The sequence below is a fragment of the Cyprinus carpio genome, chromosome B6 (genome assembly GCF_018340385.1).
Source record: "Cyprinus carpio isolate SPL01 chromosome B6, ASM1834038v1, whole genome shotgun sequence".
In the NCBI taxonomy this organism is placed as follows: domain Eukaryota; kingdom Metazoa; phylum Chordata; class Actinopteri; order Cypriniformes; family Cyprinidae; genus Cyprinus; species Cyprinus carpio.
The window spans coordinates 6292454-6353401 of NC_056602.1; the positions used below are offsets into that span (position 1 = coordinate 6292454).

The following is a 60948-nucleotide window of genomic DNA, read 5'->3' on the forward strand; positions in this document are numbered from 1 at the left end:
GTTTTTCTATGTATTTTGTACTTTAAAAACAGGTTGGATGATTGATGAAAATGTTCGGCCAACTTTTAAAGAGCTAGCCAATGAGTTCACTCGAATGGGCCAGAGACCCCTCCCGATATCTCGTCATCAGAGTAAGTCAAACTGATGGAGCACGTCATCATATTTCATTGAATGTTGCATGTCAAGCTGGAACTGTTTAGAGGACTGTTGTTGATTGGTGCTCCACCACTAGGGGGAGGACAGAGCTCCTGACCCGGCCTCAGAAGAGTCCCATCAGAGGGGAACTGAGATGGACATTCTGGGGGTGGCGCTGGAGGACCAGGAAGATGAAGTCTTGGAAGCTACCATAGACATGCCACGCTACATAACACCATCTAGGAGTTTCTCTAGACTGCGTATAGATTCTCATCGGGTGTGTTTTATAATACTGATCAGAATTAATGCATGGAGGTTTGAAAACAGACTAATGCACATCGTTCACTATTCCAAAAAATTTAGATTTTTAATATAATTGAAATAAGCCTCTCTTATGCTCACTAACTGTGCATTTTACATTGAATTTACTTTGAAGGTTGTCCAATTTTAAAGCTGAATTTAATTATCATTACTCCAGTCTTCAGAGTCACATGATCCTTCTAATTATGCTCAGGAAAGAACATTTCTTAATAGTATCACTGCTGAAAACGATGTGCTTCTCAATATTTTTCTGGACAGCATCACACTCATTTTTCATCACTCAAACAGAAGAATAGTATTTATCTAAAATCTAAATTTATTGCAACAATTTAATTTTGTAAATGTAATGCATTCTAGTATAATAAGAATATTAATTTCTTAAAAAAAAAACGTACTGGTCCCAAACTTTTGAATGTTAGCGTATATTTTCAGATGATTTGTAGAGGCTCTATAAATAATGAATTATTAAGCTAAATATCTTTTTGACACTTTTCTTTTTATTGTTACACCAGTCAAGTCTGACTCCATCCAATGTTGCTGGATATCTACCAATGACGCCTGGTCTGGAGAGCTCAGCACAGGTGAGGTTTCAGTCATACATCCACATGAAAAACTATATTTGATGTGTTAGGAATGAATATTGGAGGTGTAATGCACATATCTAAGAGCGTATGGCTTAATATACAATTTATAATCAATATATTGTTCACCTCATTTTGCTGTAGATGGGATATGCCTCCCGGTCCCGTCTTGACTCTGGATGCACAGTTTCTGAGAGCTCGGAGGGACGGGGAACTGCGGTGGAGCTGGAAACGAACGAGGACTTCTCGTTGGTTGGCAGCATGAGGAGGGTCACACATCGTGAGGACAGCGCTTACATGTCACAGCGGGACAGCCTATCAGGACCTCCCGAAACAACCTCCACAGGGACTCAAGGAGAAGAGGACCAGAGTGGATACGTGCTGCCTGGATTCGGTGAAAGTCCAGAGAAAGGTGAGCATAAGCAAATTGTGGCTTTTTGTGTGTTTGTGTGTTTGTGTTTTTGTTTTTGTTTGTAGAGTGTGTGTGTGTGTTTATTGATTTATAGTAAAAAATAAAAAGTAAGTATAAGATCATGTTTTGAATAAGAAATAAATATCTGTTGTCAGATATAAAATCACATTCTGAGAAATAAACTTACAGTTGTGACATACAAACAAGAAATAATTAAGATATATTTTTTAAGATTTTTGAGAGACGTCTTTTATGCTCTCCAAGGCTGCCATTTTCTGATTAAAAATATAGAAAAAACAGTGCATATTATGAAATATTATTACAAATTAAAATAACTGTTATCTAGTTAATTATATTATAAACATGTAATTTATCCCTGTGATGTAAAGCTGAATTTTCAGCATCACTACTCCAGTCTTCGGTGTCACATGGTCCTTCAGAAATCATTCTAATATGTTGATTTACTGCTCAAGAAACATTTCTTATTATTATCAATGTTAAAAAAGTGTTTTTTTTTTTTTTGTGGCTTAATTTTCTTTGGGGAAAACTTATTCACTACCTTTCAAAAAATGTACATATCTTATATTTTTAAATTATTTATTTGTAAATTACATTTTAAAATATATTAAAATAGAAACCAATTCTTCTACAATAACAATATTTATAATAACATACTACCATTAAAAAATGTAGCATATCTTATATTTTTTAATTATTGCAGGCTTTGTGAACATAACAGACTTATTTCAAAAACAATCTTGAGAAAAAGTTGCAATTACATTAAATTTGCAATTTTTTATTTATTTATTTTCTTTCATCAGCTTTCATAAATATGCATACTCATGTTAACACGTCTCTTGTATTTAATTTTTTTTTAAGAAAACTCTTCTATTCACATCGTCACGTGCTAAACGTTCTCAGAGGAGACTCTCAAGAGGCCACTCCGGCGACTTCTTGGAGGCCCACGGTGTTGCAGGTGAAGAATACGAGTATATGAACAACCAGACCCTCTCTCTCGGGCATATACCAGGACAGCTTAAAGATTACAATCAGCCACGCAACCGCAGCGCCTCCTTCAACCCTGCCGGCTTCTACAGCAATCACAAATCTCCAGCGTCCAGGAGAGACCCAATAAAGCGATCGTCGATGGGGGGGCTCAGAAAGTAGCGGTGGTCTCTCCCAGTCCTCGACTGACCAGAGGAACCACAGCGACGGTGATTTCCTGTCCAGTGAAGCAGAGTACACAGACGGTGATCTGGATCTCCACAAGGTTCAGTACGAGTACATGGACATCCGTGGTGGTGCAGGACCTCCAGCCAACATGGCAGTCAAACTTCACCTCCCAAGACCGGTTTCCCGTCCTCCTCTCAGAAGAATGCCACAAGATGATGAAGACGCATACGTGGAGGAAGACTATCAGTACACTAACTGCCAGCCTCAGCTGAGGAATTCACTCAGGGTTCAGGGGTTAATGGAAGGAGAAGTGTATGAATATGAGGATATGGACTCATTGGCTGCAGGTGGAGCATCTGCAGCTGAATACCAGAATCTGGAGGGAGAAGATGAAGAGAGTGTTGGGCTGACGGATGAACCCCGGACCCCGGGGCCGGAAAAGTATTTAAAAGTTCATGCAGGGATGGAACATAAAGCTTTTGATAACCCTGACTATTGGCACAGCAGGTCGTTTCAGAAAGCCAACGTTGTCCGCACGTAGACATGGAGAACGGCGTGAAGGAACTTGATGCACATGAACAAATGCAAGTTGAACTGTCTTCAGTGACCAGTGCTCAGGGTATTATTCAATAATGTACTTCTGAAAAACTTTTGCAATCTTGACAAAATACTGTAAAGCTAAATGGATGTCAAATGTATTTTTATGTGGCAAATGTGGCATTATGTTTAAAATACATTTAAACAAGAGCAGCTTTGTTTTTTTAATATGGTGGAGGTGCCAGAATTACCAGATTCATGAGCTACACATTGAATGCACTGATATTTACATCTGGATATGTATGTATGTAAGTGTGTGGTTACTTAAAATGTTCTGTTCATGCCAAGTTTGTTGCACTCATCAAGTGAAGCCATAAGTTTGCTGTTTGTGCATTTGAGAGTGAGTGTTCATCTTGAATTTCTTTTACTTAGTGTGTTCGTGAAGTGCCCAGTTCAGTCAAACCACTGTGCATCTGTTCAGATTGCACTTGAATTATTTCACAATTTAAGTGTGATTTTCAAAATGTGTCTAATCTGAGGTATTTACATTTGGAATATAAAATGATGTCAGTTGAATAGCATAATGATTGAATTTGGGTAAAGTTGTTTTTCTATGAGGTGTTTGTTGTGCATGCCTTCCGAACAAATCATAATGAAGTACTTGTGTTATGTTTCAAATGAAATGGCCAGTAAACAAGCTTTTATAACAAAACTATAGTTTTGTACACACATATCGAGCTAAAGTATTTTCTCTACTTTGTAACAGTTTGAAATGATTTTTTTATTTGCTTTTATCGTACACTTTCAATAAAGTGTTTCTATATAAACCTGAACATTTGAAACCTTTACTCTCTTATACCCTTTTTTCTGCTTTTTGTGTTTTGTTAAAATTTAGTAGTGTCTTAATACATATTTAGGTAGCTATGAACTATTGAGACAATTCCCTTGATGATTATTTAGGATTTATCATCTGTGTGTGTTTGAATGATTATAGGTGGGGAACTGCTTGAGTTATGAATTCATCTAAACTAATTTCAGAGGTGCCACTTACTGTATACTGTATGACTACAAATGATTTACAATGAAACAAAACATTCTGGCAGCTATAAGCCTGTTTTATGATTTATTATTGCATATTATAATAGATTTCTTATCATTTGAACAGAAAATCAGAAGTCTTGTGCTGACAATTTAACCTTATTGTTAATAATATTTATCTCGTGTTAATGTAATAATTTGATATTTAATAATTGAATATGTAATATTGTTTTGTGGCATTTAAAAAACATTTGAAGTCATTTAAATCCTTTTAAGCAATCAAAAAAACAGAAGAGCCTTAAAACTCTAAATTACTTGCAATTTACCATGACCCTGGAACACAAAACCAGTCATAATTAGCACGGGTATATTTGTAGAAATAGCCAATACATTGTATGGGTCAAAATTACCGATTTTTAATTTACGCTAAAAATCATTTTCCATGAAGATATTTTGTAAATTTCCTACCGTAAATTTATAAAAACTTAATTTTTGGTTAGTAATATGCATTGCTAAGAACTTAATTTGGACAACTTTAAAGGCGATTTTCTCAGTGTTTTTTTTTTTTTTTTTTTTTTTTTTGCACCCTCAGATTCCAGATTTCCAAATAGTTGTATCTCAGCCAAATATATCCTATCCTAACACACCATACATCAATGCAAAGCTTATTTATTCAGATTTCACTTATGACTAGTTTTGTGGTCCAGGGTCACATACACAGTGGTGGACAGTAACGGAGTAGCTTTACGTTGTTACTGTACTTAAGTACATTTTTCAAGTATCTGTACTTTACTGGAGTAGTTTTATTTTGAGTTAATTTTACTTTTACTCCACTACATTCCAGAGTATAATATCGTACTTTTTACTTCACTATGTTTTATAAAACATATCGTTACTTCTTATAATATATCACATGCTCCGACCAGCTCTGACATGCAGAAGCAGTGTCTGATTCAAGAACAAACTGATTCTCTTCAATGAACCTTTTAATTCTAATCGCACCAAACGATTCATTCACGAATTAGAATGATCCGATTGCAGCTGTTCTCGAGTCGACAACTCACTGATTCAGATGAACCGTTTAGTGTGAGTCTCCAGTGAACTGAATTCACAAGTAAGAACCAGGAGATCTTGTGAGCTTATGTCAAAGCGTTACTAAGGTCTAATTTTAGGATTAATTATTGTAACTGAAAATCATATTTAGGTCAAAACTGTCAGTTGTTTGTGAACTAAATCTGCTGTAAAGAGTGAACCAGGGCCGTGCACAGACATTTTGAGGGGCAGTGGCCCAAACCAAAAAAAGGGGCACAAGGAGGGTGGGTGCTTGTTAATACAAATTATCCAGTTGTTACAAATATACAGTTAGAAGAGAAGACAGCTGTAATAATTGACTTTATTGTAGATATTTTGATTAGAGTGGGCTCTCCCTCACTCTCTGAGCCTGCTTCTGTCTCATCTTCAATGGAAGTTAGGGGAAAGTGGGGTAAGTTGAGCTGGTGGGTAAGTTGACCCACCCCCTGCATCTTGGCATCTGTACACTTTTACTGTCTTGTGACCATGTATTTTGGAACCACGCATCATTTCTGCCAGACTGTGAAAAGGAGAAACACATTGGGGGAATGGAAGGCACCATGGCCGTAGCCAGGGTTTTAAAATTAGTGTGGTCTGGGTGGGAATTGTGCTACAGACCTACCAACCTTGCAAATCTTTTTTGAGTACCATCAGCTTGGCGGGTGGGGTTGAGTGGGGGTAAACAATTTACTGTTTTCTACTGTTTACTGTTTTCTACTGTTCACACAAATATTGCCTATATACACTACTAATATACTACATACACTGAGAAATTAGTTTATTTGTTAATTTATGCAAAAATAACAAAATAAACAAAAACAAACAAATAAACTAATTTCTCAGTGTATGTAGTATATTAGTAGTGTTCTTTTTATTTGTTCTTATGGTAAACGATTATTTGAAGGTTTGCCTGGTGGGCAATAAATAGAAAAAAAATTACAGATATACAGTAAACTGGGAATTTGATAAATATTTTTAGAAATATTATTTTAATTAATGCTTTTATTCTGCAAAGATCAAAAGTGACAGTAAAAACATTTATAATGTAAAAAAAAAAATTTAAATAATGTTTATTGGAACTTTCTGTTCAATTAAGAATATAAAAATCTTTGACAGAGTCCATAAAAATATTAAGCTGCACAACTGTTTTCAGTATCAATAATAACACTAAATGTTTCTCAAGCAGAAAATTACCATTAGAGTATTTTTTTGTTTTTGAACTTCTGTTTATTTTGATCCACAACATTGCATACAGTCCAGTATTACAGTTACAGATAACATGTTAGTCCTTTATATTCCAGCTACATTGACAGTAGTTCAGTCTCAGTTATATCAGACATGTTATGCAGAAAATGTACTGAATTGAATTTAATTTTATAATTTAATTTTGTTAATAGTGACTTTTAGACGTTTTAAATTAGGAAGTGATGACTATTAATTTGTATTCATTAATATGCTTTACAAAACCACCACATAAAAACATTCAAAATCCACCCACATACTAAATGGCATTGTAATTGATTTCTTTCTGTCCTGCAGCACATGTTGGCTATGGGGAGTCTGGACCACCCGTATATAGTCCGGCTCTTAGGCATCTGTCCCGGGCCCAGTCTGCAGCTGGTCACTCAGCTCGGCCCACAGGGCTCTTTACTGGAGCACATCCAGCAGCGCAGAGAGAGCCTCAACCCTCAGAGACTGCTCAACTGGTGTGTTCAGATTGCCAAGGTGAGAGGGGCACAAAATGTATTTCAAGGTATTCTGATCATTTTAAAGGCCACTTAAACAACTAAAGACTTTCTTCACCTTCCTCCTAGGGTATGTACTATCTAGAGGAGCAGCGAATGGTCCACAGGAACCTGGCTGCCCGCAATATCCTGCTTAAGAGCGACTTTATGGTTCAAATAGCTGATTATGGCATCGCTGACCTCCTCTACCCTGATGACAAGAAATACTTCTTCAATGAAATTAATGTAAAGCAGACTTAAAAAGTTTGAAATAATAAAGAATGTCCAATGTTTTTGAAAGAAGTCTGTTATGCTCACTAAGGCTGCGTGTATTTGAAAATAATAATTACATATGGTAAAAATGAATAAATAAATACAGTAAAAACTAATATTCTGAAATTATGTATTATTTTATTGTTCTAAAATGCTGATTTGCTGCTCAAAAAAAAGTATTGTTATGAATGTTCAAAATAGTTGTGCTTCATATTTTTGTGGAAACTGATACACTAAGTTTGGGGTAAGAAAGATAAAAAAAAGTAAGTTTTATTCAGCAAGGACGCATTTAATTGATTAAAAGTGTCAGTAAAGTCATTTACAATGTTACAAAAGATGTCTGTTTTAATGAACATTAATTAAATAAATGAAGCCTTGTTGAGCATTAGAGACTTTTTTCCCCAAAACATTAAAAAAAATCTGGTACTGTAAAACACTGCACTTTGGATCTGATGATTTAATAAGAGGTCACTCTCTCTCTAGGTGTGACAGTCTGGGAAATGATGTCATATGGGGCGGAGCCTTACTCTGCTATGCGACCACAAGAAGTACCTGATCTGTTGGAGAAAGGGGAACGCCTCTCTCAACCTCAGATCTGCACCATCGATGTCTACATGGTCATGGTCAAATGTGAGTTGAGTCGTCTTATAACCCACAATGCAAAGTGGCAGTGATCTCGTGCTTCATCTCATTTATCATCTTGACACTCTACATATACATTCTTGCAGATGTTAGCATGAAAATTCGTAAATGAAAATTAGCGATGCACAATATACAAGTACCATATCATATATTAGATTTTTTTTATTATTATTATTTGCAGTTGTTTAAGTATTTAAAATAAAAGTTTATTAGCTTTTTTTAGTTTAGTTTAAGTTAGTTTTAGTAATTTTATATATTATTTAATTTTTATATATGTATGTGTGTGTGTGTGTGTATATATATATATATATATATATATATATATATAGCTTCATTTTTTACATTTCCATTTTAACCATTTTAGTACTACAACTTATTTTATTTTTTAAGTTCAGTTTAAATATAAACAAGAATTAAATATTTAATATTTTTTATGATTTTTCTTTTGGTATTGGTTAAAATATGCTTGTGCATGCTTTAAAAACAGTAATAATTTAAAAATACTGTTAAATGAAATTATTATCCATTTTGCATACATTATACACATTATATTGTACATTATAATGTTGAGATGCTTAAATTCATTATTTATTTTCACTTTTAACATATGATTTATTTTCGTTTTTCTATGTATTTTGTACTTTAACAGGTTGGATGATTGATGAAAATGTTCGGCCAACTTTTAAAGAGCTAGCCAATGAGTTCACTCGAATGGCCAGAGACCCCTCCCGATATCTCGTCATCAGAGTAAGTCAAACTGATGGAGCACGTCATCATATTTCATTGAATGTTGCATGTCAAGCTGGAACTGTTTAGATGACTGTTGTTGATTGGTTCTCCACCACTAGGGGGAGGACAGAGCTCCTGACCCGGCCTCAGAAGAGTCCCATCAGAGGGGAACTGAGATGGACATTCTGGGGGTGGCGCTGGAGGACCAGGAAGATGAAGTCTTGCAAGCTACCATAGACATGCCACGCTACATACATAACCCTCTAAAAGTGGTGTTTTACACATAATAATAAACGAAAAATACATACAAAACGAATAAATAAAGTGCACATTTAACACGTAAGAAAATACACTTAACTGGCTAATTATACATTTACACATGGTCACGTAACTTACACATGTTCACATATGGAATGCAATTAATCCGATAAACATATACCTCATTGGCCTCTCTAACTCAAGAGGAATAAACTTGGAGGCTTACAGTTTCTTCCTTTTAAACAAAAAGACAATATATCTTCTTAGCACTTCTTACGGCTTAACTCTTACAGACATGTTACTGCTGCAGCCAGGGGTGCCGCCAGAAATTCTGGGCCCTATGGAAAACAAAATTTCTGGGCCCCCTACAATTTTTACAGATAAAATTTAACCCTATAAACATGCCCTGTATACTTAAAAAAAGATACTTAGCACATCTAAAGATGAGTACACAGCCTACAAAAACAAGAAAAAAATATAGAAATATGTACTTGTTTACATAAAAGGGAGAGCATTTATTATCTCAATTGCAATTGCAAGCACAACAGAACATAATGTACACATATTGACATATACTTTACATGAACAAGCTTTAGCTGGGTCAAACTGCTCAATCAGGAAACTAACCCATAATTAAATCAGTCCAGGAATAAAACTAGCTAGGCCAAAAGGGCTCAAAATCAAGACACACCAGGAGTAATGCCAGGCCTAAACCAGTCCAGGACTAAACAAGTACTGAACCAGACATCAACTGTTTGATATCCAGGTCTAACAAAGTTATGTTCAACATCACTTTATAATGGCCCAGCGGCGTGCCTTTCTGCTGGCAAAATCATGTATCAGATCATCAAAGTTCAGCTTTCTTGCCAGTTTGCTTTCAGTGGATAGTATGGCAAGGTGACAAAGTCTATCCTGCAAGATAGCAGACCTCAGATAATTCTTTATCAGTTTCAGCTTACTGAATGCTCTCTCGCCACCAGCAACGGTCACAGGCAGTGTGCAAAAATATTCGCAAAACTATGCAGACCTGCCCAAAAATACTCTGCAGCCGCATCTTGTAAATGCTGTTGAGCAGAACAATTGGTGACAGACACCCTGGGAAAGTGGCCCTATACAGAGTTGAGGTGTCTGACTTCAGACAATAAAGCTGACTCTGCATCTGTATAAGTCAAACACACACACATATACAAACCATATTATTTTTATTGGCCTATTTAGTTTTCTTAATATAAAATATTAAAATATCTATTTTGTAAACTCCTTATAGGCAATGGTTACTACAGACACATGTTTTATTCAATTTTATATTATTTTTTTCTGGGGCATTTTGTTCATATTAAGAACGTCAAGTTTGACAGCATCGATCGTAGCAGCAGCACTGTCACTTCACAGAACACACGACACACACGGAAAACTGATTTAGTAATTTTTGAAGCGTGTAGATTACTTTTTGTTTTGTAAAGTTATCATGAAACTCATGGGGAAAGAGGACGTGAGTGTGCAGCAGGCGCTGAATCTGTGTCTACGAGACATGATAACCCGGAGACAGCACAGCAGAGATGTATTGTTGGTTGTAAATCATAATTCAGTAATTATTTTACTAAGCTAGTTAGATAAAAGCAGGTCATGCAGCAACAAAAATAAGTAACTCTGGAAGTTTTGGAATACAGGAATAGGGCAAGCTACATTTCTTTTTGAAAAACTGTGTGACATACTGTCGACTTCGGCGTTCTCTGTCTTCTCTTTCCTTCTATTCTTTCCGTTTTTGATGCCCTGACTTTTGATGTGACATGCCTGCGTGTGTCACTGTCTGCGCTGCATCATGGCAAGTGCAATAAGCAAGAGACGCTACACTAGCGATCTAGCTCGGACAGCACAGGTGGAATGAACCATTGTGAGGGGGAGGGGTGTGACTGAAACAGTAAATACTTTATTTGTTTTTTAAATATTAAATCTATGGTCAAAACGGACAAAAAACACATTTAGTGCATGAGGGGCCCTAGCACATTTAATGTATGTATAAGAAAGAGAAAAGAAATAAGAAAAGAAAAAGGGGGTCTGCTCTTCTGGGCCCTAAATCAGCCTGGGCCCTTAGAATCGTCCTAACCTTCCACCCCTTTACGGCGCCCTTGGCTGCAGCACCTCGTGTGGTATGGAAAGCCAAATGGTTCAGAATTTGCGTGCTTTTTAACGCCGTGTTAATATTAAAACGCCGTTTTCATAATTCTGCCAGGCGTTAAATAAGTGCTGTTAGGCGTTAAGTTAGTCAGAATTTGCGTGCTTTTCGTTAAAATAACGCCAGACGCCGACCGACGTTAAGTTAACGCCACACGCCACTTAAGATGCAGATTTATTTGTTCATGTACATGGACACACCTCTCATGGCTACGAGGACTCTATGGCAAGTCAGAGCATCCAATTTTGCAAGAGCGAGAAGATGGCAAGGACAGCCCTTACAATTCTAGATATAGGGGAAAAAATGCCCCTGAATGAGCTTTTGTCTCATAAAGTTATCACACCAGGCACGAATGAATGCAAATTTGGAAATGATTTACACAACAGTTAAATTAACAAGAAAGTATTATTATTATTTTATTATTATATTATATTTTGAGTAGGTTATCATTTCAGTTTAAAAAAATAGTTGGGGATAGTTTCACAAAAAATTGAAATTCTGTTTGTTTACATTTACATTTACTCTCCCGATGTTGTTTCAAACCCTATGTCTTTATTGCTTTTGAGGAACATGGGAAGATATTTTGAAGAATGCTGATAACCAAACTGTTTTAGTCTGTAAATATATGTCGATTCAGATGCAGCTTCTGAAACAAAAATATAGCATGTGTAATTCTAAATTAAATATTAATTTTTAAAGCTACATTTTGTTTGCTTTTTCACATTTAACACAATTAGGCTATATGACTCTAAAATATCTTTTGAGGGTACTTTTTCTTCCTTTTTAAAAACATAATAACATATGATAAACTGAAATCATACTCAAAAGTAGATACCTGATTTTTTTTTTACAATAAAGCACTTACAAATATAGATATAAGGAATATAGTTATCGAATGACACGAATGAGTGCAAATTTGGAAATTATTACAACCGTTAAATAAATAAGAAATTTTATGGCAAGTCTTGACCTTTTAGATGTATTTAATTATAAATATCTTTTTAATCTATAATAACATTAAATTTATTTAATATTTTCTCTATTACATTCTTGAATATTAAGACAGGCACCTGCAATTTTGGCCAAATTATACATATTTTGTTTGTGAATTTGCACATGCTATAATGTAAGCATCATTAATGACCCCTTTGTGTTTAATAAAAAAAAAATAAAATAAAAAATAAATAAATAAAAAAGACTGAGTAGTGAAATGACTTGATAAAAAATGAGAATGATTAGTAATTGTCTCTCAGTGGCCTGATTAGCTTAGCGCTCAAAACCTTTCTTATTTAGTGGTACAGTATTGCATGATTTGTAGATTATATTTAATACACTTTGCATAAACATTTGCAATTAGTTTTTTAAAAGGTAACATTACAGTCTCAAGGCCTCTACGCTTACAATTCTTTTTTGATATTTTATTTTTTTTTAGGAACATAAATATATTAACCATCCCATATAGGGCAATATTTGACTCCTTAAAGATTTTTTTTTTTTTAACCTTTGTAATCCCATTTTTCTAACTTTATTAAATGTATGTCATATTTTAAAGCAGAAACATTTAGATATATAAACTTTTATCAAAAATGTTAATTAAACAATACATTTTATTAAAATAATAAAATACAATCCAGAAGAATAAGTTACCAGTCAAATGAAATCAGCATCAACATTTCATCTTTGCAAGGCACAGAACTCTTCTGTTGCATTAAGGATTATATACAGACTTTTTGAGAAGACTCAGAGGTGGCATTAATGTATTTCATAATAAGGATGTTATGAAATTAATGTTTAAAATATAAAGTTTTGAATATGGAAATATTAAACGATTTAAATGACTCAAGTTATACTTTAAAATGAAACTGAAACCGCCAGTAGGTGGCAGCATGTCACTGCCTTGTCAATGAATCATTCATTTAATCGATTCATTCATTCAAGAACGAAGCAAGTGACTCTCTTTATGAATGGATGATGGGTAAATCCTTGACTCCCTAGATTTGTTCAAAAACGCAGATTCATTCAAAAACGTTGTTCAGAAACAGCTGTTTGTTTGTTTGGAGATGCACAGCGATCATCTGTGACTTTGTTTGAAATTTTAAGAAATAGAGCACAATAAGTGTTCCTGAAATGTAAGTCTATATGTTCAGGGGCGCCTGCAGGATTTCTTCCGAGGAAGTCTCTCCCCCCCCCAAACCCCCCCTCCAAAAAAGCTTATATACTGTTTCAGCGATTAAAATAGTTAAGTTTTGTATGTAATGGAAAAGTGATTATATTTTGTTTCGTTTTTTTTATTAAGTTAATTTAGAAAAACGTTTGGAGCATTTTTTGTTTCGTTAAATGTATGTTTTTTTTTTGTTGTTGTTTTTTTATTAAGGACCAAGCAGCCAGCGGCAGACAGTGAGTTGATCATATAGCCTATGTTTGATCAATTTATCCTTCACAAATCATCATGACTTGCCTAAAAAACATCTATAGATATAAAACAGTTCAAGCATATCACAATGTTATTTTAAATGTTTACTCTACAAAAATGTGCGCTGTTAGATGCATATCCAATCTTTTATGCGAGAGTGGAAGCTAAAGCGGCTCAGCAGGACGGTCAACAGTGGAAACAACTTAAAATAGGCAGTCATTTTTTGCTCATAAAGGTAAGAGTAATACATCATTCTAAACTGTAAAGGGTCTACTTTTATTAATGTGCACCAACAATATCAACAAAACGTTGTTCTTTTATAAAATAAAGAAAACAAACGCTTTCTGCTGTCTAGGGTTTGAGCAGAAGCGCTTCACAATGATGAACCTAAACTCAGCGAATTGTCTCACAGACATAATAAAAATATATAAAAAGCTTTAAATTACTACTTAAAAACGAAATAATTCAAATCAAAAATAGAAACTATTTCATTATCTAATCCCTAAAGATGCATTTATCTCTAAAGGCACGTCCAATGTGGAGTCTTTTTTTTCACCAAATTGATGGATGTCTAAAATATAAAAATAATAAAAAGCGTAAAACTGGCCCGATTATAATTTGCCTAATATTTTATAATTCTGTACAATTAAAAAATAAAACACAAATTATAATGGCATATATGTAAAACTTTGTCCTATAACTGTATAGCTGCTTATATTTTCTTATTTTTATGTTGCTCTGTTCTGAATACCATAAAAAATAGAGGATTTGTTGCAACACAATCTTGTCTGATATGTGAATTATTTATTAGCCTTTTTTATCCATGCAGCAAATGCTTTAAAATAGCTTTAAAATCACTTTTGCATTCCAGACTCTTTTAAAGTAGCTACTTTTCACTATACATTTTACGAGTAGCTTGAATGTAAAACATTGTCACGAATTCGTTGTATTCCCATTTGTAAAATAGCCTACAAATGCATTGTTGTAGGCTAACCCGATCTCATGAAAGTGCATATAGCATGATTTTCTGCTTCTATTTGGCGTAATATTTAGGCTATATGCAGAAATTGACTTTAGCATGCAAAAAATTCATAATTAATGGCTGGTTCAGTAGACAGAAATACGGGACACATATGCCTATGATAAATGCTGAAATGTTTGCAGGGCAAATCTCAGGTCAGTCTAGTGCTCATGGTACGCACAGTGTGTACAACCATACACCTGCAGGTGCCACTGCTTATGTTAACTGTTGTATAAAATCCAAAATGTATAAAACTGTTGTAGGTAAATTCAATTTGACATGTGCAAACTCCCTTTAAAAAGCTGTCACTCCTCTCCATTTTAATTAATGAGGCTCCCTACACTGCACACTGAATCTATTATTACATCGTCACTGTTTGTTATGATGAATGACAATACTGCAGTCTTCTTTCACGATCTGAGGTGCACCAATAAGCATTTATTGCCTTCAATCCCCGTACTCCGTCTCTTTAATCTTATTTACTATCCTAACTGCATGATCTTTTTTTAGATTTGTCTTTGTTGTTGATACTAATATAAAATATCAGGGGGGACTCCCATAAGTCTATTTTTTTATGCGGGGTCCCGGATACCCCCAGCTCCGCTTAATTCAGCACTGATTATCATTTCAGTTTATGTTATGTTTAAAAAAAATAAAATAAAAAAAAATAATAATAATGTAGCTTTAAAAATTTATATTTAATTTAGAATTACACATGCTATATTTTTGTTTCAGAAGCTGCATCTGAATCGACATATATTTACAGACTAAAACAGTTTGGTTATCAGCATTCTTCAAAATATCTATGTTCCTCAAAAGCAATAAAGACATAGGGTTTGAAACAACATCGGGGTGAGTAAATGTAAATAAACAGAATTTCAATTTTTGTGAAACTATCCCCAACTATTTTTTAAACTTAAATGATAGCCTACTCAAAATAAAATATAATAATAAAATCATAATATTACTTTCTTATTAATTTAACTGTTGTATAAAATCATTTCCAAATTTGCACTCATTCGTGCCTGGTGTGATAACTTTATGAGACAAAGGGCATTTTTCCCCTATATCTAGAATTGTAAGGTCTGTCATAGCCATCTTCGCGCTCTTGCAAACTGGATGCTCTGACTTGCCATAGAGTCCTCGTTGCAGTGTGATTTGTGTCCATGTAGATGAGCAAATAAATCTGCAGCTGAAGTGACGTGTGGCGTTAACTTAACGTCGGTCGGCGTCTGGCGTTATTTTAACGCGTGGCGGCGTCTGGCGTTAACTTATCGCCTAACGGCGCTTATTTAACGCCTGGCGGCGTTATGAAAACGGCGTTTTAATATTGATAAGGTGTGAAAAGCACGCGAATTCTGACCCATTTGGCTTTCCATAGTGTGGCTCTTCTACTTCTAGTGCACCGGAAACTATCCTGATAGAAACAATTAAATAATTCCCAAGTGGAACAAAATAAAAAATAGATTCCCCCCTTTTTTTAAGGTTTTAGCTGAATAATATGAAATTAATTGACATGTATTAACAAAAAATATATTACTTATTTATTCTAATGATTATTCTGAACATTTTAACTATTAATTTACCTTTTAACTGTAAAGTGCATATTATGAATGAAATATATGAGGATTTGCCTCTGACGGCAGCTACACAATGGACCAACACCAGCAGATGACATTGCACCCCAAATCATCACAGACTGGAAACTTAACACTGGACTTCAAGCAACTTGGGCTATGAGCTTCTCCACCCTTCGTTTACTATGTGATTATAATGCAGTATTTTGAATGGATTTCAATATAAGAGTGTTGCTGGAGAAAGGAAGTGCTTATTTAGACAAGCAAGTGGAAATTCTATTTTAATTGCCCGCAGGGCCGTCGCTAGTGGGTTGAAATCTGAAACGTCTGGCTGAGGCCAACCTAAAGAGACGATCGGGACAGTTGACAGGCCACTGCCACGCATCGTCACGAAAGCTTAACATTTTCACGTGTTTTTAAGCTTTGCCACTTGCCAATTTAAACATTCAAAAGAGTTTAAAGCATTCGAACACAAGACGCGGAAAAGCTCAACTGAATAGCTGGTTACTTGCGCGCTGTGTTCGGTGCGCACGCAGAGAGCCGCGTACCGAGCTCTCCTTTGCGAAGTTCTCTTCAAAGTTCCTCCTGCGCCTGAACGAACAAATACAAATCGCAGTTTACACAGACAGAAAATGATGTGAAAGCCCACTTCAGCACCCGCGGTGTTCTGGTGTTCAGGGCTCATGCAGAGAAACGCGTCTTAAAACGCTTGAACACCAAATTTGCCTCTTTTTGCTCTTGTACCGACAAATACATACAAAATATGTCAAAATAATCGTCTTGGAGAGTTATGTTCGAAAAAAACTGTCGGTTATGTCTTAAGTGAAAGTAAACAGTTGAGAAAAAAATTGGATGTGTATTATATTGGATGCATTCGTTGTCTCTTAAAGTCACTGCGCCTAATTTACTAGCTGCTGTAACATTAATCCAAGAAAATGAAAGAAAGAAAATCCCTCACTGCTCTTGACTGAATAACTTTGTAGTTATAACAAGAATTAATGCACATTCAAACTCCAGCTACGGCCCTGCCGCAGGGCACTTGTTAAATTCATGTCCCTGTTTCTCTTTCTTTCTCCCTTTCATATTTTGCTTTCAGTCTGTCTCCCTCCCTCAAAAAATAAATAAAGTGTATTTTTTTTTTCAAATAAAAAAAATCTTAATTATTTTAGATTACAATTACATTCTTATTTTGTCAGTTATTCAAATGATGTGATTTCTGTGTCTAAGAGTGAAGTCTCAAGTAAAAGTTTATTAAGTACTGTTGAGGAATTACAATGAGTGCAATCCAAAAACTGCATTAAAATGGAACAAAATAAATATATAAAAATAAAATAAAAAGTAAAAAGGAAGTAAAAGTAAAATAAAATTTCTAAATATTAAAATGTATTATTTTGACAGTTAGTCAGATTGAATTGCTGTGGTTTTTGTTTCAGAGTGATATGTGATTTTAAAGTTTAGTGTTTCCTTTTGACATATTTAGAGTTTATAGAATTACAATGAATACATTACAAAAAAGGAAATCAACATGAAAAAAATATTTATTTAAAATGTATTATTTTGGCAGTTATTTATTATGTCTGAGAGTGATGTGTGCAGGGCCGTGCACAGATATTTTGAGGGGCAGTGGCCCAAACCAAAAGAAGTGTTACAGTTTTACTGTATTACTGTTATAGTTTTCATTAATGTTATTTTTTTTATTGATGATAATTGTTTTTTGTGTGATTATTATTGTTGTTGGCATGACTTTGTGAAAATGTAACTACAATATGAAATAGCATAGACGCAACATACTTGTTCTACAGATCTCTGCACTAGTGTTATATGCAACTGTTTTGATAGCGTTGATAGCGTTGATAACGTTTCTGACAGATAATATCATGATGTTTTCCATTTGACTTAGCGTATGTGGTATCCTGTCAGCAATAACATGTCTGTGGGCTCTTTTGATTACTATCAGTTTAAGTTCTGGCAGTGTTGCCAGATATTGCTATGAAAAAAAAATAAAAATATCTTTCCACCTACAACTAATGGCCAACAAACTTTCTGTTTAGTCTGTTTTTAGGAAGGCTACAACTTTGGAGTTCAACATATTGTTTCAGAGATGCAAATAATTAAATATTGAAATTTAAACTTCATTTGGTTGGTTTTATGTTGTTATTATTATTATTAAATTAGTTTTTAATATGGTGCATCTTACTGACTGGACTCGGGTCAACTTACCCCAAACCTGGGGCAAACTGAGTCATGGGTAACGATTTTTTTTATAAGAAGCCATATTTTTAGAACCCTTTGTTATAGATACATTCTGATCAGTTAAAATGATAGAAATACTTTCATTTGGATAAGATAGATACTTTCAATATACTTTTGTGTCATTTTCCCTTATCTTAAGGACCACATTAGTAAAAAGTGGCTAATCGTACCCCACTCTCCCCTATAAGTATTAGACATTTAATTTAATATTTGACAGCATAAATCTATATTATATACTAATAAACAACTAATTTAAAATATTTATACTATTTTTTAACTATTTATAGGCCTACCATGAATTTGGTTTTAATAAAATATGATGTGTTATAATTTGTTTGTTTTTTAACAATAATTTTATTTTCAAAGATTGACATACAGATAAAGACAACAGTTCAATTTTTCATTATGACTAAATAATAAAATATATACATATATACATACACACATACATACATATATACATACACACACACACACACACACACACACACACACACACACACACACATACATAAAGAATTAATAAATAAAATAATAATAATAATAGTAACACATAAGTGAACTCAACAATAACCTTAAAAATAAATACATAAAATACTAAAATAAAAAATAAAAATAAAGCAATAACATACTTGTCTATATACTGTACTTTCAATGTCCATCAATTCCACAAAAGAGTCACAATCTAGACTCTCCAAAAAGTCATAGAACACTTTCCAGATGGACCAAAATACTTGAAGTTTGTTTTTCAAAAAATAGGTAATCTTCCCTAAGGCAAGGCATGAGGTCATCCCCTTTATCCATTGAGACACTCCAGGACTTTCTTCCTTTTTCCAAGAACATTCAATTACACGTTTAGCTTCCAGCAAACAAAGAATTAATAACAATCTTTCATGTTTGATCATTTTAAAGTTCAGAGGACAAAAATGTAATATACACAACCTGGGATCAAGAGGAATTACTTTACCAATAATTTGACTTATAATATTCAATATTTTAACCCCAAAACAATTAACTTTAGTGCATTCCAACATACAATGGAATAAAGTTCCCTTCTCTTGTTTACATTTGTAGCATATATCAGGAATATTTGGGTTGAAGTGATGTAACTTAACTGGAGTGATATATTGTCTACTCAACCATTTATACTGAAGCAGTCTCAAATGCGTACTCTTTGTCTGAGTTTGGGCTTTTAAACATGCTATTTGCCACTCTTCCTCAGTTATATCAACCTGCAGGTCACACCGCCATGCTTGAAGTCTGTCATTAAATGATTCTTTAGATTTGGCCACAAACCACAAACTGTTTATATAACACAGATACCTGTCCTCTACCATTCAAACAGTTAAGTGTAATATTTTCCAAAATAGAGAGAGAAGGCTAAACCAAACTTTGGCCTTGTCTTGATAGAATGCAGCTACGTAATTGCAAATATTTGAAAAAGTGCTTTTGCAGAATTCCAAACTTGTCCTAATTTCTTCAAAGGCCATAAAGTTTCCTTCATTATAGAGATCAGACACCTTACAAATAACTTGAATTGACCAGATTTTAAAACCTGAATCGGCTCTACCAGGACAGAAATTTTCATTACCAAAAACTGGTGAAAAGCGCGAGAGTTGTGGTAAGTCACCTAGATGAGCAAGTGCCTCAAACAAAACTGTTATAGTGTTTCGAATATGTGGATTTTTAGTACCTTTAATTAACTTCTTAGCATCAGCTGAATACAAATATAAATTCAAAGGAATTGGAATAGAGTGAGCCTCTGTTGATACCCAGACGGAGGATAATCTTTCTCAAAATAAAACATTGCTGCTCTAATTTGAGCTTCTCAGCAGTACCATTTTAAGTTTGGTAGGTTTAACCCCCCTCTATCATAAGGCAAGTACAGCAAGGAGAGCCTGAGATGAGGGCGTTTGTTGTTCCAAATGAAGTTTGTAAAAGTTTTTTTCATTAGGACAAAAAAGAGGAATGTGGAGGAAGGGGGATGGATTGGAAGAGATATAACAATTTGGGTAAAACTGACATTTTTAATATACTGTATTAACACGGCCAATTAATAAAATGGGAAGTTTTGTCCATCTGTTCAGCAGACCAATTATAGAATCTGATATGGGATTATAATTTGCTGATACAATTTCATTTACAGTTGGTGTAATTTTAATCCCAAGGTAAGTAAAACCTTCTTGTGAGATTGTAAAGGGTGACTGAACTGGGGGGAGAAGTCTTTCTGCCTTATGGAGGAACAGCAACACAGATTTAGAATTATTAATTTTATATCCTGAGAATTCTCCAAACATTTCAATCAAATTTAGCAATGCTGGGATAGACTGTTTTAGATTAGAAGAGAATATAATTATATTATCTGTGTACAATGAAATGCGGTGTTCTGAGGAGCCAATTGTATTACCTGAAATATGTATGTGATTACGAATGGCTATAGCCAATGGTTCGATCGCTAAGGTGAAAAGCAAGGGAGAGAGCGAGCAGCCCTGGCGTGTTCCCTTGTAAAGCCTGAAAGGGGCAGATATTGTCCATTTGTTAATATCTCAGCTGAAGGGTTAGCATACAGGATCCGGACCCATTTCATAAACTTACCCCCAAACCCCATTCTTTCCATAGTTTTGAACAGGAACTGCCACTTAATCCTGTCCAGCGCTTTTTCAGCGTCTAATGAGAGTAGTGCATTATCGCAAGTATTAGATTTCTCATGTAATATATATAATACTCTACAAATATTATGCAAACCTTGCCTCCCCCAAACAAAGCCATTTTGATCCATGTGAAAAAGCTTGGGCAAATGTATTTCTAATCTCTTTGCTAGCACTTTGCAAAGAATCTTTAAATCATTATTCAGGAGAGAAATTGGTCTATATGAACCACAATCAGTTGGCGTCTTGACAGGTTTTAAGAGCAAAGTGATCACCGCAGTATTCAGAGAGGGAGGCAAAGACCCATTATTCAGGGATTGTTGGTACATATCCAAATGGGGACAAATTGATTTATGATGGAAAATTTTATATAACTCTATTGGTATGCCATCAGGCCCTGGGGTCTTTCCTCCTTTCATACTGATAATGGCCTCAAACAGTTCAGACTTTAGGTCATCTTCAAGGGATACCATGAAACCCAAATCTGTGGACTTAAAGTCCAAAGCATCCAGGAAAGCTTTTTGTCTCTCTGTGACACTCTCCGAATATTCAGAGCTATAAAGAGTCTGATAGTAGTTCCTAAATATCTCATTTACCTCAGTTTGATCAAATGTTATCTCACCCTCCTTTATCTGAATGGAATTTATGGCTCTTTCAGTTTGTAACTGCTTAATACGCCAGGCTGGTAACTTACCCGCCCTCTCCCCACCCTCATAATAAGTCTGTTTTAGTCTCATCAAACTTTTCTTTGCATGATCTAATGAAAGCTCATTATATTTAATTTCCGATTTGTGCAGTTATAAAAGAGAATCAGGAGTAATTTTTTGGTAAATTTCAGATTCAATTTTCTTTATTTTGCTTTCAAGGTTTACCATTTCTACTTGACAGCACTTATATTTATAATTTGTGTTACTAATCATTCACCCTCTTATAAAAGCTTTAAATGCTTCCCACCTGACTGAAGCAGATGTTTAATTTCGTGTTTATTTCAAAATAATTATCTATCTGTTTATCAATGAACTCCAAAAATTCGGGCTCTCTAAACCAAGTTATATGTAAGTGCCATCTTGGGGATCTGAATAAGAAATTAGGAAAGTTTAATGTAAATGAAACTGCAGCATGATCTGAGATTAATATGCTATCATACCAGCATTTACTAACTTTGGAGATTAGATCAGTAGATAAAAGAAAATAATCGATACGAGAGAATGTTTTATAAGAGCTAGAGTAGCATGAATAAGTCAAAGTATCCAGGTGTCTGTTCCTCCATATATCTATTAAATTAAAATCTTGCATGTACTGTTTTAACTCTGTTCTAGTCTGTAAATTGAGAGAGGTCCTATTTAGTTGATCTATCTAATTCTGGATATAGAGCACAATTAAAATCTCCTCCTATGACAAAATATCCTAGCAGTTCAGCCAATACTAAAAATAGATTTCACACTGGGCCCATAAACATTCACTAAATTCAGTCTAACAGATAGGATCTCGGCTTGGATGATTTTGTACCTCCCCAGTCTGTCCACAATAGTGTTAATTAATTGTAAAGGTATAGATTTATGTAGAAGTACAAGAACCCCCCTACTGTATGAATTAAAGGAGCCCGAAAACACTTGTCCTGACAACTGGCCAACACACAGGAACTTCCCCAAATGAAACACCATCACCCCTCCTCCCCTCCCCAGTTAAACACTTCCCAAGGACTTCTCGAAAGAGCCTGATTATGGAACTATGCTGGTCCATCTGTGATCTTTTCACAGTGAGGAACAGCTTGCCTGATGGCTAGACGGGTCCCGCAACAGTCAGAAATGTCAACCCAACATCACAAAAAAATAAAAAAAATAGCTTATATAGTAATAAAGTAATAAATCAGAGGTTTGCTTACGTTCATTAAACTGACCCCAAAAAGAAATTTCCTCCTTTAAGTCTTGCTAAGCATCTTTCAGATCTTGCAAAAACCTCTGAGCTTCCGGAGGGTTGTCAAACATGTGGCGCTTTCCCTTGTATGTCACGCACAAAGTAGCTAGATGCAAGATGCCATAACTCAATTCGGGGATGTTGAGATCGCGAAGATCCTTCTTCACTGGGTCAAGTCGTTTCCATTTCTTGTGCAGTTCAGCTGAGACATATGAAAAGAACATAAGCTTTCTTTCATCCAACATCACTGTGCCTTTTGCTCGAGCTGCTTTCAGAGTATGGACTTTGTTAGCGTAGTTTAGGAATTTCATTATCACGGCTCTCGGTGGAGAGTCAGAACGATCTTCGGAGAATCTGCCGATTCTGTGAGCTCTCTCAATTACAAGAGGGCCAGGGAAGTTTTCCGGTCCAAGGATCTCAGGGAGTAATTTCTCTAAAAAGGCACACATATCTTTCCCCTCGATTTTTTCTGGAAGTCCCACTAATCGTAGATTGGACCGACGACTGCGATTTTCCAGATAATCGACTTTTAATGAGAGAGATTCTATGGCAGTTTTCAATTTTGCGTTTGCAACTCTGAGATGTTATCTTCTTGAGTGCCTATTCGATCCTCGGCTCCTGTTACCTGTGTTGTGAGAGCTTTAAGATCGCACTGCACTCCGTTGATCGCCTGGGGCAATCCATCAAATCGCACAGCAAAGTCCGATTCCAGTGAGTGGATAGCCTCAAGGATTGCAGACTCTTTGCTAACACCTGACGCTGTCTCTTCGCCATTAGCTTCACTGGATTTAGCATCTGCCTCGGCCTCTCCAGGTACGGTCGATTTGACTTGTTTCTGTGTCATTTTCATTGGTTTTGGTGGCATCTTGGGACGTTAAGATGTATCCGAATTTAAAATGGAATCAGTTTGTCAACATTTGTTGAGTTAAGAAGAAAATTTAAGTCAGTATTTTTGTGGAGCTCCGATTCGCGTTCCCCTCAGCACCGCGCCATAACCGGAAGTCCGATGTGTTATAGATTACTAGTATCAAGACAAGTGATCATAATGGGATATATACTTAATTACAAGAATTAAAGTGTGACAAACTGCTAAATATTCTATATGATAATTTACCTGCATGCTGGCTTGCTAGAGATTTGTATTCATGTTTGCAATGTTGAACTGCTTTTAGCAGCCTCCCTTTGCTTTTTCTCTTCTTTTTTGTGAAGGCTTTTTTTTGTTTGTTTACAAAGTGTGCCAACAACATCAAATTTGGTGTTATCTATATTAGATCTGATCGGGTACAATAATTTGATTAGACATTCTAATTCTAAGAACATGGAACAAGTTGAACAAGTTGTTAGCACTTTCAGAAGGCAGTCATTACCGACAAAGATAAAAACAAACAAACTACCAACTAATTACTAATTCAGCGGATCAACCACTGACTAATGTGGATCGTAATGCATCTACCTTGTAATGCAACGAGCTTCGGGGACTGTGGTCTCCACTCTATTCCAATGTTTTTAATTTGACCAAAGATTGAGCTCATACACGTGTACTGAGTTTGGTGAAGATATCTCAATCCGTTCAAGAGTTATGCTTCAATTAGCATTTGGCTAACATTAGCATAGATGCTTTTTGGCATACTGTTTAATGCAAAACTCGAAATTTCAACTTTTTTTGATAATTATTGATATTCAGTTTCCAGAGAATATTTCTGCAGTGGTTTGGTTCCGATCAGGTGAAAACCTTGGATTAGTTCGAAAAAGTAGGTTTTGGATATAACTCAATTTTGCGGAAAAACGTGCATCGTAGAGCAAAAATGTATGACTTCACTTTTGTTCGTGCTGACACATGGATCGCAACAATATTTTCTGAGTCTACGTCAAACGGTTTACAAGCTATGGCCAAAAATGTCTAAAATTTTTGGCCAATTGCGACGAGACTTTGTCAACCTCTCCCCAAATTGAGCTTTACGATCTGGCCAAGTTTCAAGTCTCTAGACCTTACGGTTTGGTCTGCACGATCAGTTTTAGGACGGAAGAATAATAATAATAAAAAAAAATCGTAACAATTTCAATAGGGTTTCAACACTGCGTGCTTGAACCCCTAACAAACTACCAACTAATTACTAATTCAGCTGATTAACCACTGATTAATGTGGATCGTAATGCATCTACCTGGCAACGAGCTTCGGGGACTGTGGTCTCCACTCTCCAGAGAGCGGCACACAGATTGTGAGTGATGCTGCGGAGCGGCGGGAAACCATAGAGCGGATTAGCGGAATCAGCGGATCTTTAGGAGCGGTAACAGACAGATTTAAACTGGGGTGATGGGGGACTGGTGAGAGGGGCACCTCAGCCGATGAGGGCAAAGGGGCAGTGGCTCTTGCCACCGGGCTACCCCACTGTGCACGGCCCTGGATATGTGCTCTAAACACTTTCTTGTCTCAGATGCCTGAAGCCATCTGAACTAAGGCACAAATTGCTCTTTGTGAGACTGTGAGTCCAGAGCCATCAAAGAAACACTAATAAACTAGTGGACGATACCAGGACACAATGCCAACCTTGACTTACTCCAAGATGACATTATTATCGATACAGCAAAGCCCAGATGTGTGTATGCAGGTGCTGGTCATATAATTAGAAAATCATCAAAAAGTTGATTTATTTCACTAATTCCATACAAAAAGTGAAACTTGTATATTATATTCATTCATTACACACAGACTGATATATTTCAAATGTTTATTTCTTTTAATTTTGATGATTATAACTGACAACTAAAGAAAATCCCAAATTCAGTATCTCAGAAAATTAGAATATTGTGAAAAGGTTCAATATTGAAGACACCTTGTGATGTTTTTTTATTTTATTTTTGATTCTTAAAACACCTGCAAAGGCCTTTAAATGGCCTCTCAGTCTAGTTCTGTAGGCTACACAATCATGGGGAAGACTGCTGACTTGACAGTTTTCCAAAAGACGACTATTGACACCTTGCACAAGGAGGGCAAGACACAAAAGGTCATTGCAAAAGAGGCTGGCTGTTCACAGAGCTCTGTGTCCAAGCACATTAATAGAGAGGCGAAGGGAAGGAAAAGATGTGGTAAAAAAGAGTGTACAAGCAATAGGGATAACCGCACCCTTGAGAGGATTGTGAAACAAAACCCATTCAAAAATGCGGGGGAGATTCACAAAGAGTGGACTGCAGCTGGAGTCAGTGCTTCAAGAACCACTACGCACAGACATATGCAAGACATGGGTTTCAGCTGTCGCATTCCTTGTGTCAAGCCACTCTTGAACAACAGACAGCGTCAGAAGCGTCTCATCTGGGCTAAAGACAAAAAGGACTGGACTGCTGCTAAGTGCTCCAAAGTTATGTTCTCTAATGAAAGTAAATTTTGCATTCGCCGCATTGCTGCAGTAATTCAGGCAAAAGGAGCCCCAACTAAGTACTGAGTGCTGTACATGCTCATACTTTTCATGTTCATAATTTTCAGTTGGCCAAGATTTCTAAAAATCCTTTCTTTGTATTGGTCTTAAGTAATATTCTAATTTTCTGAGATACTGAATTTGGGATTTCCTTAGTTGTCAGTTATAATCATCAAAATTAAAAGAAATAAACATTTGAAATATATCAGTCTGTGTTTAATGAATGAATATAATATACAAGTTTCACTTTTTGAATGGAATTAGTGAAATAAATCAACTTTTTGATGATGTTCTAATTATATGACCAGCACCTGTATGTTATGTTTTTCTGTTTGAGTGGTATTGATGGAGTAAGTGAGATTTTTGGTGATTTTATAATTATATGCTTAGCACATAAATATATCACAGTCTCGTCTGTGTTTTCAGTGTAGGCTGTGAGGGAAATTGAGAACACTGTCTGGTTCACAATCAAGGCTTTATGACTTGTTTACATGTTTGAAATAAATCAGTGCTCGAGCTTTGGAATTGCAAGGTCAACTTCACCTTGATCAAAGCCAATCAGCTTTCAGCATCGTTCACCTTTACATGTAAACAGGTAACAAACCTTGAGACTAGAGGTATCTGTTTTGTTTTTTTAGTTTTATGTTTTAATTTTCTTAGTTATGTTTTGAGATAGTAACAATTGTATTTTGATGAGTGATAATTATAATTTGACTAGTCAGAATGACAATAAGAGATATCGGCAATTATAATTGCACTAGTAAGAAATCGGATTAGAGATATCTTTAAATATGATTTGACTTGTCAAAACTCCATTTAAGATATCTGTAATTACTTTATAGATATCTTCAATAGACGCGTCATACATCCACAAATATAATCTCTAATTCAATTTCTGCTAGTCACAATTATAGTTTAAGATATCTGAATTGCAATTGCTCCTAGTCGAATTGCTGTTGTGTGGCGTGCGAATAAATTTACTCAGCTCCTCCTCGCCTACTCTGCTACCTGCTAACAACATAATAAAAGTCTGCTTTTGTTGTCACAGAGCGAAAATGGATGAAGTGCTCTGTATCTTGCTCTCTCATTGGCTGTCGGTCATCGCCTATGTAGTTTTCAGTCAGAACACTTTTCACACAGCATGATTTTGAATCATCGACAGGTCCAGATATTTGAAAGTCGTGACATGAAAGTGAAAGTGAAAGTCGTGACATTTGTCAAGTATGGTAACCCATACTCGAAATTGGTGCTCTGCATTTAACCCATCCAAGTGCACACACACAGCAGTGAGAAGTGAACACACCGTGAACACACACCCGGAGCAGTGGGCAGCTATATCCAGAGCCCGGGGAGCAACTGGGGGTTCAGTGCTTTGCTCAAGGGCACTTCAGCCATGGGTATTGAGGGTGGAAGAGAGCGCTGTTCATTCACTCCCTCCCACCTACAACTCCTGCCAGCACCAAGACTCAAACCTGCGACCTTCTGGTTACAAGTCCAAATCTCTAACCATTAGGCCACAGCTGCCCCCAGCCTGCCAAATATCTCACGGGCATCGGCGACTCGTCGGCGATTCTCTCAGATCGCGTCTTTGCTCATTCACACTGTGTGATTGTCACTCGCGTGAACGAGCAACGATTTGCCTGTGATTTCAGGCATTTGTCTGCGATTTCTCAAAACCTGTCGGCGAGCCAAAAACTGGGCTAAAATCGTGCAGTCGATTGCGTCAAAAAGCACGTGCTTTTACCGCTACTCCACTGAAAATGACACTGAGTTAGCGTCGTTTATCAGTGTTAACTATCCCAATCACATGTTGGTGGGCGATAGTGTAAGTAGTCTCTGACAACAAAGCAGGCTTGCACTTAATGTAAATAGACATTCTGATTATTTTAAACATTATATCAAATGTTGCAATGGCTGACATGAGGCTTATGTATGTGTCCGTTTGTAAATAAAGGCTAACAAAATTTAATCCACAGCACACACATCTCAACATTACGATATAAACAGGACAAAAGCCTATTTAAGTCCTCTCTGTACAGCCTACCACTTTTACATTTATGAGACACTTCTATCCAAAGCGACTTACAGTGCATTCAGGCTAACATTTTTTTTTTATCTAACTTGAGTTTCCTGGGAATCGAACCCACAACCTTTTGCGCTTCTAACACAATGCTCTACCACTGAGCCACAGGAACACATGTTCCAGCTACATTATTATTTCCATACTTTTGAATTACGTCTGTAGAACACAGATTAAAATCACCCAAAGATGCAGGATCTTTATTATACAACTCTTAGAAAAAATTGTGAATGAAAACAGTTTCCAAACCAGGATTGATTAAATAAAATGTTTAAGGTGGGGCTCAACAAAGGTCTATTTGCATGCACATTGTAGATATCTATAAACGTATTTTGACTAGTCAAATTGTTAATTCCAGATATCTACATTGCAATTATGCCTAGTCACAAAGCTAAATGCAGATATCTCTAAATATAGTTCTTCCTAGTCAAAAATCTGATTGGGATATCCATAATTAAATTGCAGATATCTTTAAGTGGGTTTTGAATAATCATAATTCCAATTCAAGATATCTTTAAATATGATTTGCCTAATCAAAATTCCAAATATCTACAACTGTAATTTGACTAGTCATAAATGGATTGCAGATATCTACAAATGTATTTTGGATATCTTTAAAAATTTGGAATTAAAGATATATTAAATTGTATTTTGACTAGTCAAATCATATTTAAAGATATCTTGAATTGGGATTACGACTAGTCAAAACTCATTTGAAGATATCTCTAATTGAATTATCACTAGTCAAACTGTAATTTGAGATATCTCTAATTAGAATTTTGACTAGGCAAATCATATTTAAAGATATCTTGAATTAGAATTACGACTAGTCAAAACTCAGTTGAAGATATCCAAAAATATTTTTCAATGGAAGTCAATGGAAGATTATGACTAGTCGTAATAGCATTGTAGATATCTGGAATGTGTATTATGACTAGTCAAAATGACATTGTAGATGTCTTCAATGCATATTATGACTAGTCATAATCACATTGTAGATATCTTAATTCCTATGATGACGAGTCATAATTCCAATATAGATATATGGAATTACAATTGTGACGATCCGAAATTATATTTATGGATAGTCAAAAAAAAAATTTAAATGTTAAAACGGCTTGCCATACGAGACAGCGTTCCTGCTCGCTCGAGCCTTTTCTCTCTTTTTTTTAACTCAAACTATTGATTGTAGGCATATTAAAATTTTTGTTTAAATCAAAGTGTTAGATTTGAACTGACGTAGCCTATACCGAAGGATTAACAGCCTAAGTCTATAAACTTTTCCGCAACAAACGGAAATGGACTACCTGATATTTTTTCGTTTGCTCTTCACTTAATGTAATATTTGGTACATTTCGGATTATAAAGGAGAGAGAGAGAGAGAGAGAGAGAGAGAGAGAGAGAGAGAGAGAGAGAGAGAGAGACGTCTGTCAAATTTCTGTCAAACTTGGGCAAGCAGAAGTGAAGTGAAGGGAGAATCATCTCTTCCGCGCTTCTTTGGCCATATTTAACTGACTGCTCAGACTGACGGACTGACCTCACACTGGGAATATTCTGATGATGATGAATATGAATCCCGCTCTGCTGCAGATGCTCGCGCTGTGTCTCGTGCTCCGTTCACCTGCGCGCGCTCAGACGGAGGAAGGTAAACATGAAGGTAAATCTGTTTTTAAATCTGAATCTCTTTGATGTTCGCTAGAATATTGTCTAGTTGTCTAGTTTTTTGGTTTCGTCTACACAGAATTTTTTATGTAGATTTCAGGTTGTTAAATATTATTTTTGTTAAAACCACTGAATCCTAATGGAACATGTCCCAAAAAACACTACAGGAAACCATTATTTAATGGTTTTACTGATTAAAAGTTGATGGTTTGTAATGTTTGTAATGGCATTTGTAGTGGAAACCATTAGAATTTCTGTAATGGTTTCTATTGTTTTTTTTTTCAGCAGGATCATGGGTTTTGTGTTGTTATTTGACAAATGCAATACATTGATTGATGTAATACTGTAAGATAGTAGCGGCTGTTTGTAATTGTGGTGGGCCTATTTGGGAGGAAAATCCAGGGCCATTTTTTACTCCCAGTCTATCTATGGCTGCACATGCAATTAAAACGACTTTAGTAATGATGTGACTCTATCAGATGAGTTAGAGTTTCATGGTAGAACTTTGTATTTATGTTGTAAATAACTAAAACAGTGAGGGGGATTGCATCTAAATGAACATTAAATATACAGTAAATATTAATTTAAAAAATGTATAATTGATCTTATCTTGTAAAATCTGAAGTAGTCCTTTCTGATCCGTACTCTTTTCTTCGAATGTCAATTGAAGGGTTTATACAATTAAAAATAAAATTTTCCATGATGTCATTGTCATGTTATTTTACAATGAGCTGCTTCGGTACATATACTGAAACCAGAAACATAGCATATTTTTATAATAGAACACCTGTTCTAACCATGTTTGTTAGAAATGAATACAGTCCATACATGTCTTATTTTAGTATGCAACATGTGAATGCATAGTTTTCAGTTGACCATTGCACTCAAGTCATAGAAAAAGATATATGTCAAATGCCCCGTGAAGATAACGGGAGTTGTCGACCTTTTGGCATTGTTATGAAGTGTTCTGAGTGGAGTTTAAAGACGTCAGTATGTGTAGTACAGTGTGTGTTAAAGGCTCCCACACACATACTAAAGTCTGCTCCTCCAGGAGAGCTGAATAGATTCACAACTACAGTGTGTGTGTAGCCTCTCTGTTTCTGCTGTCGCCTCCACATTCATTGTACCTTCATTTATGGAAATACTCAGTTCTGAGCACTGCCAGACTCTTGGTTTACGTCAAAGGATCATTTGAGTGAACAGTGGACATTTAGGGCCCTATCATACACCCGGCGCAATGCGACGCAAGGCGCAGCGCAAGTGTGTTTGCTAGTTTCAGTCCGGCGCCGTTCGCATTTTCCCGTCCAGCGCCACGTCGTTTAATTAGCAAATGCATTTGTGCCCATTTGTGTGCCCATGGGCGTGCTGGTCTAAAAAAGAGGTGTGTCCTGGCGCATTGCTATTTTAAGGAGCTGAAAATAGACTGCGCCATAGACCAACTCAAACCTGGTCTAAAGTCTAAAGTCAATGGCGCAATATTTCTTTTGTTATTTAAAGAGCGCGTTGGTAGAAAATGCGCCTCTGGGCGAGTCCACAGTGCGCGTTGACTTTGCTTATTACACACAGGGATGCATCACACAAACATGCCAAATATTAAAAACAAAAGGATTAGCTACAGTGTAAAAGAATATTATTGTGTAGGCTACATAAATATAAAAATGTAATGATGGATAGTCATTGCGTGTATAAGAATTAGGATACCTATGTGTTATTTAGAGTGTTAATGATTATTATTGTGTATGAAATTGGCGAATTAATTGAACAATCGCGCCAATACACACACATATATATTAACTGACTCATCGCGCGGAGCTTTGGCGCATTCCTGCTTGCCCCGTAGATGATCTGCTCGCGCGCTTTAACTTCGCGCACGAGCTGATCTAATGCCGTATATATACGCAAAAAAATAAAGTTTTGCAAAGGAAATTAAAGTTTTGCAAACAAAAATGATATTAACGTGGTATGTTGTTTTGTTTTTTGTGAACAAAAATAAAGAATTGCAAAACATAAATGATACCGCGCGAAAAGCAATGATTTTGCAATACATATTTTCCATGGTCATATCTATTATTTTATTTGCAACACTGATTTTATTTTGCGTGTCGGTCTAGTTTGAGCTTGTGCTGCAGTTTTTCCTGTGCGCTTCATTTTTCTGCGCGTCTCGCTTTGTGGCGCTGTTTTGACGTGGGGTTGGAGTCAAGGGATGGGGCGTGTACAACAGGCCTTTCTGGGAGTTTCGTTTTCGGCCCGAGACGCAGCTCACTGATCCAGGTACTGTCATGATGAGCAGATGCATGCGAGTGGATCGTTTCCTTTTATTCACTAGCATTAAAACATGCATGGTTTCATTTTATTAACTTTATTAACAAATGTATGTGTGTATTAGCAGCGTTTGCTCAAGTTAAAGAAGTTGTTACATCTGCTGTTTATTTCTCTCGATGTGCATACTTTTATAGCATTAAAATGTGTATTGTTTCATTTGGTTAACTGCATGTGTATTAACAGTGTTTGTTTAAAATCTCTTAACCTGTGGGAGGACGCCAGCGCACAGAAGCGTTCTTTTACATTAGTTCAGAGTTACTGCTAGTTTTAACGATGCTTTTGGAAAACGCAGCCCTGAATAGTTTTGTAAATAATAGCCTATACTGTTAGTGCTAGTTTTAAATATGGTTTTGGTAAATGAATAACTGTAGATTTTTGTAATTTATAGCTTTTTATTATAATATTATTATCAATTATTATATACGGTTAGCCTATATGAATAAATGAATGATGCATTTATATAGCGCTTTATAATGTATTGTTGTACACCCAATTCGCTGTACGATCATGTGTGGGGTCTCTCCTCAACCACCAGCAGCAGTGCCGGCGCTGTGGTGGGGCATTCGAGGGCCGTGCCCCCCTAGCGGTCATTGATGCCCCTCCTGCAGGCCATGGGGTGGCCCCCCCAAAAAATATCCCTTTTAGTTATTATTTTAATATTAAATGTTCAAACTGTAACTTAAATAAAATAAAACAAAAATAATGGGGAAAATGCATAATTTTGGTTGTTCATGGCACGTTACTAGGTTTCGTCATGGTGAATGCTTATTGGTCACCGAGTAAACTTGTTACATTTGATTTGCGGCGCGCGCGCAAAATCCATTTCGAGTTGAAGAACAGTTTGTCCGTCTATATTATAGACAGCTGTTAGCAGCTAATTTTAAAAATTTCTAAAAAAAAATAAATAAATTTGGAATGCAAATGCAATGAAATGCAAAATAGCTTCACCTAAAACTCCCTTAGTTCTCTAATATCTTTCATTTGGCCTTCCGGATGTCACTACATGAACAACAGTGAAAGAAAAACAACAACAGCTCTATCTGTGACATCATCAGCTGATGCTCTGTTGGAGATTTTTTTTGCATTAAATAGATCATAATGTGCAGTCACTCGGCCATTATTGTAAAGAATGACCCGTCAAATAATTTTTGTGATAATACACAATTGCTAGTCATTATGCTAATTATCCTACAAATCTTCTTACAACATAAATATATAAATGGGCATGAAATATTAAATATTAGCAGAGATCATGCAATTATTCCACTTAATTACAAAGCTTTGTACCAAATTAATATCTAAATGGGCATGAAATATTAAATATTTGATGAGATTGTGATATTATCAGATGATGCATCTTTTTTGCATTGAATATGGCATAATGTGCATTCAGTCAGTTATTACTGTAAATAATGACCCCTGTTTAATTATTTTTTGCTAATATACAGTTGCTGGTCATTATCCCACTAATTTTAACCACATATAAATAGGCATGAAATATTAAATATTAACATAGAACACGGAGTAATATGATAGATATTATATATTGCAGCAGTTATTATACAAAAATATTTGAACATATTTTTCACGGTTTCCATAAAATTTTTAAACAATATTTCTTGAGCAAATCAGCAAATTAGAGTGTTTTCTGAAGGATCATGTGACTGGAAAAGACTGGAGTAATGATGCTGAAAGTTCAGCTTTGACATTTCAGAAATAAATTACATTTTAAAATATATTAAAACTGAACACAAATTATTTAAAATTTTAATCATATTTCACAATTTTACTATATTCTTAATCAAATAAATACAGCTTTGGTGAACATAAGAGCATCTTTCAAAAACGTAAAAAATTCCAAATGGTCGCGCATTTGTTTTTTGCTACAGCTAATGATCTCTTTCTCTCTCTCTTTACAGTGTGTACAGGCACGCAGAACTCACTGAGTGTGACAGGAAGCTCTGAGGTCCAGTACAAGCTCATGAAGGAGATGTACACGGGCTGCAAGATTGTCATAGGAAACCTGGAGATCACGCAGATGGAGCACAACCGCGATTTCTCATTCCTACAGGTGAGGAAAATAGACCAAGTTTGTAGGATCTAAGAGATCAGGCCACTTCTGAATCATGCATGAGCTCACACCAGATTCATTTGTGTGGGCTCATGTCTGCATCTTTATGTCTATTATGTTTCATTTGATGAACGTGTAACCCAACCCTTCTTCACAGTCTATCCGTGAGGTAACTGGCTACATCCTCATCGCCATAAACCAGTTCAGACGTTTACCGCTGGAACAGCTGCGAGTCATCCGGGGGACGTCTTTGTATGAAGATCGCTTCGCTCTCGCCATCCTCGTCAACTATCAGAAAGACGGAGTGTACGGACTAAGGGAGCTGGGCCTCACACACTTGACAGGTGCGCTCATACATACGTGACAGGTGACACATTCTCACCCACAGAAACACATAATTTTCTATGGCAAAAAGACTCTCTGGAGGGTGTGGTGTTGAAGAGTGAGTCAACAGACAGAAAAATATTTTAATGTGTGTGTGGATTATTCAAGGAATTCACCCACAAATGAGCATAATTCATAAACCCCAACTTGGACTGACACATAGTTGTGACTGCCTTATAGCTTGTAGAAAAATCCTATAGTATATTGTTCATCGTGATAAATTCCAGGAGATTGACGTTAGATGGCTACAGTTAGGCTCTAGCATGTCCCAACCTGCTTCAGCAAACACGACACTTCTAATGTGAAATACAATCCATGTTGTCTTTCCATTGTGTGTGAATCAATGAACATGTTTATCATTTTTTCCTTTGCCCTTTGTTTAACCTCTTGCTAATTTCATTGTGACTCAATGTGTGGAATCAATATGAATGTTACTTACTGTAAAATCTGAACACAGTATATACTTCATCTTTATTAGTAATGTTTGATTATTCATAGCAATCACCTAACAATCACCTAACAAAACCATAACAAACATTCACAGCACCCTTGTTTTGTGGCATTGACTTTAACATTTCTTCATAACATTATATATATATACAAACACACACACACATACACACACACACACACACACACACACACACACACAGGTGCATATAAAAAAAAATAAATTTGAATATTGTGAAAAACTTATCACAAAAAGTTAAACTTTCATATATTCTTGATTCATTACATGGAAAGTAAAACATTTAAGATGTTTGTTTGCTTGTTTGTTTTAATTTTGATGATTAGAGCTTACAGCTCATGAAAGTCAATATTCTATTCATTTTTTAGATGCACCTGTGTATATTAAAAATTAGAATATCATGGAAAAGGTCTTTATTTTTTGTAATTTAATTCAAAAAAGCAAACTTTCTTATATTCTAGATTCATTGCACATAAACTGAAATATTTCAAGAGTTTTTTGTTTTAATTCAGGTGGTTATGACTTACAGCTTAGGAAAATTAAAAATTCAGTATCTCAAAAAGTTTGAATATTTTCTCAAAGATCAATCAAAAAAAGATTTACAAAAAATAAATGTTCAAGATCTCCAAAGCAGGTTTAATTATGCACTCAATACTTGGTTGTGGCTCCTTTGGCACAAATTACTGCTTCAAAGCGGCGTGGCATGGAGGCAATCAGCCTGGGCACTGCTGAGTTGTTACTGAAGCCCAGGTTGCTTTGATAGCGGCCTTCAGCTCCTCTGTATTGTTTGTCAGATGTTACTTATCTTCCTCCTCACAATACCCCATAGATTCTCTGTGAGGTTCAGGTCAGGTGAGTTGTCTGGCTAATAAAGCACAGTAATATCATGGTCAGCAAACCACTTGGAATTGGTTTTGGCACTGTGGGCAGGTGCTAAAGTCCTGCTGCAAAATGAAATCAGCATCTCCATAAAGCATGTCAGCAGATGGAAGCATAAAGTGCTCCAAAATCTCCTGATAGATGGCTGTATTGACTTTGGACTTGATAAAACACAATGAACGAACACCAGCAGACGTCACGGCACCCCGAATCATCACTGACTTTGGAAACTTCACACTGGACTTTGGATTCTGTGCCTCTCCAGTCTTCCTCCAGACTCCAGAACTTGATTTCCAAATAAAATGCTAAATTTACTTTCATCTGAAAAGAGGACTGTGGACTACTGAGCAACAGTCCAGTTCTTTTTCTCCTTACCCCCAGGTGAAATGCTTCTGACGTGTTTTCTGGTTCAGGAGTGGCTTGGTTCCAGGAATGTGACAGCTGTAGCCCTTTTCCTGAAGAGGTCTGAGCATGGTGACTCTTGATGTGCTGACTCCGGCTTCAGTCCACTCCTTGTGAAGCTCTTCCAAGTTCCTGAATCGGCTTTTCCTGACAATCTTTCCAAGGCCGTAGTCATCCCTGTTGCTTGTGCACCTTTTCCTACCACACTTTTTCCTTCCAGTCAACTTTCTATGAATATATTTTGATACAGCACTCTGTGAACGGCCAGCCCTTTCAGGAATGACCTTCTGTGACTTACCCTCCTTGTGGAGGGTGTCGATGATCGTCTTCTGGACAACTGTCAAGTCATTAGTCTTTCCCTTTATTGTTGTTGTGTTTTTATGTTCTAGACTAGGAGGTGAGGTGTATTTATACTTAAAATTAATCAAACTAATCAAGGTCAAAATGAAGTATTCTCATTTTTTGAGAGACTGAATTTTTAATTTTCCTAAGCTGTAAGTCGTAACCATCAGAATTAAAATAAAAAAACTCTTGAAATATTTCAGTTTGTACGCAATGAATCTAGAATGAAAGAACGTTTGCTTTTTTAAATTAAATTACAAAAAATAAAGACCTTTTCCATTATATTCTAATTTTTTGAGATGCTCCTGTATATATATACAGGTATATATATGAAAATGCTGGGTAAAATACAACCCAGCACTGGGTAAAATATGGACAAACCCAGCAGTTGGGTCTTTTGACCCAGCAGTTGGGTTAAATTGTATTTAACCCAGCATTTTTTATTTATATATCTTCTTTCTGAGAGTTTAGAGGACAGTTTTCAAGTTTTGAGTTCTACCATTATGTCTCTGATTTTATCTTAATATTTCCATATTTCTCATATTTATTGTTATCTGCAGAGATCCTGGAGGGTGGAGTGCAGATCATCCAGAATAAATTCTTGAGCTATGCACCGCAGATTAACTGGCTAGACATCGTGAAAGACAGTGGGGCAGAAATCATCATCGAAGACAACGGACCAGAATGTAAGGAGACATAAAACATTACAATATGTAATATAATATATGTTAATATACTGTTCAAAAGTTTGGGATTGGTAACTTTTTACTAATATGATTTTTCTACTGTTTTTGAAAGACATTTCTCACGCTCAGCAAGGCTGCATTTATTTGATTAAAAAAAACAGTAAAGAGCAATAATATTGTAAAATATTACAATTTCAAATAAATGTTTTCTATTTTCATATTTTATAAAAATGTAATTTATTCATGTGATGGTATAAAGCTGATTATGGATCATTACTCCAGTCTTCAGAAATTATTCTAATATGCTGATTTGCTGCTGAAGAAGCATATTAGTGTTGAAAATTAGTTTTTGCTGCTTAATATTTTTGTGGAAACCCTGATACATTTTATTGTTCAAGATTCCTTGATGAATTTTTAAAATGGCAGCATTCATTTGAAACTTGTTGTTTTGTAACATTATAAATTTCTTTGCTGCCACTATTGATCAGTTAAAATCAAATAAAAGAAAAGTATTAATTTCTTTCAAAATCTTACTGAGCACAAACTTTGGAATGGTAGTGTATAATGAACAAACTATTTTCATATAAATATTTATAATAAATAAATGTTATCAGAGGCTCATATTTTGTCTTTTCATAACTCAGGAGGCTTAAAGGGGTTCACCGTTTTATATATTTTATACATGTAGTTGAAGATTTACTTATGATATTAAGTTTGAATGATGATCTTATGGAAATGTATGAATTATAGTGCATTTTCTGTTTAGTGCCCTGTCATGGGTCTTGTGGGGGTCAGTGTTGGGGTCCAGGAAATGACTCTTGTCAAATCTGTAAGTCCTTGGAAACTCACACACGCACACACACACACGTTGTTCAACTTTCAGTATCTCACACACACTGCTCACTGTGTTTCTCTCCCGTTCTCAGTGACTAAGACAGTATGCGCACCACAGTGCAATGCCCGCTGTTTTGGCCACAGCCCGAGCGAGTGTTGTCACATAGAGTGTGCTGGGGGCTGCACCGGGCCGCTCGACACCAACTGCTTTGTATGTTCAACAAACTTTCACCAGTTCTTGAACATGTGTTGCACTTACTGTACATACCAGATTCATGAATCAAACCTTGCTTGCTTTGACTTGGGTGTCTGTGTGTTTACAGGCCTGCAGAAATTTTAACAACTCGGGGTCATGTGTGCCGCAGTGTCCACAGGCTGTCATCTATAATAAAGTGACGTTCAAATTGGAACCAAATCCTAATGCAAAATACCAGTACGGCACGATATGTGTATCACATTGTCCTAGTAAGTGAATCCTTGGGTTACATGGAATGCATTTACCTTTAACATAGCATTGTAGGTTATAATGCCAAAACTGAATATCCCACTCTCCTAAAGCGACCCAAATAGTGTTTTTGTAGGATTTATGGTAAAAGTTTGACAATTTTCATACAGTATATACTTATTTACTCTGTTCTCTTGTCCTTCAGCTAACTTTGTTGTAGACGGCAGTTCGTGTGTAAGCAGCTGTCCAGCAGACAAGATGGAGGTGGATAAAAATGGGGTGAAAAGATGTGAGCCGTGTAGGGGTCTCTGTCCGAAAGGTAACACGCACACTTTGATTACCCAGTTCTCTAAATGGGTGCATACCATAGATAGACTTCTATTGTTTTTACACTGCTGGTCAAAAGATTGGCATAATTACGATTTTTAAAAATGTTTTTCAAAGACATCTTTGCTCACCAAGGCTGCATTTATTTTATCAATAAATAAAGCTGTTTTCAATTTTAAGTGTTTAAATATGAAATTTATTCCTGTGATGCAAAGCTAAATTTCAGCATCATTACTTCAGTCCTCAGTATGTATCACAGTAAATGTATGAGTTTCTACAAAAATATTAAGTCTGAAAAAAACTGTTTTCAACATTGATAATAATAAGAACAATTATTGATAATTGAGCACCAGCAATAATGCACAATAACTGAACGGCAAATGATTTCTGAAGGATCACGAGACACCGAATACTGGAGTAATGATGCTGAAAATTCAGCTTTGCAGCACAAGAATAAATGACATTTTAAAGAAATATGAAAATAAAATCATTCATCACAATATTACTGTTTTTACAGTAGTTTTGATCAAATAAATGCCACCTTGTTGAGCAAAAAACACTTAATTTAAAACATACTTAATTTTGACAAATAGTGTATGTAAAACTATACTGACTAGCTTTTTACTTTATTGTCTTTTTCTTAGTCCTTTTGAATATTCACTGAATGTGTCACCGTTGTTCCCTGAAGGATCTGTTTTATTTTTAACTATTTTAACTATTTTAACTAAAAATTACAATAAAGTTGTCTTTGACCTTTTGACCTTTAATGAACAGTATGCCACTCCTGTATGTCTCCAAAGATGAGTTGCATTGTTATTGCTTAGCATTATTATTAAAAGGTAGTTCACTGTTCATTGAGAAACAAGCACAATCTCCTACATGTCCATCTTTGTGTGGTCTCAACCATAACTGTGTTCTCTCTGATTTTTCTCTTTGCGCAGCATGTGTTGGCACTGGTACACCTTCCAGACTGACGGTAGACTCGCAGAACATCGACAGCTTCATAAACTGCACTAAGATTCAGGGCAGCCTGCATTTCCTTGTAACTGGAATTAGAGGGTGAGATTTGAGATCATCAGTATTTGAGACACTGCTGATTGAAATGTTCATGACAAACATGAGAGAGTTCTCCTTTCTTACCAACTCGTGGACAAATGAAATTAGTAAGAACGTGAAAGAAAGTTTATTTTGTAAAAGTCCACTTGACACAAATATAGTTGCAATATGCATCACATGCTGTTGGTGACCTTTCTGTACCTTTCTTTCCTCTACAGAGACAGTTACAATAATATAAGTGCTCTCGATCCAAAGAAACTGAAGATCTTCAACACTGTCAGAGAGATCACAGGTGTGTGTCTCTGTGTGTGGATCTTTGTCATTTCTTCTGCCCTCTCTGTACATCATCTAACTCAGTCTTCTGTCTGCTTGACAGACATTCTGAGTATTCAGTCTTGGCCTGCAGAGCTGGAAGATCTCTCTGTTTTCTCAAATCTAGCAACAATACAGGGAAGAACTCTGTACAGGTGAGCAACCTGCCCATCCTTTGTTTGTTCATCCTTTACCTTGTCCTCTGATTTCGTAACGCTTCATCAGTGTAAACAGAACATTCATGTTATTAGCTGTGCTTGCACTGTTTGTGCGACAGACATGAATGATACTTTAATCATCCAACTTGTAGTGGAGAGGTGTGGTTTCACTTCTAAAGAGTTACAAAGTTTCTTTGGAAAAATAAAAATTTTAATAACAAAAAAGTCATTAGAATAATGCCAATCTAATTTTTTCCTGACATTTCTGAAAGTTGTGTGACATTCATTATTAATTTTTGTACTGCTTTCATGTTCTCCCTCCAGAGGAATAAGCAGTAAGAGGTAGGATTGTATTTTTAGCTTTCAGCTTGTACTCCTTTTCTCTCTTTGCTTGATTATTCTATATATTCATAAATAAATCATTCAAATTTCATATTTTGCATTAGTTATATGTGCTTTACAATCTGCTCAGTGGTGTGGTATTTCTAAGCTTCAGATTGGTGGTTGGGAATCTTGCATGGAAGCATTTCTGTCGATCATGAATTACTGAATTGAATCATTTTGATGATTTTGCCTGATGAACGTGAATGAGGCTCTTGAGATGTTATTTGAATTATATGGCTAGGGTCCTCATGAAAGTACATGGAACGGAAGTGAAGGTTTTTTGTTTTTTTTTTGAATGTTGATTTTATTGTTGCAACTAACACATTGCAGCAGTTTTAGATTGGGATTTTTTAAGAGTCTTAAAGTCAACATGAAATTATGTTCACAACCTATTTTAGTTTCTAATCTGACATACACTACTATTAAAAGTTTGTAAGTAATGAGATTTTTTTTTTTTTTTTTTGTAAGTTTTGATATTTTAGGATGCATCTTATTGATCAAAAGTGACTGTAAAGATATTTATAATGTTACAAAGGATTTCTGAAAAAAAAATTCAGTTATTTAAAATTGTAGTTTTTTTTTTTACAGTATTACAGTTTTTACTGTATTTAAAAAATAATTAAAAATGCCGCCTTGGTGGCTTTAGAGACAAAAAAAAATCTTTAAAAGTTACATCTAAATGAAAATATTCATGCTAAAAAGAATCAAGAATAAACTGAACTTGTTAACTGATATATTTCTAAATGAAACATTCAATGGGGATTTGATCAATTAGGAATCTCTAGTTTTTTGCATTTATCTTCACATGCAACCAGTGCACAATAAAACCAGCAACCTGAATAAAAAAAAATGTGTCAGTTAATTTTATGTTGACTTGAAAGAACCATGTAATTTCATTTGTCTTTTATTTTTCAAATGACCTTTCCACATGTTCTCCTTTAGGGGTTACTCGCTTTTGGTGATGAAGATTCCTACGTTGAAGTCCCTGGGTCTTCGCTCACTGAAACGGATCGGTGACGGAGGCATCTACATCACTGGAAACAAGCAGCTGTGTTATCAGCACACTGTGAACTGGACACGTCTGTTCGGGAGCAGTCCCCGGGCCCAGCGCCGCCAGAAACCCCTCGACATCAAAGACAACCACCCACAAGAGCAGTGCAGTGAGTACATGCTGTGCTACCAAAATGTTATGGGTTGTCTGAAAGACTAATTTGTCATTAGGAAGTGGTTTTAAAGGGATAGTTCACCCAAAAATCTAAATTCTGTTATTTTTTACTCTCCCCCGTCATGTAATTAATGTTTTTTTTTCCCCGTGGAACACAAGATAAGATATTTAGTAGAATATTGGTAACCAAACAATTTTAGTTTCAGTTCCTTTTGACAAAAAAATACAACCGAGGTCAGTGAGAACTTTAACTGCTTGATGAGCTTCAAAATTCTTTTTTGGGTGGACTATCTCTTTAATTCTGGTAGTGCCATGAATTTAAAGACACAACTTCTATTGGAGAGGGTTCCAGCATAGAAGAAGTCCTCTGGAATTGTTGCTTATTAAATGTGAAAGAACATGAAAACATTCTAAAAATATTAAAGATAAAAATATCATTATTCATTATTGCTAATTAACATCATATTCATCACTGCTGTGTGTTTGTAGTTGAAGAAGGGCATGTGTGTGATCCCCTGTGTTCATCTGAGGGCTGCTGGGGTCCGGGACCCAATCAGTGTGTGTCTTGCAAGAACTACAGCAGAGGAGGGACATGTGTACCACAATGCAACTTCCTGTCAGGGTCAGTATAGGACATTATATATTTATTTATTTACTTTTACAAGCATCATTATTGTAGTTACATTTGGTGCAACTGATTATGGAAAAAAACACATGAAAATGATTATTATTATTAAATGTGTGTGTGTGTGTGTGTGTGTGTGTGTGTGTGTGTGTGTGTGTGTGTGTGTGTGTGTGTGTGTGTGTGTGTGTGTGTGTGTGTGTGTGTGTGTGTGTGTGTGTGTGTGTGTGTGAATCTGCATTTTTAAATGAATCCCGTGAGCCAATTCAGTGACTTATTCATAAAGACAGTCACTTTATTAATTTCTGAATGAATCAGCATTTAAACAAATGGGTTGAGTGAATGACTAAACGATTCACTCGCTTAGACAGTGACCTGCTGCCACCTACTGGCAGTTTTAGTTTTATAGCGTATCATTAAAAACAAAATCATATTTATCAATATTTATTATTATATAATATTTATTTGAAAAACATTAATATGCATTTATTATTATTATTTATGCTCTGTTTCCTACTTTTTGCAATGTCTGTAAAAAGCTGTTCTCATCTAACCCAATAATGACTTAAATGTTATATGGTAGTAATTAACTAATTAGATTAGTAATTAATTAGAATGTAACTATTTGTAACATTTTATGTTGACTAAAAGACTGCAAAAAATGTGACATTTCCAGTGTATTAATATACTGAGCAATCTGGAATGAAAACTTAAGTGCCCTGTAATTTTGACCCTGAAACAGTGCCAAGACAGTGAACTAGGGAGTGGATTGAGACACACCCAGTCAGTGTTGTTTTAATGTGTGTGCTGTAGATGAGAAAACAATACACCAAATGATTTAGTACTGTGAGAACTATACTAGAAGAGATTTCAAGACTCCTGAATGATCTCTTTTGCTCTCTACAGTGAAAAACGTGAGTTTGCCGGACCTAAAAGAGAGTGTATGCCGTGTCACCAGGAGTGTGCGGTGCAGCACGGCAAACACACCTGCACAGGACCGGTGTGTAATCTATTGATCCCTGAAAGAATGTCATTCACTGTTTGCACAGATTGTTTGATTTATTAAATAATCTCTCTGTTTTATTCTTCCTGCAGGGTGCTGACGAGTGTGCAGCCTGTGTGCATTTGCAGGACGGGCCGTACTGTGTGTCCTCATGTCCAGAGGGGGTTCAGGGTGGGAATGGGCTCATCATTTATAAGTTCCCCAGCAGCCAGCACAAATGCCTACCGTGCCATGCAAACTGCACCCTGGGGTGAGGAAGCTCAGAATGTCCAATAAAGTGCAATATATTATACTAAATAAAGTGTTAATATGCATAAAATGCACAAATTTTTTTTTTTTACAGAAAAATACAGTTTGCCTAATGGGGGATAAAATGAAAAATCAGATTTACAGTAAATGAAGAACTCTGAACTCTGTTTTTGAACTCTGAGATATTAATTTTCAATTAGTGTAAGATGCAGTGGCCAGTTTATTCCTCACAAGCATAAGTGTACACTACTATTCAGAAGTTTGGGGTTAACAAGATTTATTTCTTTATTTATTTAGTCTCTTGTGCTCTTGTTATTTTACCAAATAAATAAAAGTAAAAACAGTAATATTTTAGAATATCATTTAGATTATCATTTAAATATTTATTTAAAGAAATGAATGACTTAAAAATAGAAAACCTTTAAAGTTGCAACTATATATCACATATTATTTCTGTATAAATAATAAATTAAGTGTTCAAATTAAGTCTAATAATTAATTAAATTAAATGTTTTCTATTTTAGATATTTTAAATTTAGCCTATATATTTGCATAGTTTTATTTATGTATATGTAATTTATTGATGTGATGCAAAGCTGAATTTTCAGCATCATTACTCCAGTCTTTAGTGTCACATGATCCTTCAGAAATCATTCTAATATGCAGATTTGCTCCTCAAGAAATATTGTTATCAATGCTGAAAACTGTTGTGCTGATTAACTGTTTTGTAGAAACTTTCCCAGGATTTTGAACCAATAGAACATTTATAAAGAACAGCATTTATTGGAAATAAAAATCTTTTGTTTATTGAAATTACAAATGTCTCAACACATTTTGCTGTAAAGTATTAATTTCTTTACAATATTACTGACCCCAATTTTGAACAGTAATGTATGTCATTGCAATTATAATGCCTAGTATTACTGAAATATTTTTGCAAATCAGTTTTAAAGATGCCTGTATATTGTCTGTGGCAGATGTTTGGGTCCAGGTCAGAATGATTGTGTGGATTCGTCCAGGTCAGATGCTGGGTAAGTGTCTCCCTCTGCTGGTGTGATGGATGGCCTGCTGCTGCCTGTCAGTGTGTGTAATTGTGCGTTTTGTGTTTTAGGTTGCCTGTGACAGCAATAGTGCTGGGCGTTATATTCGGGGTGCTGCTCGCATTCTTAGTGTTTGTGCTGAGCGTTCTGTATCGCAGAAGTGTCGCCATCCGCAGAAAACGTGCCATGAGGATATATCTGCAGAGTGGGGAGGTGTGTGCACATATTCATATGAACCAGCAAATCAAACTCTTGAAGTGTTGTGAGGTTTTCTAAGGTTTAAAGGTGTGTTTTAGAGTTTTGAACCACTGGATCCTGGAGAAAAAGGCGTGAAAGTTCATGCACGGATTCTGGGTGGGTCTGAGCTACGGAAGATCAAACCTCTCGGCTCTGGAGTGTTCGGCACTGTGCACAAGGTACTGTACTGACACGCTCTGATGTCATTACATGAGCTCACACCCAAACCTGACAATAGCTCATATCACTTACTGAAGCATTTCCTCGGGGTGTTCTCCTAATACATTCTCTTACTCTCTTACTCTGTTATTTAACTGTATTTCATTTGTTTCTTCACAGGGGCTTTGGATACCAGAGGGAGACACTGTAAAGATTCCAGTGGCTATCAAGACTATTCAAGACCGTACAGGACGACAGACCTTTCAGGAAATTACAGATGTAAGACACACACACATTGCCTATATACACTACTTATATACCATATACACCGAGAAAGTAGTTTATTTGTTTGTTTTTATGTTGATTTTATTGTTATTTTTGCATAAAATAATCATTTTATGCAATTTTTATTTTTACTTATGGTAAACGATTATTTGAAGGTTTGCCTGGTGGGCGATAAATAGAAAAAAAATGGGGAACTTGATAAATATTTTTAGAAATATTGTTTTAATTAATGCTTTTATTCTACAAAGATCAAAAGTGACAGTAAAAGCATTTATAATGTTAAAAAAATCTATTTTAAATAAATGATGTTTATTGGAACTTTCTGTTCAATTAAGAATATAAAATTCTTTATGACAGAGTCCATAAAAATATTCAGCTGCACAACTGTTTTCAGTATCAATAATAAGACTAAATGTTTCTTAAGCAGAACATCACCATATTAGAATTTTTTTGTTTGTTTTTGAACTTCTGTTTATTTTGATCCACAACATTGCATACAGTCCAGTATTACAGTTACAGATAACATGTTAGTCCTTTATATTCCAGCTACATTGACAGTAGTTCAGTCTCAATTATATCAGACATGTTATGCAGAAAATTTACTGAATTGAATTGATTTTATTTTATTTTATTTTATGATTTAATTTTTGTTAATAGTGACTTTTAGAAGTTTTAAATTAGGAAGTGATGACTATTAATTTGTATTCATTAATATGCTTTACAAAACCACCACATAAAAACATTCAAAATCCACCCACATACTAAATGGCATTGTAATTGATTTCTTTCTGTCCTGCAGCACATGTTGGCTATGGGGAGTCTGGACCACCCGTATATAGTCCGGCTCTTAGGCATCTGTCCCGGGCCCAGTCTGCAGCTGGTCACTCAGCTCAGCCCACAGGGCTCTTTACTGGAGCACATCCAGCAGCGCAGAGAGAGCCTCAACCCTCAGAGACTGCTCAACTGGTGTGTTCAGATTGCCAAGGTGAGAGGGGCACAAAATGTATTTCAAGGTATTCCGATCATTTTAAAGGCCACTTAAACAACTAAAGACTTTCTTCGCCTTCCTCCTAGGGTATGTACTATCTAGAGGAGCAGCGAATGGTCCACAGGAACCTGGCTGCCCGCAATATCCTGCTTAAGAGCGACTTTATGGTTCAAATAGCTGATTATGGCATCGCTGACCTCCTCTACCCTGATGACAAGAAATACTTCTTCAATGAAATTAATGTAAAGCAGATTTAAAAAGTTTGAAATAATAAAGAATGTCCAATGTTTCTGAAAGAAGTATTTTATGCTCACTAAGGCTGCGTGTATTTGAAAATAATAATTACACATGGTAAAAATGAATAAATAAATACAGTAAAAACTAATATTCTAAAATTATGTATTATTTTATTATTCTAAAATGCTGATTTGCTGCTCAAAAAAAATATTATTGTTATGAATGTTTAAAATAGTTTTGCTTCATATTTTTGTGGAAACTGATACTCTAAGTTTGGGGTAAGAAATATAAATAAAAAAATAACAGTTTTATTCAACAAGGACGCATTTAATTGATTAAATGTGTCAGTAAAGTCATTTACAATGTTACAAAAGATGTCTGTTTTAATGAACATTAATTAAATAAATGAAGCCTTGTTGAGCATTAGAGACTTTTTTCCCCAAAACATTAAAAAAATCTTAATTATTCCAAACATTTGATTGTTAGTTTATATGTACTGTTACTATATTCAAAGCCGTTCCTCAAGCAGTATCGCTGCACTGTGCCTCTGAGTCTTTCCATAATGTTTGTCATTTTTAGACGCCAATTAAGTGGATGGCCCTGGAAAGCATCATGTTCCGCAGATACACACACCAGAGTGATGTTTGGAGCTATGGTGAGTCCATGTGTCACAATATCAAATGGTACTGTAAAACACTGCACTTTGGATCTGATGATTTAATAAGAGGTCACTCTCTCTCTAGGTGTGACAGTCTGGGAAATGATGTCATATGGGGCGGAGCCTTACTCTGCTATGCGACCACAAGAAGTTCCTGATCTGTTGGAGAAAGGGGAACGCCTCTCTCAACCTCAGATCTGCACCATCGATGTCTACATGGTCATGGTCAAATGTGAGTTGAGTCGTCTTATAACCCACAATGCAAAGTGGCAGTGATCTCGTGCTTCATCTCATTTATCATCTTGACTCTCTACAAATACATTCCTGCAGATTTTAGCATGAAAATTTCGTAAATGAAAATTAGCGATGCACAATATATAAGTACCATATCAGATATTAGATTTTTTTATTATTATTATTTGCAGTGTTGTTTAAGTATTTAAAATAAAAGTTTATTCGCTTTTTTTAGTTTAGTTTTAGTTATAGTAATTTTCCTTTGTGCTTTTTTGTGTTTGCTAGTTTTATATATGTATGTATGTGTGTGTGTGTGTGTGTGTGTTTGTTTGTGTATATATATATATATATATATATATATATATATATATATATAGCTTCATTTTTTTACATTTCAAGTCTAACCATTTTAGTACTTAAACTTATTTTATTTTTTAAGTTCAGTTTAAATATAAATTAAAATTAAATATTGAATATTTAATTTTTTATGATTTTTCTTTTGGTATTGGTTAAAATATGCTTGTGCATGCTTTAAAAACATTAATAATTTAAAAATACTGTTAAATTAAATTATTATCCATTTGGCTAACATTATACACATTATATTGTACATTATATTGTTGAGATGCTTAAATTCATTATTTATTTTCACTTTTAACATATGATTTATTTTCGTTTTTCTATGTATTTGTACTTTAACAGGTTGGATGATTGATGAAAATGTTCGGCCAACTTTTAAAGAGCTAGCCAATGAGTTCACTCGAATGGCCAGAGACCCCTCCCGATATCTCGTCATCAGAGTAAGTCAAACTGATGGAGCACTTCATCATATTTCATTGAATGTTGCATGTCAAGCTGGAACTGTTTAGATGACTGTTGTTGATTGGTGCTCCACCACTAGGGGGAGGACAGAGCTCCTGACCCGGCCTCAGAAGAGTCCCATCAGAGGGGAACTGAGATGGACATTCTGGGGGTGGCGCTGGAGGACCAGGAAGATGAAGTCTTGGAAGCTACCATAGACATGCCGCGCTACATAACACCATCTAGGAGTTTCTCTAGACTGCGTATAGATTCTCATCGGGTGTGTTTTATAATACTGATCAGAATTAATGCATGGAGGTTTGAAAACAGACTAATGCACATCGTTCACTATTCCAAAAATTTAGATTTTTAATATAATTGAAATAAGCCTCTCTTATGCGCACTAACTGTGCATTTTACATTGAATTTACTTTGAAGGTTGTCTAATTTTAAAGCTGAATTTAATTATCATTACTCCAGTCTTCAGAGTCACATGATCCTTCTAATTATGCTCAGGAAAGAACATTTCTTAATAGTATCACTGCTGAAAACGATGTGCTTCTCAATATTTTTCTGGACAGCATCATACTCATTTTTCATCACTCAAACAGAAGAATAGTATTTATCTGAAATCGAAATCTATTGCAACAATTAAATTTTGTAAATTTAATGCATTCTAGTATAATAAGAATATTAATTTCTTAAAAAAAAAAAAACATACTGGTCCCAAACTTTTGAATGTTAGCGTATATTTTCAGATGATTTGTAGAGGCTCTATAAATAATGAATTAATAAGCTATATATCTTTTTGACACTTTTCTTTTTATTGTTACACCAGTCAAGTCTGACTCCATCCAATGTTGCTGGATATCTACCAATGACGCCTGGTCTGGAGAGCTCAGCACAGGTGAGGTTTCAGTCATACATCCACATGAAAACTATATTTGATGTGTTAGGAATGAATATTGGAGGTGTAATGCACATATATAAGAGCGTATGGCTTAATATACAACTTATAATCAATATATTGTCCACCTCATTTTGCTGTAGATGGGATATGCCTCTCGGTCCCGTCTTGACTCTGGATGCACAGTTTCTGAGAGCTCGGAGGGACGGGGAACTGCGGTGGAGCTGGAAACGAACGAGGACTTCTCGTTGGTTGGCAGCATGAGGAGGGTCACACATCGTGAGGACATCGCTTACATGTCACAGCGGGACAGCCTATCAGGACCTCCCGAAACAACCTCCACAGGGACTCAAGGAGAAGAGGACCAGAGTGGATACGTGCTGCCTGGATTCGGTGAAAGTCCAGAGAAAGGTGAGCTGTGTGTATGTTTCTGCCTTTATAGTAAAAAATAAAAAGCAATTATAAGATCATGTTCTGAATAAGAAATAAATATCTGTTGTCAGATATAAAATCACATTCTGAGAAATAAACTTACAGTTGTGACATACAAACAAGAAATAATAAAGATTTTTTTTTAAGATTTTTGAGAAACGTCTTTTATGCTCTCCAAGGCTGCCATTTTCTGATTAAAAATATAGTAAAAACAGTGCATATTATGAAATATTATTACAAATTAAAATAACTGTTATCTATTTAATTATATTATAAAATGTAATTTATCCCTGTGATGTAAAGCTGAATTTTCAGCATCACTACTCCAGTCTTCAGTGTCACATGATCCTTCAGAAATCATTCTAATATGTTGATTTGCTGCTCGAGAAACGTTTCTTATTATTATCAATGTTAAAAAAGTTTTTTTTTTTTTTGTGGCTTAATTTTCTTTGGGGAAAACTTATTCACTACCTTTCAAAAAATGTACATATCTTATATTTTTAAATTATTTTATTTGTAAATTACATTTTAAAATATATTAAAATAGAAACCAATTCTTCTACAATAACAATATTTATAATAACATACAACCATTAAAAAATGTAGCATATCTTATATTTTTTAATTATTGCAGCCTTTGTGAACATAACAGACTTATTTCAAACACATTCTTGAGAAAAAGTTGCAATTACAGTACATTTGCAATTTTTTATTTATTTATTTTCTTTCATCAGCTTTCATAAATATGCATACTCATGTTAACACGTCTCTTGTATTTTAATTTTTTTTTAGAAACTCTTTTATTCACATCGTCACGTGGAAAACGTTCTCAGAGGAGACTCTCAAGAGGCCACTCCGGTGACTTCTTGGAGGCCCACGGTGTTGCAGGTGAAGAATACGAGTATATGAACAACCAGACCCTCTCTCTCGGGCATATACCAGGACAGCTTAAAGATTACAATCAGCCACGCAACCGCAGCGCCTCCTTCAACCCTGCCGGCTTCTACAGCAATCACAAATCTCCAGCGTCCAGGAGACCCAGTAAGAGATCGTCGATGGGGGGCTCAGAAAGTAGCGGTGGTCTCTCCCAGTCCTCGACTGACCAGAGGAACCACAGCGACGGTGATTTCCTGTCCAGTGAAGCAGAGTACACAGACGGTGATCTGGATCTCCACAAGGTTCAGTACGAGTACATGGACATCCGTGGTGGTGCAGGACCTCCAGCCAACATGGCAGTCAAACTTCACCTCCCAAGACCGGTTTCCCGTCCTCCTCTCAGAAGAACGCCACAAGATGATGAAGATGCATACGTGGAGGAAGACTATCAGTACACTAACTGCCAGCCTCAGCTGAGGAATTCACTCAGGGTTCAGGGGTTAATGGAAGGAGAAGTGTATGAATATGAGGATATGGAATCATTGGCTGCAGGTGGAGCATCTGCAGCTGAATACCAGAATCTGGAGGGAGAAGATGAAGAGAGTGTTGGGCTGACGGATGAACCCCGGACCCTGGGGCCGGAAAAGTATTTAAAAGTTCATGCAGGGATGGAACATAAAGCATTTGATAACCCTGACTATTGGCACAGCAGGTCATTTCAGAAAGCCAACGTTGTCCGCACGTAGACATGGAGAACGGCGTGAAGGAACTTGATGCACATGAACAAATGCAAGTTGAACTGTCTTCAGTGACCAATGCTCAGGATATTATTCAATAATGTACTTCTGAAAAACTTTTGCAATCTTGACAAAATACCTTAAAGCTAATTTGATGTCAAATGTATTTTTATGTGGCAAATGTGGCATTATGTTTAAAATACATTTAAACAAGAGCAGCTTTGTTCTTTTAATATGGTGGAGGTGCCAGAATTACCAGATTCATGAGCTACACATTGAATGCACTGATATTTACATCTGGATATGTATGTATGTAAGTGTGTGGTTACTTAAAATGTTCTGTTCATGCCAAGTTTGTTGCACTCATCAAGTGAAGCCATAAGTTTGCTCTTTGTGCATTTGAGAGTGAGTGTTCATCTTGAATATCTGTTAGTTAGTGTGTTCGTGAAGTGCCCAGTTCAGTCAAACCACTGTGCATCTGATTGCACTTGAATTATTTCACAATTTAAGTGTGATTTTTAAAATACGTCTAATCTGAGGTATTTACATTTGGAATTTATAAAATGATGATGTCAGTTGAATAGCATAATGATTGAATTTTGGTAAAGTTGTTTTTCTATGAGATGTTTGTTGTGCATGCCTTCCGAACAAATCATAATGAAGTACTTGTGTTATGTTTCAAATGAAATGGCCAGTAAACAAGCTTTTATAACAAAACTGTAGTTTTGTACACACATATCGAGCTAAAGTATTTTCTCTACTTTGTAACAGTTTGAAAAGATTTTTTTTATTTGCTTTTATCGTACACTTTCAATAAAGTGTTTCTATATAAACCTGAACATTTGAAGCCTTTACTCTCTTATAACCTTTTTTCTGCTTTTTGTGTTTTGTTAAAATTAAGTAGTGTCTTAATACATATTTAGGTAGCTATGAACTATTGAGACAATTCCCATGAAGATCAAGACAGATTTATCATCTGTGTGTGTTTGAATGATTATAGGTGGGTGATGAATTCATCTAAACTAATTTTCAGAGGTGCCACTTACTGTATACTGTATGACTACAAATGATTTACAATGAAACAAAACATTCTGGCAGCTATAAGCCTGTTTTATGATTTATTATTGCATATTATAATAGATTTCTTATCATTTGAACAGAACATCAGAAGTCTTGTGCTGACAATTTAACCTTATTGTTAATAATATTTATCTCGTGTTAATGTAATAATGTGATATTCTCTATTTGTTTCTCTGTTTTGCCACGGGATTTACGGGATGATGCCAACCCCTCAGAGGACCTCAGATGATGCTAACCCAGAGACAACATACAGAACTACCACATTTTGCTATAAGTTTGATTGCATAATTGCTGTTAATAGTGTTAATCGTCTGTTTGTTTAACGTCTTTTATTGATTTTTCTGAACATTTCTGCCGTATGCACATAAACTGACAGTCACCACTGATAAGCTACTACTAAATATTGTAGAAACTTAATTTTCTGTAAAGTTGCTTTGCAATGATTTGTATCGTAAAAAGCGCTATACAAATAAACTTGAATTGAATTTAATTGAATATGCAATATTGTTTTGTGGCATTTAAAAACATTTGCAGTCATTTCAATCCTTTTAAGGAATCGGAAAATAGAAGTGCCTTAAAACTCTAAATTACTTGTATATTTGTAGAAATAGCCAATACATTGTATGGGTCAAAATTACCGATTTTTCATTTAAATTTAAGATATTTTGTAAATTTCATACCGTAAATTTATATGCATTGCTAAGAACTTAATTTGGACAACTTTAAAGGCGATTTTCTCAATATATTTTATATTTTTTTTGCACCCTCAGATTCCAGCTTTCCAAATAGTTGTATCTCAGCCAAATATATCCTATCCTAACAAACATACACCAATGCAAAGCTTATTTATTCAGCTTTCACTTTGAAAAAAGACCCTTATGACTAGTTTTGTGGTCCAGGGTCACATACAACAACAACTTGAACAGAATTGAGCTAGATAATAACACTATAGTCATCTGTAATTAAAGTTATTTTCCTATTTATTACTTGTGAAGCTACTGTGCCCTTTTTTGGAAGACATCCAAAAGCCTCGGTTGGTTTTGGCGCCATCGTATATGACGACACATGTGACGCGGCTGCGTAGTGGGCGTGGCTACGCTGTGCGTGGAGGCCGTGGGCGGAGCTGGACGGTCGGCGAGCCGCCTGGTGGTAGCGTGAGTGATTTCTGCTGTCCGCTCATCGTATAGCCAGAGAGACGCTTCTGAAGCCGGTGCAACGATGTCCGACGACGAGCAGCAAGAGCAGACCATCGCCGAGGACTTGGTCGTGACCAAGTACAAGATGGGCGGTGACATCGCCAACCGTGAGTTTGACGTTTGAGTGCGCGAGGTGTAGAGTCGGTGACACGGGCCTCCACGCTGCTTTCTCACGCATGCCATGTGTTAGGACGTGATGAGCGGCGTGGGACAGAGACCCCGGCGCCCCGGCCTACGCAGCATGCAGCCGCTTGAGACCTGCTTTAAATGCAAAGCTGTTCCTCTCGTACATGTCTGTAAAGCCTGTAGACTTTTTTGCAGTCCTACAGAACGGAGAGACTCGTTCTGGAGCTAATGCTAGCTAGCATTAGCCCTCAGTGCATGTCAGTGGACACCTGTGGCTCTGGCATTGCCAGCTGGTAGAGGTTAGTCCTCAAAGGCATGGGTTATTAGAGAGCTGTCTGGATGAATATGTCCACTACTGCCTTACTGTGGCAGATCAGTGACTTGAGAGCTTTCTCATCCCGTCTGTCAGCGTTGCTCTCACAGGTAGTGAACAGCATGGAGGTGAACTTTAGCTGGTGAGGTGATGCTGACAGGGCTTTGACTTTATCAGACCAAAGCGTTGTCTTTTTTTTGCACGGTCAACTTGAATGGTCGTGCAATACTCTTTGAGCTCCAGTGATTTTAGGTTTTGTACTTTTAGTTATGCCAGAGTTGTTTCACTCTTCACTGTTGAGACTATATTGGTTTCATATGAGAAGTTTCTTCCTTCATATAAGCTCAAGCACCTGTTATTTGCATATTTTATCTGTTATAAGTGATTCTCAACTGGTTCTCTTTCAGGACCCTAATTAATGTTAATTATTTATTTTTTTGCATAAAAGTTTGCACTTAAATCTGATGTTAAGAAGTGTTTATATTTCATCTTGAACCATTATGGTTTCTAACTGCGTGTCAAACTGCACTTTTCACTCCCTTTGCATCTATTCAAATGTATGCGAATGCTGGAGGTGGTACACACAAACTCATGTGAAGAACTTCAGCATTTCGCTGTGTTCTGACCTCTGAACTCGTGTCACGTGAAGATGTGTGAGCCTAATTATTTAGATGACTGACCAATTAAGTTATTAGAAGGATTCGTTGGACTTTCATTTAGTGTGCGTATTACTCCTTTCAGTTTTCTGAATTACATTTTGAAGGTGCCGTCACATTGCAAATTTTCACAGGCGACGTCCAGTCATTTCAATAGCAATCCATGTGATCTGGAAGCTGAAAAGCAAGCGGTTCTGGTTGATTGCGCACATATTCATCATGCTGACCAACAGAAATCAGTTTTGTTTGAAAGTGACGTCTTCGTGAGCCTAACATCAAAATCCTATAGACAATAGACAGTGGACTTTTTTTGCCCATAAATATTGGTGTCATTCTTCTCTTTTTAGAGGCGCTGAGGGTCGTCATCGATGCAGCCAAACCAGGAGTATCAGTTCTCAGCCTCTGTGTGAAAGGAGATGCTTTCATCATGACAGAGACTGGGAAGATCTTTAAGAAGGAGAAAGACATGAAGAAAGGTGAGACAGAAATGCAGACGCGGCTAAATGCTTGTGGCTTTAAATTGAGCCCATTTAGAATAGATCGGTTCTGATTTAGACTCCTCCAGAGAAATCTGCAGGCCTCGTTTGATACATCTCTCTCGTCACTCATTATGCAGAAGGTCTATTTGTTGAGGATTGGTGGTTGTCTTTTCTTGCAGGCATTGCGTTCCCCACCAGTGTGTCAGTCAATAACTGTGTCTGCCACTTCTCTCCCCTGAAGAGCGACCCAGACTACACGCTGAAAGATGGAGATTTGGTCAAAATGTAGGCAAGCTCCCCTCTCCAGTTCGTCTGCGTCTGTCTAACCTCCCCATGTCTTTTCCTTCCTCTCCTTTTCCTCGTCACTCTCCTTCCTCTTACTCGGCCCATCTTGTCTGCAGTGTTCTCCACTCTCCGTCTCTACCCCTTCCGATTGTGTCTTCCTGCTTGTTCCCTTGTTTCTTTATGATCCACACATGCAACTTGCACGTTTTTATTACACTTAATAAGTGTTTTTAATGTAGACTCTGCAACAAAAAGTGTTCTGGAATCTCTAATAGAACCTGCAATTGTCTGTCAATGTATTTCTTATTACAGCAAAACATATTTATGGTCTGGTACTTCGTTTTAAAGAGCATTTTTATTGCATTCATTTGAAGGTGCTCACAGTTTTGCGGTTTATTTGCCTTGTTCTCTGAAAGCACCTAGAATTTGTTCAGGTTTCCCTGTGATTTCCCTCCTAACTTTCTCTTTTCTCTCAACAGTGATTTAGGAGTACATGTCGACGGCTTCATCTCCAACGTGGCCCATAGTTTTGTTATTGGAGCTACCAAGGTTTGTGTGCATATATATGCTTTTCTTCCCCACCGTTGCTACGCTTCACATTTTATAAAGATTAATGGCTGTATGGATGCCTAAAAGTGCAGTTATAATATGATAATACTCCCACACCTCTCTGGAAAATTTGCTACTAATTGGTCAGTTGTATCATTTCATGGTCTAAAACGTTTGTAAAGTTTCCGCTGTCCAAGGCAAACAGTTTTCTTCATGGCTATGCTAGTTTTATGGTCTGTTTTCTTTACTGCATAATATAATAAGTCAACCAAAATGCCCATTTATTTGGTAAGTAGCGTCAAAATAATTGCAACAACAAACCCTGACACAAAACCAGTGACTTTTTGGCTGAATGTACCTTCATCCTGTAATTTTGTGATGTGATTTGAATTTCTTTCAGGAAGCACCTGTGACAGGAAGGAAGGCTGATGTCATCAAAGCAGCACACCTATGTGCGGAAGCAGCTTTGCGTCTCGTCAAACCCGGCAACCAGGTTAGTACATACTTCACAATTACAGAGGCAAATAGTTAAGGTTGAAGATATTAAACATCTACGAGAACATGAGTGGAAAGCACCTCAACACAAGATTGCACAGAATAGTTCTTAAGAACCGTCTTGTATAAAAGTTTTTGTCTTTTTTGTCTGCCCCATTTACCTCTGAAGAACACTCAAGTAACAGAGGCCTGGAATAAGATTGCTCAGTCATTCAAGTGCAATCCGATTGAGGGTGAGTTATGGCTGGAAAGCCCAACCGCAATTAAAACATGATCCATCCAGAGAGTATTGTGGAGTTTGAAGGTGTGGTGGTTACTAAACTCATTACTCCGCAAAGCTGAGAATGAAAAATCATTATTTGTACAAAAATGGGACTGGCTTGATATCTTATATTTGCTTTAAAGGGACAGCTCACCCGAAAATGTCATCAAGTCGGTCATGTCAAATGCTGTCGTTCCAAACCCACACTTTAGTTTATTTTTGAAGTACAAAAAAGTTATTTTTAATGAAACCTGAGAGATTCCTGTCCCTACTGTACATATGAAAGTCCTTGGAACCAAAACTTTGATGCATTAAGAAGAGATTCAACAGATTCACATGTAAACATGGATCAACAACACATATACATGAAGAACATCAAATATGATACTGAACATGTTTCATTTGAGTTTAACTAAACCTTTAATTGTAATTAATCACATAAAACATCAAAAACAAACAACTCAAAGTACCTGCAGGTGCCAATGTGCCATTATTCACAGTTCTTCTCTTTTGTTCATGGGTAGGTATGCTGTCCCATCAACTAAAGCAACATGTTATTGATGGAGAAAAGACCATTATCCAGAACCCTACAGATCAGCAAAGGTATAAAACAAACCTGAATATTGAATTTCTTAACGTTCTCAAACATCTCTATCCAAGCAAGCAAATTTTAGGACACCTCAGAGCCACAGTGTTTATGCTTTTTGAAAAAATTGGTCAATAAATGGCTTGCTTGCGATATCTGCAGTTAAAGGTGGGATAAGTATTTTTGTATTATTAAAAATGGCTTCTTTTCTTTAAGATTTTTTTATGGGTGGATTCTTTTGACTTAAGAAGCATGCAATCACATATTGAACATCAGTAACAATCAGTAGAGAGATTTTCAGGGGCAAGCACAACAATCTCCACTGTTTGTCTCATAACAGGAAGGACCACGAGAAGGCAGAGTTTGAAGTTCATGAGGTTTATGCCGTGGATGTGCTGATCAGCACAGGAGAGGGGAAGGCAAGTAATCAGACGTTTATGAATGACACCTGGTATTTAAAAATGGTTCTGCATGGTTGTAATGAAATAGATTTGACTGTATACCGTAGAGACAAGTGGACATTTAACCTGTATGATTTCACCAATAGGCAAGAGATGGCGGCCAGAGGACAACCATCTACAAACGGGACCCCAGTAAGCAGTATGGGCTGAAAATGAAGACCTCAAGAATGTTCTTCAGCGAGGTGGAGAGGCGCTTTGACGCTATGCCCTTCACTCTTAGGTGTGCAGTAGCACTATTCTCCAATTTGTTTGGTTTCTAATTGACTAAATCAAGAAGTGCATCTGAATTAGATATTCTGTTCTTTGATGAATGAAGCAGACTCAAATGATTTGAGAACAATGCTGTTGATTTTTGATGAAGTGTGTGTTTTATATTTGTATTATCACATGAGAATGCTAGGACAATGACTTAGAAACTTGGTGGATAAATCGATGGTTTAGATTTCATGGTGATTTGGTAAACAAAGTAGACTTTGTGTCCTGCAGGGCATTTGAGGATGAAGGAAAGGCTCGTTTGGGAGTGGTGGAGTGTGCCAAACATGAGCTCCTGCAGCCTTTTAGTGTGCTGAATGAGAAAGAAGGTCAGTTTCATTATCTTTGCGGCATTTCTTCCTGCTTTGATGTCTTTCTTTAACTGGGAATCCTCTCTTTCCACCTGTATCTGTCTTTAGGTGAATTTGTGGCTCAGTTTAAGTTCACAGTGCTGCTGATGGCCAATGGGCCCTTGAGAATCACCAGTGGACCATTTGAAGCAGAACTTTACAAGTCTGAATGTGATGTTCAAGATCCTGAACTGAAGGTATGTTAGACCCATCTGTTGTATTTAAGTGTACTATAAATGAGGGTTTTTCCTAGCATGATGTCTTGGTTTCTTCTGTCATTTTCAGTCTCTGATCCAGAGTTCTGCAAGTCGCAAGGCACAGAAGAAGAAGAAAAAGAAGGTGAGGCCTTTGCTTTAAATGCTCAATCAGGATGCATTCCGATTGGCTGTCTGTGTGTTTATTATTCTGAATGTGTTTTAAAATATCGTTCCTCTGTATATTTATTGTTATAGTTGTGGTATGGACTTCCTATTCTCATAGAATTAGAATGCTTGTATCATTCTAGTTTTACGATGCTTATATTGTTATAGTTATCATTATAAATTATCAGTATAGTTATCATCCTTGGTGTGAACAGGCCTTTAGACTTATGGTGCTTTTGTCATTTTGGAGCTTGACTGTCCACATTCATTATAATTAGATGATAAATAGTCATTGTCAGCCTGCACAAAGGAATGACAGCCATTCAGGTTTTTATGGGTGCATTTTAACTTTTTAAACTGTCTTGGAATTCTGGTTATTTTGCATAATCGAATACCATTAGTCAGTACTCTTCATTTCCTTCATTTGTCTTTCCGATGCTTTTTGTTATAGGCCTCCAAAACTGCAGAGACTGCTACAGGCCAACCAGCTGAGAATGAAGTTGCAGCTAAATAGAGGCGACTCACGGAAACGTCAACATTTCACTCTCGCCCTACTGTTTATCCTCATCAAATCTGATCAAGAGTCACTGTTAAAGCCTGTGTTTAAGCATTTCTGCCTCCCCCTGTTACGGAGAAATGTCATTTAGATTTGGACTCTAAGCGAGTGCAACAAGTTTGTACTTTCATAATGATTCTATTAACTCTTTTGAAGCACTCGATTTACATTTCAACTGGAACGCAATGCCTTTTTCAAAATGTAATTAAAAAAGCTTCGCAATTCTTTTGTAGAGTTGCGTTTTTCACAACATGTACTGGTGACTTTGAAATGCTTTATTCGGCCCAAAGCTTCATTTGAAACTGCGTTACATTAGATTAAGTAGTTTGGGAAAGAAACTAATTTGATTTGCAGCTATTTCTCAGGGTTCTGAAGAAAAACATCTCCCTTATATGAGAAGTAGTTTTGTACAATTAGGATTGAGAACACATTCGTGGAGAATTTCATGACTAGAATTGGAATTCAGTGTATAGAATTCCTAAGCACTCCACTGCTGTGATGCTATAGCATTTCCAAAAAGGGGAAAATTAAGTATTTTTCTCCAACTGCCATCCCTTTCACAAGTGTCACATTTGAAGATGACATTAGGGAATGTATTGGTCATACTTTATTCCTGCCCATTTTCTTTTTTCTCGCCACATTTTAATGTAATTATCTTTTATTGATGCAGGGAGATTTTCCAAACATATTTTAAAGGGTTACGCCACTGCAAAATGAAAATTTTGTCATTAATCACTTGCCCCCATGTCGTTTCAAACCCGTAAAAGCTTCGTTCGTCTTTGGAACACAATTTAAGATATTTTGGATGAAAACCGGGAGGCCTGTGACTGTCCCATAGACTGCCAAATAAATAACAGTGTCAAGGTTCATAAAAGTATGAAAAGCATCGTCAGAATACTCCATCTGCCATCAGTGATTCAACCGTAACGTTATGAAGTGACAAGAATACTTTTTGTACATGAAGAAAACAAAAATAACAACTTTATTCTCTGTGTCTATACAAATCAGCATAGCCATTTTGGCAATTCTGAGCTGTATGCAGGCAGCGTACTGTCTTCTGTGTCAGCTGCGCTGCGCCGATGCACTGTTTGCTTTCAAACCAAAGCGTAAATACATGTAAAATACGTATCCTTGTGGCGCGGCTGACTTAGAAGAGAGTACGCTGCCTGCGTACTGCTCAGAAT

The 60948-nt window shown here is 36.1% G+C and overlaps 3 protein-coding genes and 1 pseudogene across 3 annotated transcripts; all 4 read left to right on the forward strand.

The window, feature by feature from the left end:
* Window positions 1-3992, forward strand: part of LOC109062336 — a 29065-nt pseudogene extending 25073 nt beyond the window's left edge.
* Window positions 3993-7732: 3740 nt separating this feature from the next.
* Window positions 7733-8923, forward strand: LOC122137579 (receptor tyrosine-protein kinase erbB-3-like). Its single transcript, XM_042725215.1, has 3 exons — window positions 7733-7895; window positions 8557-8654; window positions 8756-8923. Exons 1-3 carry the CDS (start codon window positions 7766-7768, stop codon window positions 8921-8923), a joined length of 396 nt encoding a protein of 131 aa, XP_042581149.1. The 5' UTR covers window positions 7733-7765.
* A 20970-nt stretch (window positions 8924-29893) lies between these two features.
* LOC109046348 (receptor tyrosine-protein kinase erbB-3-like) lies at window positions 29894-52595 on the forward strand. The gene is made up of 29 exons (XM_042725439.1): window positions 29894-30050; window positions 34297-34448; window positions 34606-34792; window positions 37485-37610; window positions 38377-38439; window positions 38537-38655; window positions 38768-38909; window positions 39095-39208; window positions 40158-40275; window positions 40491-40564; window positions 40649-40739; window positions 41067-41084; window positions 42069-42286; window positions 42781-42913; window positions 43820-43913; window positions 44009-44166; window positions 45143-45196; window positions 45277-45418; window positions 45502-45621; window positions 45782-45880; window positions 46686-46871; window positions 46961-47116; window positions 47691-47766; window positions 47855-48001; window positions 48706-48803; window positions 48905-49084; window positions 49643-49711; window positions 49855-50122; window positions 50936-52595. The coding sequence occupies exons 1-29, from the start codon at window positions 29951-29953 to the stop codon at window positions 51763-51765; spliced, it is 4332 nt and encodes a 1443-aa protein (XP_042581373.1). The 5' UTR covers window positions 29894-29950; the 3' UTR covers window positions 51766-52595.
* Window positions 52596-53933: 1338 nt separating this feature from the next.
* LOC109062387 (proliferation-associated protein 2G4-like) lies at window positions 53934-60016 on the forward strand. Its single transcript, XM_019079482.2, has 13 exons — window positions 53934-54139; window positions 55475-55603; window positions 55786-55891; window positions 56371-56440; window positions 56841-56933; window positions 57105-57168; window positions 57722-57800; window positions 58124-58202; window positions 58331-58464; window positions 58731-58825; window positions 58916-59043; window positions 59132-59185; window positions 59660-60016. Exons 1-13 carry the CDS (start codon window positions 54055-54057, stop codon window positions 59720-59722), a joined length of 1179 nt encoding a protein of 392 aa, XP_018935027.1. The 5' UTR covers window positions 53934-54054; the 3' UTR covers window positions 59723-60016.
* The last annotated feature ends 932 nt before the right edge of the window (window positions 60017-60948 follow it).

What these genes read in the sequence shown, in the direction of transcription:
- LOC122137579 (XM_042725215.1), top strand. Translation starts at nt 7,766, where the DNA reads ATGATGTCATATGGGGCGGAGCCTTACTCTGCTATGCGACCACAAGAA. An exon ending in CTACATGGTCATGGTCAAAT is followed by an intron (nt 7,896 to 8,556) that starts GTGAGTTGAGTC and finishes GTACTTTAACAG; the next exon opens with GTTGGATGATTGATGAAAAT. An exon ending in CCCGATATCTCGTCATCAGA is followed by an intron (nt 8,655 to 8,755) that starts GTAAGTCAAACT and finishes CTCCACCACTAG; the next exon opens with GGGGAGGACAGAGCTCCTGA.
- LOC109046348 (XM_042725439.1), top strand. Translation starts at nt 29,951, where the DNA reads ATGATGATGAATATGAATCCCGCTCTGCTGCAGATGCTCGCGCTGTGT. An exon ending in CGAAGACAACGGACCAGAAT is followed by an intron (nt 37,611 to 38,376) that starts GTAAGGAGACAT and finishes TTTTCTGTTTAG; the next exon opens with TGCCCTGTCATGGGTCTTGT. An exon ending in CGGTGAAAGTCCAGAGAAAG is followed by an intron (nt 50,123 to 50,935) that starts GTGAGCTGTGTG and finishes ATTTTTTTTTAG; the next exon opens with AAACTCTTTTATTCACATCG.
- LOC109062387 (XM_019079482.2), top strand. Translation starts at nt 54,055, where the DNA reads ATGTCCGACGACGAGCAGCAAGAGCAGACCATCGCCGAGGACTTGGTC. An exon ending in GCTATGCCCTTCACTCTTAG is followed by an intron (nt 58,465 to 58,730) that starts GTGTGCAGTAGC and finishes TGTGTCCTGCAG; the next exon opens with GGCATTTGAGGATGAAGGAA. An exon ending in TTCAAGATCCTGAACTGAAG is followed by an intron (nt 59,044 to 59,131) that starts GTATGTTAGACC and finishes TGTCATTTTCAG; the next exon opens with TCTCTGATCCAGAGTTCTGC.